The sequence below is a fragment of the Strix uralensis genome, chromosome 2 (assembly GCF_047716275.1).
Source record: "Strix uralensis isolate ZFMK-TIS-50842 chromosome 2, bStrUra1, whole genome shotgun sequence".
In the NCBI taxonomy this organism is placed as follows: domain Eukaryota; kingdom Metazoa; phylum Chordata; class Aves; order Strigiformes; family Strigidae; genus Strix; species Strix uralensis.
In genome coordinates this window covers 43,525,549-43,597,637 of record NC_133973.1, presented here as the reverse complement: position 1 = coordinate 43,597,637, position 72,089 = coordinate 43,525,549, and the positions used below count along the sequence as shown (strand labels likewise).

General features: G+C 40.3%; 1 protein-coding gene across 3 annotated transcripts; it reads left to right on the top strand.

Annotated features, from left to right (window-relative positions):
- The first annotated feature begins 23,180 nt into the window (after positions 1–23,180).
- Positions 23,181–60,685, top strand: PRRG1 (proline rich and Gla domain 1). Of its 3 annotated transcripts, none has more exons than XM_074858562.1 (4): positions 23,181–23,304; positions 43,050–43,099; positions 48,848–49,008; positions 56,581–60,685. In XM_074858562.1, exons 2-4 carry the CDS (start codon positions 43,090–43,092, stop codon positions 57,100–57,102), a joined length of 693 nt encoding a protein of 230 aa, XP_074714663.1. In that variant the 5' UTR covers positions 23,181–23,304; positions 43,050–43,089; the 3' UTR covers positions 57,103–60,685. The 3 variants fall into 3 exon arrangements, with proteins under 3 accessions (XP_074714663.1, XP_074714661.1, XP_074714662.1); XM_074858560.1 differs by lacking the exon at positions 23,181–23,304 and adding an exon at positions 42,387–42,464; XM_074858561.1 differs by lacking the exon at positions 23,181–23,304 and adding an exon at positions 42,639–42,678.
- The last annotated feature ends 11,404 nt before the right edge of the window (positions 60,686–72,089 follow it).

Sequence of the window (72,089 nt, the reverse complement as noted above, 5' to 3'; positions counted from 1 at the left end):
GAAACTCAGTGTCCACAATGACTGTTTTCCCAGTACACCTAGAAATGTGTTTTTTACATCAGAAAGATGTATTGTCATTGTACATAAAATGGGACTTTATTCTTCTTCCTACAGAAGTCTGTAGGACTCCTCTCCACATCAGTACCACAGAGGGCTTTAACAGAAGAGCTGTAGGGAGTCCTGCCAAAGCACTTTACAATAATATCTGTCTCAAAACTGTCTCTTCTCTTCTGCCAGAAGCTATTTTCCCCAGAGAAAAGTTGGCAGACTGCTGTACATGCACATACTTCAACTCCTCCAGAGCAAATCCTTAAACTATCAACAAAGATGGGTTCGAGACACAACACCAGGCTGCTAAGGGAAGAAGCTAAAGAGCGCTTACTTCTGCCAGCTTTGCAACAGGGTGGCAAACTTCGGCAGGGCTGAGTAAGCCAGACAGATGGTGTATGGTGTCATCAACTCCTGCCCCAGCCAGACATTGTCCTCGTTCCTCTTGAGTCTGTACATCACAGCATTGCAGTTACAGCAAAACTACTTGTACAAGTACCCAAGCCCCTGAAGTGGATGAAAAGCCCTGCCGAACTACTGGGTCCAAAGGCAATTGGCCTTTGATTAGAAAAAGTGTGGCTAAGAAATCCTGCTGGAGGCTGCCAGAGGGAATGGGGAGGCCCTGAGCAATGCTAGCTGAGGGTCTCTGTGGTGTCACACAGCTGATGTGCATACGTGATGAGCACGCTGCTGTCATACCGAGTAAGTGCAGGCTCACTGTGCACATGTGCAGACCTTTGCAGAGCAACATGCATGCAGTAGCTGATATTCCTGCATCAACTGTCAAGGTTGCCAGACATCTGGAAAAACAACTGATGTGAAAATAAAGGAAAAGTCATCTTCCAGCTATTTTTAGAGGACATAGTCCAGAGTCTGAAAGGATTCTCAAGACCCTTCAGTGACTTGGGCCCTGGGACTCAACAAGGCAGCTGTGAAAATCATCCTTCTAGTATCCCAAGAGTGAAGAGGTCAATAATCTGATCCACATTCATGTGTAGTTGGGACAGAAAAGATACAGAGACCTCTTTTTTAGGACAGTCATCCTGTTACTGGTATCTTGATATAGTTGATGAAGCATCACATCTAAAAGTGCAATGGCAACTAATGAAGTGTTGAGAAGGGAGGAATTACATGCATGTGCTCCTTGGGAAGCACCACTGCTGCCTTCAGCTTGATGCTCTGGTGATGTGAAGAATACAGCCTGTTTATGAACAGCTCTGTTGGTACATGTTACAGACGTCTGCAAATATGAGATGACGTTTACTTCACAGTCATACCTGAATCACACATCCCTCAGGTCTTCCCAAAAGTAAACCAGGATTATTATGGAGTCATATTATTACTAAAATGCACGTGCAGATTCACTTACTTTAACCAGTGTGTGTCCTCGTCAACACAGAGAAACCAACATGTCACTAGAATCACAAATGTTTTTTCCCAGACCAACTAAAACACTTACATGTCTAAGCAACTTAATATTCTTGTATATACAGAGCAGTATTTATTCAACTGGCAAGACCATTTTAGACACACTACATGTAAATACACATTTTCACATGAAGAATGAAACATTGTATAGAGGGTACAAAATACCATAAGTTCTAACAGAATTTACATGTCAGCACTGTAAACCAAAAAATGTGACTAGTCAGCTTTTAGCATAGTTTCCCAGAAACAGAAAAAAAAAAAAATAATGGAAATGCAGGGAACAGCTTGAAGCACAGCTGAATTTATTTTAGAATAGGACCCTCATGCAAGACTAAACTCAGATTGTGTTAATGCTACTGACATTTGACAGAAGATTACAGATTGTTCACATGGAAAATTATGGTAATAAAAGGTAAGCTGTGATTCTAAAGTGCTACAATGGCATTAATATAAATTCATATGTGGACACTTTCATCTAATTATAACAGGGCTTTTTTCCAGTTTTGGCATTAATTCCTTCAGAACTGATTTCAGCTAGACCAGAAAAAGCCACTCTCATACTGGAATATGCATCTATATAGACAGCTATATTAGTACAGTTGTGTTAGCTTAATTATGCCTCTGTAATTTCCAGAGAATATTTTTAGGATGGAAAGCAGTTGTGGTTGTTGTTATTGTTTAATTTTTATGATTTAATTGTGACTACAGAATTAGTATATTAGATGGCATCCACCTACCTTCCCATCTGACTAACCTGTGAGTTTCTATATAGCTCTTGCTTGCTTTTCTCAAATCTCAGTTTAAATCCAAATAATAGTTTCTCAGTTTCAAAAGACACAGCTTTTAACATTTCTAAGAAGAAATTAATATAACAAACTGAATTTTGAATAATTTCCTCTAATGAACTATTGTACATACATGAAGTTTACTCTTTTTCCTAGTCAGTGATCCTTGGCAATAGGTATGTAAAAATTTAAGGGATACTATTCAAATGACAGATGACAGATAAAGTACAATGAGGCAGATAAATGACCTTTGATGGTCTCTGATGAAAGACCAGTGTTCAAAACTGGGTCTTCTGTATTCAGTCCTACTCATCCTTTATCACCCTGAGATATAAAATATGTTACTCAGTTAGCTGAGTGTAATTATCTGTATAATAACATTATAAATCTAACAGACAAAACCATAACCAATTAACATTCATATTTCATATAAATACAGCAAAAGTCACAAAATATTATCATCATTATTCCTAATTCATGTCAAGTTATCTGGGGGTTTAAAATCCTATCCATCACTGTCATAGCTAAAAAATTTCCACTTGTAACCCAGATTTCCAGCAATTAAGAACGTAGTGGGTTTCATTAAATATCTGGTCCCCCTCAGGTTTCAGTATATGCGTCTACCCTTAGGATAGTGTATTTCTGTTACTATTATTATTCTGACTACAAAATTGAGGACTGGGTTAGCCAGGAAATAGGCATGTGAAGAGGCTTCCTCAGGAAGAAAAATTGTGTGTGATCCTGAGGTTGTCCAATCTCCCAGCCCTGTGTGCTTTATCTTCTGATTTGTAAGCTGCATCACCCCAGAGGAGATCAGCTGTCTTAATACTCCATAGACTGAAATTCAGCCTTTAATATAGTTTGGTCTTGATTTTTTTAATCACTTTAAGGTTTAGCTCTGAGGCCTTCAAGCAACATGAGGAGTACCCTGGGACTACCTGAAGGCTTTGAACACTGGCTTGACATATGCACAGAGGACTAACACCACTGAGGAAATGAGCCTTTATATGTTGTACCAGAGGGAAAACAAGCACCACTTATACATCTCAGGAAATCAAGCAATTTTAATGAAGACAGCACCGCAGTGTATTGCAATAAGCTGCAGCCAGGACCCAGTGGGTAGTTCTCTGCAAAGCATATTCCACACCTCTGCTGTGTTCAGGCTGTTTGTGTTCCCTGCACAGAGCAATGCTCTTCTTTGAATGATTTTTTTTTATTTTCTGGCTTCATCTGACCCTCAGTTCATTCCCCCCGTCCATTCAGCCTGAGATTTCCCTGAATTAAAAACAAACTCTCAAGGGATAAGAAAGATGATTAATCCCTACAAGCTCACAGTTCTCCACAGATATTTTTCTTGCGCTAACGATTTCCATTACCTTGATAAAACAATGCATTAATAAAGCAGCAATAAGGAAAGAGAGCATATTGGCATTCCAATAAGCAGAAATGAAGAATAAATATTATAGCTCAATATATTAAAGAATTAAATACTAGGAGTCTTTTGGAAAACAAAAAAGATATAATGTCAAGAGATAAACAGGATCGTTCAATGAGGACTGCCTGAGCCAAAGAATAAATTTCAGCCTGAATCTTTCATTTAGTTCTGTGCCTACAAGAACAGGGCCTTTGCTATTGAATTCAGCACATTCAGGATGTCACATAATGTGTAACCCTCTCTGTGACGCATAATAAGCAAAATTATTATTCCTCCTTTACATGTAGGTTCCATTTTGGCTGTTTGTTAAAGACTGTTTATCTCACAGAGAGCTCATCTCTCCTACAGAGCCTCTGTTGACACCCCAGTTCAAGCACAGCTATTCTGGCACAGCAGCCTAGTGAAGATGCAGTGTGCATTCGTTGAAGAGGGCTTTTCTGTCAACTTGGTTATGTTTCTCTCCCCTGCAACATTAATCAAGCCAACAAAAGCTCTGTTCTACAGCACGGCTCTATCAGCAAGGGAGTATGATTATTTTCACACTTGCAGCTGAAATAACTCTGCTGGCAAAACTCCGCAGTGCAGGTCAAATCTGAAAAACAGCTGAGGGAGACTGTATGACTGATAATAAATAATACATGCTCTGAAAGCCATTGCAAGCATTTAGTTTGTCGGATTTAACAGGACATAGCTGTCCCATGATGGGTTTTCACTCTTCCTGATAATCCAGTTTCTGTGCAGTGTGCATAACAGTGCTGGTAGTAACAAAATAGAAACCATTATCATGAGTTAATACAGTACCATTTGCACAGCGTGCATTTATGATTGCAGTCAGTTCCCTCTAAGCTGGCAAAGAGAAATCTCACAGCTGTAAGCAAGTTTACTATTCACATTATAAGTACCATCTCAGCAGCCTCCCCTGTGTACAAAATAGGTAGCACTTCTTAAACTCCTCTCCCACAGGCACCTCTACACAGATTCTGCAGGCAGACATGGTCCAGCGAGACTGGATACAAGCCATCACCAAGCTAGAAGCTCTGTAAAGCTGTTGTCAAGGGGCAAAGCTAATAAACCCTGTGAGAGTATATCAGCTTGGGCTCAACAATGTGGTAAAACATCAGCATGGCTCCCAGTTGACTTAGAATGTGATGAGAGTGAGTTCATACCTGCCTGTAAAAGACCGTAGGGTTGTTTAAATTTCTGGAGAACAGGATGCTCACTGAAACTTTCTCAAAATACCTTGAATGTTCAGGACATAATACAAATCAGGGGGGTGTGCCAGACAGCTGTGTAATCCTTTGCATATTTTGGGATTCATCACAATACAAGCAGCTAGAATAAATTCTATTACAGATGGGGCCATAAATGCTATTAAAAGACCTTGGTATTGAGGTCTTAAGCTTATAGAAACTTCAACTGCATACAAGAAAATTTTCTCATATTTGCATAATGTTATTTTTTTGGAAAATTTCAGCCCTAATGATTCAGACATTTCTGAGAATAAAGCCAGGGAATCACACTGTTTTACCCATGTCCTGTCAGCCTTTTCATTGAACATTCTGTTTTTTCCAGGTTTTAGTGCAGGAGCTTGACCTTTATTTAGGGGTTAATTTTTTGTCAAGGAAGAGTCTTTTGCAACCTGTGAAAATCTGACAGCTGGACAGTGAGAAAAAAATAATCTCAGATTGCACACACTGGTAAAGCCTCATTAGAAAACTATCTACAACCCATAAAAAGTTTAATGTCACTGAATAGCCAAATCACTTGCAGCTTCTCAGGCTGACTGAACTGCATGTGTGCCACCTATGGGAGGCTGTATTTCAGAAAGACTTTGTATCTTCTTCTCCCCTTGCTTTGGTGTGCAGCCAGGGACTAGAACATAGAGAAGGAAACTCTCCTCTGTACTCAGGAGGGAATTTACCTCCTTAACTTCAAATCTTAGATTTCTAGTCTACAAAAATTATCAAAGTTCACTCTATGAAGACGCTACTGAGAATTTTTCTTTTATGAAAATCCTAGATACCCATCTTCAGATGGGACACATTACCCTCTGGAGATGACTGCTTTCCTCCAGCAACTAGAAGGAGAATTTACACCTCTAGCTTAGACTAGATGTCTAATTTGTAAACAGTTATGGAAAAGCAGAAGCAATCTCACTTTAGATAAGCCTTGCTTATTTTGCAAACTGAACGGGACGTCGAGATTGTAACTAAAGACTGTCTTATAACACAAGCACAAGAAGCCATCGACTGAGATTACAAAGACTTCTGCCATTCCTGACTTCTGGGATATTGACACTCTGATCTCAGCAGTGTTTCTCCAACTGTTCTTTTGTAGGTAATTATGAGATCAAGTGTACCCTAATGAAGTTTGCTGATGAGACCAAACTGAGTGGGGAAGTGGAGTCTTTCGAAGGGAGAGCCACCCTGCAGGAAGACCTGGATAGGCTGTAAGAGTGGGCTAACAAGACCCTTAAGAAGTTCAACAAGGGCAATTGTAAGGTCTTGCACCTGGGAAAACATAATCCAGAAGTGCAGCACAGGCTGGGATCTATCCGTCTGGAGAGCAGCTCTGTGGAAAGGACCTGGGGGTCCTGGTGGACAACAAGCTCAATATAAGTGAACAGTGTGCTGCAGCGGCAAAGCGAGCCAACAGGATGCTGGGTTGTATCCACAAGGGCATCACCAGCAGATAAAGAAATCATTATCCCACTCTACTCAGCACTTGTCAGGACACACCTGGAATACTGTGTTCACTTTTGGTCCTTGCTATACAAAAAAGATGTGGACAGGCTGGAGAGGGTCCAGAGAAGAGCCACAAAGATGATCAAAGGCCTGGGAAGCCTGTCGTATGAGGAAAGGCTGAGAGAATTGGGTTTGTTCAGCCTTGAGAAGAGAAGACTTAGGGAAGACATTATCACCATGTTCCAGTATTTAAGGGGTGGCTACAAAGGAGATGGAGACTCCCTTTTTACAGTGAGTCACATGGAGAAGATAAGGGGTCGTGGGTACTAGTTATTATTGGACTCAAGAGGAAAATTTTTCATTATAACCATCAGCCATTGGAATAGTCTCCCCAGGGAAGTGGTGGATTCCCCAACATTGGACACTTTTAAGATTCAGCTGGACAGGGTGCTGGGCCATCTCGTCTAGACCATGCTTTTGCCAAGAAAGGTTGGACCAGAGGATCCTTGAGGTCCCTTCCAACCTGGGATTCCATGATTCTATGATAATGTAGCTCCTGCTTGCTGAGCACATTTACCTTCTGATGACTACTATATGTGAACATTCACAAAATGTGTTTAAGGTTATAAATCCATTAAAGATTTCTTCTTCTGAATAGGGTTCTTTTTAACCTTTGTTCAGTTACACCTACACTGGAATTGGATGCTGCATTACCCCTGCTCCTGGAGCTGCACTACTTCAGGAAAATCCCTTTCCCAGCATCTGTCACACTGATCAATTACATTCTTGAAAAAACAAATCCTCAATACATCACTGATTGTTATTTAGTCTGTATCGTACAGTACAAAAGATCTGTAATATGTTCACATTATGACAGAAACATTCACTTCTAGCACATGACTTCAGTTTTTGCTCAACCTCCATGACATATTTTATATTTAATGTAATACAGAAAAAAATTAACTTACACTTTATCTGTAGAACAGACACAGTACAAGCTGTAGAAGTTTTCCCATGCCAGCGATTTCCTCCAACTCATGTCAGGTGAAGAAAAAAGTAGTTTTCTCCCATGTCAATGTGGACCTTGAACTCTGTTCAAGGCAGCTAATGCAACTGTGAAAAGATGTCTACCGGCCATCAAAGGAAAGCCCATACATACCTGTAAAGGCCCTGAGTGCATTAATAAGTTTTATTGACCCTGCCCAGCACCTCCAGGGCCTCTCCCAACCCTTCCCATGGGATCAGGAGCCCCATTTCAGCCCAGGCTGGGGCCACCAGTCCCTGCCCCAGTGATGTTGCAAGCTTGCTGGTCTCCAACTTCTCACATCCCTGCCCTGCTTGGTCACGTCACTGCCCTCAGCTCCTGGCTGCCTGTCCCTGGGGGAGCACCTGACCCTTGCTGCTCCCTGACAGCACCTTCCAGTGGCCTGAAAAACACCTTGCTGACATTGATAGGTTTCAGATACCACTGTATTCATGTATAAGTGAGCCAGTGATTTTGAAAGAATTACTTTCTTATAGCTTTCTGTAATTATTAAAAATCATTGTGATTTTATTAAGAATCTTATTAAGAATATTTGTTGTTCCCTTAGACTCTCACAGATTGCATTCATTTTCTGAGAAGCATGGCTTCCAATTAAAAAAATTATGAGAAGCCATATTCTGATTATTGCAGAAGCCTAAAAATCTAAATGTCTCGATTCTTGCTAACCATAAGGCAAACAAACCCCTTATGATATTTTAAAACATAATACATTAACTTCTAAATTGCATTAACCAAAACTAGTTGAAGGTGTGGTTGATTATCAGGCATTTTGGTATGTTTAGACTCCTTTAGGTAAAGGAGAGGGATGACTCTTTTTCATTAATGTGGAGAATATTTTTCATTTCTAAAAAACTTGCTGTGGGATTTTGTTGGGCTGATTAAGGTGGCTGCTCAGTGCATCATTTTAAAAGAAAAAAAATTAATTGGTCTAGTTTTTAAATTATAGCATAATAAAAATATGCAAAAATCCTCTTGGATGGAAAACTGCTGGTGTTGATTTGAACCAAATGTTCCTGTGTTTGTTTCTTAATTTGTTTTCTTTGTAAAAAAAATCTTAATTTTCCATGCATTAATACTGCTAGGAAGGAATTTAATCTTTCTAAAGGTTGCTAATGTTCCTCTGTGTGTAGAATAAATACAATATCACCCCCAATCACAGTCTCTCAGCCTCATTAGGGAGACATGCTGGGGATAGCATCTTGGCAAATTCATTAGGAGTTTCTTGTTGCAATCAAATTTGTCCTGTCCTTAGCTGCCAGGCACATTATAATAGGGAGAACAAAAGCTTGTAACTGTTCTTCCCCATCTATTAAATTTTGTACTGAAAGCACCATCTTTGTTTTACAGGAAGCCATCCACAAAGGCCAATGGAGTGGAAAAATGCTCAGGCTGAAAAGAATTTCATTAGTCAGTGCTGGACATAGATTAGCATTATTTCTTTGAAATTGCCATGTAACTCTAAGTGACAAAACAGAGATGCTGGCAGACAGTTGCTTTTGATTTTCTCTATACTATGAAGTGCAAAAAACCACAACTCTATGTTTAAAGTCAGAAACATTCAGAGATTTTCTGTCAGTAGGATACCTGACCTCCAGGTTAGTTATTTTTGTGGGTGACTAGTGGTGACACAATACTCTCGAAACCTTTGTCGCTTGACTCAGAAGTCTATCGATGCTGATGCACCTTAGAGTTCATTTCCACAAGATGGGTCAGTAAAAACTCCTTGTTGTCACTATGGGTGAGGTCCTGAGGAGTATCAAAGCTGGAATAAGGCAGGGGAGTGGGGAGGATGAACCAGATGGTCAGAACTGGGGAAGGACTAGAGGAGAGAAGATGGAGAAAGGAGACTGAGGTAAAAGGAGAGAGGAGAACTGAGAGAGGAGGAAGTGGAAGAAGAAAAGGTGACGGAAGCTCTCCTTCTTTCTGTCACAGCAAGTGTTCAGCTCAGCTGTCTGTGGAACCGAACCTTTAATTTAAGTTTTAAAGTTTGAAAGCATTGGTCTTCTGGTATTATTAGATACGTGTTTTTCAAAGTGCCTTTGATCTAGAGATTTTAAAGAACACTGTGAGACCAATTCTGAGCCAAAATTTAAGTTCTAAACATTTTAAGAACAAATATTTGAACACCCTGAGTCCGATAGAAAAGATTAACATTTTTCTGTGATGCATATATAAATTCAATTAGAAACAACCTTCTGTGTGTGTGTGTAAAGCCTAAAGACAATTTGAGAAGAAACAGATCATTTTCTTTATATTCATTGTGTGTCACAAAGTGAACATAAGGATAAATAATGGAAGAAAAAATTGTTAACATCGTGCATTGCAATAACTTCAGAAGCCATCTGTAACAGGTTTTTTTTTTCTTGAATAATATGAATTTTAACCTGATAGTTTTCAGAACTAATGATTTGCATGACTTGAACTGATATCATTAGCCAAATGCAACTATGTTATAAATTTATAGAGAGTTCCCAGAGTTGGTTTATATTATCTTAAACAGCTAATACAAATGTTCTCATGAATTTCTCGTATTTGGAAAGAATCAAACCTAAGAACAAATTCATTGACTCTGAATCACTATTCAACTTCAAAACAGATTACTTCCTATCTGTATATTTTAAATCCTTTATTTAATAATCAGCATACGCTGGAAAGAAATACAACATAACAGTAATAAGAACAATTTTTAACATAAAAATTGAATATGAAATCAGGAAACGGAATTTATTTTTACAGTGTGTTTGCTTAATGGAGACCCAAAATACACCACTTCAGACAGCAATACAAAAATGTTTATTTTCCAGCCAAATCTGAATCTGTCCCCATATGTTGCACTATTGCTGACAAATTGGGCATAATGTAATATAAATGCACCTATGGAAGCATTCAAATGTCCGCTTATTTGGCCTGATTCAGACTTTTTAAACAAATTCTAAAAATGAAAGCTGCTATAGATTTTATTGATTATTCACCATTTTAAATTGGATTTTAAGGATATACTCAGAGTGTTGTGTTCACAAAGATTACACTGTAGGATAAAAATACGATCTGCATTTTGATATAGTTAATTTGGTAAAATCACAAGTGTCAGGAAGAAAAATACAATTTTGATCTCCCTGGTTTGCCTGACACACTAGTTTAAACAGTTTTCCTCTTAAAAGCCTTCCTCCTGTCTCCTTAGCTATTAAGTTTGGATACAGTAACTGATTGTATGACAATACAAATTTTATGACATTTTTCCTTGGGGAAACAACAAGAGTTGTTGTTTATTGAATACTGTGGATAAAATACTATTACTAACACATTTGAAGAGCATGACAATACTTCACTTTTATAACAAAAATTTTATATTTTACTAGCCCTGAATTTGAAAGGGCCACCTCACAGCTGAAATGTAACAGTTAACAATGTACATACTGCTAGAGGGCTGTAAAGCAAAATAAAATGCGTTTGCACAAAACTGCCACTGAATGTTTATATAAACTTGTTTCACTTGGCACTTCAACAGATAAGAAAAGTGCTACAGTAAACCACCAAAGTTGCACTGAGGGAATGATACCTATCAGCGAAGGGCTGGGAAAATGCTGCCGTTCCTTTTGAAGGCTGCCGGTGGGAATGCTCTAGGTCCACAACGTCCATTTCTTGGCAGGAGGCTGTTCAGGTGAGCTCAGAACCAACAAAAAGAAAGCCTCTGCTACAGAATACAGTGCACTACCTATAGGAGCTGTTCATAAAGTTAACTGGCTATCAAATTCAGCAGGGCTGTATATGACAGTAGCTAAAGACATAGTATTACACGCTTTACCATATACCTCTGTTTTTTTCCCCATTCTTAACACCTCACTACAAGCTACAGGGGCATTAGAGTGATGAGATTGTCTTCAGTTAATCCATAAGCCCTCTCTTCTAACAGGTAAGCAGACATATCAAGGATACTGGTAATCGTTCCAAGGCATTTTTCAGGTACACAGGCTCTTCACAGGCAAGACACTAGGAATTCCAATTTGCCAATTAGATGTAGGTCAGCACTCCATTTAGTAACAGAGACCAAATAAGATTTAAACTGAGAGATCCTTACAGCCAAGAGACACCAGAAAAAGGGAAAGGGAAAGATAAAACACTAAGGATTCTCCAGGCTTTCACAAGCAACGGAAATGTAACTGTTGCCATAAGTAGGTAAAATCCTACTGTTTGTTGGCAAATAAGTATGAAAAAAAAATCATATTACAAGGAGAGATTTGAATGATAATTATTTCAGTGTGAACTATCAGTTTTTCTTTTTCTTAGCAGAAGAAAGGAAGTATCTAGAAACATTTGAGAAAGACCATACACAAATCTCGGGTAATGTGCTATTTTCTCAGGTAATGTGCTGTTTATTTTTCATAAAATGAGACCTTGAGCCATTGTTTTTTTGGTTTTGTTTTTGTTTGCATGTTTCTCAAGAAAGTAATGTTTCTTTGGTATTTCTATTGCCAAAAGATCATGGCATGTATCTCCAAACCAACTTTTTGCCTGCAGAGTAGGCACAGGTGATGGCTTGGTGCTAAACTCAAGACTCAAAGGATCAGCACAGTGTTGGTTCCTTCATGTTGCCTTTTACTGCAGACTGCCTTATGCAACACCTCAACTCTGACCAGACCTGCAGGCAGGGAGGGATGGAACCACCTTATGACAGATATATAGGATGGCTATGTGTTGGACCAAAATTTCCTCACCCAGTAATCTAAGATCCTGATCTATGTGAAAAACTTATACCAGCACTTGACAGCCAAATGCCAGCCAAATGCCCAGCTTAAAAGAACCCTATAGGTTAGGAACAACAGTAAGTTTTTATTGCATGGCAACTGAAATCACAGGTTGTTGATAGGCCTGTTGGTAGTCAGTTGGGTTACTGGAGTTTTGCAGGATACAGGAACCCAGTAGGTTTTAAAGTTGTAAATATTCTGAAAATTCCTGTCGACTGGAAATAAATGGAATTCTTTACTCATAAACATATTATTTAAATATAGTATCTCTTGCAAAATGTGCTTTGAGGCTTATTGGTAGAAACTTCTATCTAAGAACTTCTAAGAACTTCTATCTAAGCCATAAAGCATAAAGACTTCAAGAAAGCATCTAGTAAGAATAAACCTCCTGCTTCAATTCAGGATCAATGATACTGCCATTCCTGACATGGGTCTGTCTACTTTTTAAGAACGCATTATGGAGACTACGAGCTATGCAGGCAACGAAGACACTGTTTTGTTAGGCTTACCATGAGAAAGGCTTTCCCAATACCTAGCATAAATGCCTTTTGCTCCTCTCCCTGTCCACCAAGAACCTGGCAAATTGACTATTCCCTTCTTTGGAAAAGCCTCTACATATTTCATGACTGCCATCACGTCTCCCTTTAATTTTCTCCACTGTAGACTAAGCAATCCCAGCTCTTTTAGTCTTTCCTGGTAAGCCATGCTTCTTAGACATCTGGTCATCTTCACTGATCTCTAAACTCTCTCCAACTGTCCTACATTTTTTTTCTTGAGAACCTGGCTATGGTACTCCAGCAGAGGCCTTAACAGTGATCAGCAGAATGGAAAAATATTTCTTAAGTCCTTCAATCTATTACAGTTTATAAGTCCCAATATGAATTTCAGTTTAGCCTCACATGCAGCTTGTGATCTACCATATCATGACCCCTCCCTAGATCCTCCTCTGAAGAACTGATATACCATACCTTATTTGTGCAGGTGATTATTCCTGCCCAGGTATACTACTTTTCATTTGTTTCTATAGAATCTCATCCTCTATTTTTTTCAGTTTATCAAGATTATGGTTCATTCTAATCCTGTCCTCAATCATACCTGTAATTTCTCCAGATATTATCTGACAATGTAATAAGCTCTTTTTTTGTGAGTCATCTTTACCAAAAATTAGCTTGAAGTTTGTATCTACTTTTGCTCCTGCTCCTGGCTACAAATCAATTATTTCCTAATATGTCTGTGAGCTATGTAGAAACAAGCTAGCATTACCCAAACAGCAATAATCCTCCAGTGTCATTCCACAACTTCCTCGGATATCCAGAAACAATAGTTAAGACATTTCAAAATAAATTGTGAATGAAGACATGCAAGTCACTAGCTCTTTGCAATGCTAAGAAGGATAAGCCTCAGAGTCAACAGCAAATGATTACATCACCAATGCTGATACAGAAGCTCAAACATTGTGATTTTATGCAAGCTTGGGTGCAGTCAACTGAAAGCCTCTCATTCACTAACACGCCTACTCACTAACACAAGGAGTTAGCACTTCACCAGGGGGTCCTCTGTTTGCCATCTTTCCCAACACTAACAGTTGCATTTTTTCTAACATTGCTCCTTTTCAACCAATCAGTTAGGTTAGCCATGGATAGCTGTGAAAAAAATGTTGATTTAAACTGGAGAGTGAGTCCAGTGTGGGCAAAATTGAGATGTCAGGGCCTAGAGTCCCCCAGCACCCTGCAGCACCTGCACTGGGAACAAGGGCCGGCTCTAAGATAACGGTGATACAGAAAGCCATGGGGAGGCAAGAAAGAGCATTGGGAAGCCTCACTGGTGGCTTCTGTCCTGGGCCAGAAGGCCTCTGGAGCTGTTTTCTATCCCCCCTGCCACCCACTGCTCCCTGGTCCTCACCCGATGGCAGCCACTTGCTGCACCCTGGTACCGTAAATCAGGCCACCACCCTCATATTGCAGCTAGACCTTTTCTACATGTACTGAGTTCCTCATACCTCTCTCTTCTCTTTAAATCAAAACATGTACGATTTGGTTCAAAACACAAGACCTGGCCCAGTCCTCTGTTTCAGACCCACTGCTATAGTCTTTACCCCTGCAAAACCCCTCATTTACAAGGAATTCTGGTCTGGAGACAGAAACACAAACCAGCTGAGGCAGGAAAGTGCCACGGGAGATGATCTAGTCCAAACCTCCTCAGAGCAGGTTGCTCAAGGCCATGTCTGGTCAAGTTCAGAGTATCTCCAAGGATGAAGACTCCACAGCCTCGCTGGGCAGCCTGTGCCACTGTTAGCCAGCCCTCACCATAAAAAAACTGTTTTCTTATATTTAAATGGAATTTCCTGTATTTCAATTTGTGGCATTGCCTCTTGTCCTGTCACTGGGCACCACTGAGAAGAGCCTGGCTTCATCTTCTATGGGATAAACATCCCATCAGATATTTATACACATGGATAAGATTTCCCTGAATGTTCCCTTCTCCAGGCTGAGCAGTCTCAGCTCTCTCAGCCTCTCCCCGTATGACAGATGCTCTAGTACCTCATCACCTGCCAATGATGCTCTGCCTAATGAGCCAAGGATGCTGTTGGCCTTCTTTGCCACAAGGGCACAAGACATGGTCAGCTTAAGGTTCACCAGGAGTGCTCGGTCCTTTTCTGACAAGATGCTTTCCAGGAGGTTTGTTGTAGAGTGTTGTTCCTCCTCAGGGGCAGGACTTGTCACTTCCCTTTGTTCAACTTCAGGAGACTTGAGTTGGCCCACCCCTCCAGCCTGCCAAGGTCTCTCTGAATGGTAGGACACCCATCTGGTCTATCAGTCACTCATCCCAAGAGACCTATTATTCTGCCCAGAAAAGAAGTGGGGTCTTCTCATAAGGTCTCTCATTTAGCAGAGTTATAGCACAACAGAGGATTCTGTCACCAGTGTGTTTTGGGTGAATTCAAGACTTATGTACTTGGAGGACTGTACAGAATAAATATAATTCTCCTTAACTTTTGTTAACAATCAGAAGGCACATAGTGCTACATCTTATAAGATCATTTCAGTGGAATTCTGACAGCATGAAGTAATAAAGTGTTAAAGAAGTCAATTTCCAGTCATTTAAATTTATGTTGGATTTTATACTTGGGATATTTGCTCTTTTTGTACGCTTATCAAATATATATTACAAACAGCATAACAGACTTTAAGAAAAAAATGCATTGTAAGGATGCAATTTTCTTTAGATGTGCTGGAGAGACACTATAAACCACAGAAAAGAAATCTGAGTTGTTTGTGATGTTACAGGGATGCCAAGATTACTAGAACAGCCCTGTTAAACATAGTTGCTTATTTATTTTTTATATCAAATGGACTTTTAAAAGCTTTGTATGGTGTTATAAAATGAAAAGTCACGCACCTATTTCCTGTTATTCCTCTCTTCTTAACAGTAGAGAAATATAATCCAAACTCGCAGGATAGAGTCTAGCAGTGTGAATCCAAAATCACTTCTTTCCACACGTATCATGGGAACTGGAATTTTCCTAACAGTTGTCAGACTCTCTTTTAAGAATGTTATTATTTCGTCAGCTATTTGGTTTTTTTCCAGGATGTTAGTCTGAATATTCTCACACCCTTACCCAGTGAGAAACAAAGCTACTCAGAAGCCCTGATTAGAAAGTTGCTTATTTTGTTGCCCCAGTAGGGATCTAGGCACATAATCTTCGGTTCCAAGGTTTACCACTGTCTTAACTTGCAGACTCATGTCATACAATGCTGCGGGTTTTGTAGTTGCTAATATGTAGGGAAAAACTGCACAGTTAAAGCACCCGGTTTGGTTTTTAATATTTCCCTTTATTTGTTTCTTTTTCCTTTTCCCTTTATTTGTTTCAAGACCACAAAAGAAATTCCAAGAGATATAAATGCTCAGGATCAGAAAAATAGTTATGGCACTTTCACAGGTCACACGGACACCACCAGTCAAACTAAAATATATACTACAAAAACAATGGTATAGGAGTTATATGCAGCCTGCTCTCCTTACTGCACGTTATAGAATAGAAATACACTTGCAATTACTTTGTAATATTTGGCTTTGATCAATAGCACACTTGTGTCATCTACAGTGATTCAAGTGAGTACCTTCACAGATGCAAAATGGTGCTTTCTAAACAATTCATAGTACAGCTGGAACACACATCAAATCCTGCCAGTGTTTGTGAAGGGAGTGTAGCAAATCATAAATTAATTTCTGAAAGCACAAAGCCATTTAGATGTGAGTGGTCAGTCATTCAGAACACTAAACATTCCAATGTCGCTGTGCTGGAATAATAAAGGATTATTAAAAAATCTAAAATATTTGAATCGAGTTAATGTATTACACAGTGATATTTAAACGCACTTGAAAATAGCCCAAGAGGGTATAATTCATTAATGTGGTGTAAATTCACATAATGCAGCAAGCAACTGCTTAGTGAAGCCTGTCTGCTGATGCGAAGATTTTGCAAGGCAGTGCTTCAGTGCAGAAGCAGGGTTAGGGGTCAGTACAAGGCAACATGCTCAGCTCCTTGGGAACATCACTCACCAGTGCTGCCATTACAGACCAACTCCCCCGCCTGATTAAGAGGCAACTTTAATGGGCCCTAAAGAGAAGCTAATCTAGCCCTTCATGGCTGGGACAAATGCTGCTCCAGTCCAAGATCTCAAGGCAGAGGGACTGGAAGGGAGAAATGGCTGAATACACTGGAAAATATTGTCCCATTCCCCACAGCGATTATTTCTTCTTTGTGCATCACAAGCTTCAAAATGAGAAGGCAAAACAAGATGAAGGGATAAAAGGAGGAGGGAAAGTCTGTGTTGGTTTCTTGTTATCAGACGAGCCCTTTCAGTGCTGAAATTTGTCATTTGTCAGCAGATGAGAAAAAGTCACAGAGCAGGAAATGTTGGGTAATGAGGACATTGCATCTGTGTCTGACGTGGCACTTTCAGAAACCTCTTGGTTTTACCTTTGTCTGCTTTGTTTGATGAGAGAGAGGTAATAAACCAGTTACATTTATGTGAAAACGTGACATCCAGAGAAACACTCTAGTGCAAGGTATAACTGAGCTGTGCAAACACAACGCACAGCATAAACAGGAAATCTTAATATGTGAGTTTGAAAGACAGCACCTATAATAAACCTGCACTGTTCTTGGCAGTAAATGGTACTGTGTATTTTCCCCTCTTGCTTGTTTCAAGGAAGTTCTGTATTTAAAAGCATCTTTACTTGTATCATATTATACACATAAAAAAAAGATGACTTTGTAAGGTACATGTCCTTTATATGTGTACGCTGTGCCTAAATTTAGGGAATACACTATAATCTATTTTTCTAGAAAACAGTATAGTATCACAGTTATTGTGCTATCAAGAACTCTGCTTCCTTCCATTTTTTTAAGTCTTGTCAGTTCTTTTACTGAGATAGGTTTTGGACTTCCATCTCCCTTCAGCTGGAATCCTCGTTTCTCCCACTCCTTGTCCTGTTCCTGGCCTGCACAATAATGATAACTATTTCACCCAGAAAGGTTTGGCTGGATTCTCATTTTTGTACCTCTTTTCTTCAGGATTTAGGTGTGGGACCTCCTGAAGGTACCGTGGAGTTAGAAGCGATTGTGTAATTGCCCATGACAATCTTTTAAAAATCAAATGACCATTAAGATTTCAATCAAAAGACCTTAAGAGTTGAAAGCCGGTATGACATAAAAATTCAAAATTATTTCTATATTACAACCAAAGTTGGGAAGAAGCTGAGGTTTAAGACTTTTTCATGAAAACTGAGTCATTCCAGTTAACAGGAAGTTAGGATCTTCAGGTGGGTTTACTACTGTCATTCTGGTGAATACTTGATTACTTATATAAAGTGAGACATCTCCAAGAAGTGGGACCCAAATGTGTATGGGAAGTAGAAGAGCAGGGATTTGAATTAATTTTCAAAAATCCAAGGAAAGTATCTACACAGCAAATCTATTACCCATACTAATGGGTCTCCTTCTGTCTGGAAATTCCACCTTGGAACAGAGATACCTCTCTCAATTTAAATTTTATTAAACTATATCCTTAAAAATGGATTAATTTCCAAGGAGAAAGTCTGCATAACTGTAAGATTCCCCAATGATTTCTACTTAAGAATTGGTCTACTTTTATGCCTCCATTCCTTTCAGCAAGGCTCAATGACTGCTCTCTTCCAATATGGCCGTGACATTTCTTGTCCTCTGTTCACAGAGTCTTTTTTAACTTTTTCATTGCCCTTTGGAGCTTTTGGCTCTAAGCCCTCACAAACAAACTATGCAATGCATCTGGAATCAAGGAAGAAAGTACTGCATAATTATGAAGTTAAATATTGTCTCCTGGCCCTTATAAATAAATTTTTCATCTATTGCCTTTCCTGGTTATTTCTCAACCACCTGCTATTAAATAGATAGATGGTCAAATACTACATATTTAAACAACCTGTGGCAAGCATTTGTAAATTATTACAGAAAAACTCCCTGCCTTCCAAAGAAAGGCAGATGCAAATTCATGACTCTTGGAGACCTAACCTGCAATGGTGTGTGCCTATCTTCATTGTCCAGCGAAACTGCAGGGAGACTGCTGAATTCCAGATGCCCACATAGCTTGTACCTGGCTGGGAGTTTCCTTCATTCCTTAAGGGTGAATTCAGCAATTGTCAAAGCTTCTCCTTCCTCCACAACAGAGTTTCTGAGCTGATTTTGTGTCTCTTTTTGCCTATCCTGATTAGCTGCCTTTGATAGACTCACCAAATCTACTTTTTGCTGTCTTCTACATTTCAAACAGCTTTCCACCACAAGAGCTGTACTTTCTTTCACATTCACCTGCCTCCTAATGAATCTGAACTTCCACATAAGTTGCTGAACAGTCCCTTCCCACAGATATTTTAGGAGGTAGTGGCAACAGTCTCTCTCTTTCTGCTAAAAACTCTGGTGCTCTTTCTCAGGTCTTGCCTATACATATGCCTTTGACTTCTCCTCCTCTTTTCTTCACATGGTGCACATCTCATGTTTCCAGTTTTCTGAGGTCTGCAAGATGCTCATGGAGGGGATGTCAGAGGTGCATGGAAGAGCTGGGCAGTTCCCCACAAATTTCAGGGGGGTGTGTGGACACTAGAGCTCTCACCTCTAACCTCATCATTTTGCCTGCTACGTATCTGGAAGAAATCACACTGATGCCTTGGCTGATGTGAATAACAGAGAATGGGGACCCCTGGAAAGTGCTTCATCATTAGGCATCACAGCATCAGAATCAGGTGTCAAGACACTGAAGAAAATGTTAAGCCCTAGATTCAGAATGGGCCAACCTTGGCAGTATTGGGATTAGGAGTCAAATCCAACTTTTGTGACTCAGTCATACACACGTCCTGAACTCCAAATGCTACAGCAGCCTATGGCCACACCTCTGCATGAGCAGTTGCTCTCCCCCTTTCATTCTCTCTAACAACTGTGGTAATTTGCCAAACAATTTCCAGGTTACAGCCAACTATGGGGAAAGGACAGGAAGGAGGGCCCAGAACAGCTGCTGCTGCTTCACACAGTAGAAGGGAAGAGGCTAAGATGAGGAGAATGGACTGCCTCTGCTGCTGTCTTGTGAGAGGGACAGAATGAGCCAACTAGATATTCCACCTCTCACTTACCAGCAGGGACAACAGTACCTGCATTAGGCTGTAGCAGGCAGGAAGAGAAATTCAGCCTTTTACATGAAAATTGGTCCACATCACCTACAAGAAAATGCAAAAGGTCAGATGAGACAATCTAGAGGAAGGCATCTTACTCTCTCAAGCAACCTAATGGATCTTGCCACTATTTTTTGTTCATGCCATGGAGATTTCAAGTGATATTATTTTGGTACAAACTTGAGGCCATTATTCTGAAGAATATTCCAGTCTAAGATAGAGTTTCTAAAATTTGTACCTTTCCCATCATTTATTTACTAAAATATTTTTAAAGGTGCAGCTGAGTCATAAAATGCCCTGTCTTTTATTTTTATTGTGTTTAAGCCTAATTGGTATCTCTATATTGAATTACAAAACACAGTTTCATTTTAGAAAATAAATAAATCATTAGATTAGTGAATTATGTGTCTACAATTCAAAAAAGACATTCTGATGATTCAGACCAAACTGTAAATAGAATATAAAGTTATCTGTATTTCAAAAGCAATTACAATACCATAATTTAAAATGTACCTTTTGTTCTAAAAGTATTTGGGTCTTCTCTGAATTCCTTCTTCATAGCACTGAAGATGCTTTTCTAGTCCTAGGAAGTATTAACAACATAAACAATAATAGTGTTTTTCTCACAGATGCAACTGCTATTGGATGCAAAAATGGAAACTTTTCTTTTGGAAAGAGAAATTGAGCTAAAAGTCTGTCAACACTGCATATAAAATTTCATATTTTCATCTTCACTTTTGAATTGCTATCAGCAAAACTTAATCAATCCTTGAAATATCAAACTCTCAGCATTTGAAAATAATATAGTTTTTATCATGCAACTTGGGTACTCCTTAACATGTCACTGTTCTCTTGGCAAACATTTTACTGCTTTGGCTGCAGACAAGGGGCAACTGAAACAACTTAAGAGTAACTTTAAAACAATTTTATGTTCTTCCAGCAATGAAACCATCTCAGTGTAAATTAGTGTTCAGGATAAACTAAGATGCCTGATGATTGCTGTAATTTATGAAAATTGCTCACACCTCGAGGTAATTTTTGGAACCAGGGATTGCTGGAGTTTAGAAATGACCCAGGAATAACCTATTTTGTCTCTGCAAATTGCTGAAAGTATATGTCACTTACAAAGGTGATAATTCTCAAAAGATCAAACGGGTTTACAACTTTTCCATGTGGAAAAGGTAAAAAACCATCATAAGCATGTAAGAATCCACATTCACTAAACATACATCTTACTGTGACAAATGTAATACAAAATGAAACATGAAAATTATTTGGGACATTCTTTTTTTCTTCTCTATACACAGTCTTTGCTTGTACAGTGTGTGTCTCTGACTTCTCAGCCTTTCAACTATGAGTACGTATTACACTGCTAATGGTGTCATATTGTAGAAACCATAATACAATTTTATAATTTTCAAAGCCCCTTTCCTCCTCTCAAATTTGAATTTTGAATCTTGAGTTTATAAAAATCGATGCTTTAAACAACTAAATGTAAAACTGATTAAGTTGACAATGTTAAATTTTCTGTTTAGCTGAACCATTCTTTTTTTGATACAGATTTTGCCCTTCACAGATATGAATGAATTGGTAAGACTGCGGGCTTTATTGAAATACTTTTTAATATCCAACTGGGATTATTTCTGTGGAGTAGTTTTGACTATCAGTTCAACAACACCGGAAAGACTGTCTTCTGTGGAGTGAAGTCTGTTTTGTTTAGAAGAGCTCATACAAGACACCAATGGAGGGTATTAAAGACTTGGAAACTGAGACAACTGTGAACTAAGAAAGGTGTATTATATATGATACTAATATTAATGACTATCAACTACCTTATCTTCTTCCCTCTCCTTAACCTTGATTCATTCAGCTACATATGAAATTTATACAGGACCTACTGATGTCCATTTGTTGTCAGGGCCTCAGCAAACTTTCAAAGAGCAGAGGCATTTTGTCTCCCATTGATTCAAGGGATTGAAATTTCTAGGTAATTCTGTCAAATTACTGTCAAACATATTAATGTAGGTTTTTTTGTTTAAATCCTGATGGCCTCAGTGTCAGGTCTCAGTTGACATATATGAAAGCATTAACTTTTAATTATAGGTCAAGATCCATTAAAGAAGCTGAGACATGTCTGAACTATTGCAAACTGTGTCTCATCTTTCTGTTCTCTAAACGTCTCTGTGACTGTACAATTACCTCACTCATTTTTGTGCTGATTGTCAGTTGTCTGGCAATATAAAATTAAAGGTAAAAAGTACTGGTATACAGCATAGTAATCCACTAAAAATTGAAGCTGCAGAGCATTGAATATGAAGGCAGCAGCAATGTAAACTTAAAAAAACCACTGCATATTCACAGAGAGCTTCACTTCCATTTTCATGGAATAAATGGCATTTTATGCTCCACACCATTTAGACCTCAATCTCTCTTCTGGCAAGCCAAGCTGTTATTTTTGTGAATAGTTCCTAAATCATTTATAACCAGGCCACTGCACCACTGCCAACAGCACCTTTGAAGTCAGGTAGGGATTATTAATTCACTGTGAATTTTCTGAGCAGCTTTATCCTCTTTACATACCCATCCATTAAAAATCATAGGGCCAAAAATGAAGGTACTAGTCACAAACAAAAAAAAAAATTAAGCTAACAAATCCATTGGTTTCAGATGAAGGACTAGAAGTTATTTAGTACCAATTCTGGGCAGCACAAAAAAAAACCCAACCTACCCTTAATTTTTAACGTGGAACATTAGGGTTTTAGGGTTCCCGAAATGCATCTAACAGGGGGCGAGATCCAAGCACACCCAAAGGCTCAGACCTCCAGGAAACATGACCCACCGCCCCACGCAGCCACACTTGCGAACACGGGGAAAGGGAAAATCCTCGTATTTCACGTCCTTTTTAGCTCTCCATCAAAGAGCACAGCTGCCGGGGGGGAAGTGACTTCCCTACCACAAGGAAAGTCTGCGTCTATCTACACAGACAAACCGATATAAACTTTAGGGCGCCCGGGCAGCGCTGAGGGAACTGCCGCCGAGCCCGCGCTTCCGATCGTCCACGGGGTCTGCTGGGCCCGGGGCGATGGCCGAGGGGGGGGGCCCAAGGGGGGCAGCGGCAGCGATCACCCTGCGCCGGAGAGGGGCCGCTGACCCCCAGGCCGGCTCAGAAGAGGGTCTCGGCTGAGAGCACGGCGCGGCGGAGCGACGGGCGGCGGCGGCTGAGGGTCGCGCGGTGCTCGCCCCGCCCCACGGCCCCTGGCGGCCGGCACGGGGAGCAATCCGCGGCGCATGCGCGGTGGCGTCGCCTGCTTCGCCGGGCACGCACCGGGGAGTTCGCGGGCAGCGCGCGGGGCGGCGGCAGCGCGGGGCCACTTCCGCCGCCCGCACAGCGTCTGCCGGCGGATCCTCGTCTCGGGCGGCGGCCGCGGCGGTGAGTGCGGCCGGTGCCGGACAGCGGGGCCGGGCCGGGGTGTCCCGGGAGCGGAGCGGGCAGCCGCGCCGTGGGGGAGGGTGGGGGGTGGGGGCTGGCAGGCGGCGCCCCCTCGCCTACCTGTGGGGGCACCCCCAGACTCAGGCGTTGCCGCCCCCCGCGCGGGGCAGGGCTCGGTGGGGTGTCCCGGGGAGGGGAAGGGGCTGCCCGCAGCGGGGCCGCCGGGGGTGAGCGGGCGGGGCGCGGCGCGCTTGGCGCTGCCTGGTGGCTGTGCGTGGGGCGGGGGTCCCGGGGCGGCGGGTCCCGGCGGGGCGGCCTGCCGAGGCGGGGAAAGGGTGAAACGTGCCCGGCCGCCCTCCTCCCCTTGTCGGGCTCCGGTGGCTGCTGGCGGAGCCGCCCGGAAAACTTCTCTCAGGGGGTTCGTGGCCGTTTCCAGTTAAGCCAGGGAAGAAGATGTTTTGGCTGTATTTAACAAAGGAAAAATCCTGCGGACTTTCTTTTTTGAAAGAGGTTAATGGTTGTCTCCAAAATAGGCAGCTAATCAATTTTTCTCTTAAGTTTTAAAAAACGCCACCACTAAAACAAAACCACAAAATAAAACCACAACCATCTGAAGCTTTCATATTCCTCTGAAAACTTTTCTCCCTTTTGGCAGGGTCACCCAGAGACTCCATCTGTATTAGATCTGCAGTAGCCAGGGCAGTCACTGCAGCTGAAGCTTTGGGATGCTGAGTACGGGTTGGTGTATTGAGGCTATGAGCCTGATTCTCCGGGGCTCTGATGGACCTCTCTAAGGCCCAGCACTGGCAAGGGAACAATTTATTCATATCCACAGGAAACAGGAGGGGCACAGGGAGCCTCAGTGTCAGCACAGTGGAAACTGGGATTGAATGCTGCATTGGTTGAGGGGTGAAAGAGTGATTAGGTTTATTGGGAACAAAATGGAGAGGAATGGAGCCAGGGACTAAAGGGAAGACTATAAGCAAATTACAGCATTTGAAAGAATCTCAAGTTTTCATAATCCCTTTGTCACAGATAAGTTTGGGGAGAGAAGAGGGACAGTTATGCAGATGTTGGTGTTCTAGATGAAAATCAACACCTTAACTTTGTTACTATAGGCAGGTGCTGTCACTGAAAAAAAACTACAGTTGTGCTTTTTCTGCAGCCTTGCTGCTCGTTGCCACCTTCTGTACCATCTTCTCCGTGTGTTGGCACCACTGTTTATACAGCAGTGGGGTGAAGTGACATGGAGCTTTACCCACAGATTCACACTAACTTTTAAACATTTTTTCTGATTAAACTAGTTAGTACTCATGTCTGGTTCTCTGCACTGCCATAGGGATGCTTATGCTAGCTCCAGGGATGAGGAGGGAAAGAGTTCATGGTTTTGTATATAAATGAATAGGTATGTAGGTAAAAGCACTGTTTTTTTTATGTATATATTTGTATGTATACACATAGACACACACACACCTGTGTAAAGGAATTGTGCAACTGCAGTGTTGCGCATTCTGGGTCTTGTGTTGAACAGAGGGGGTGCCATTGATAAAGCAGTTGTGGGGGAGGTTTACAAGTGCGAGAGGTGACTAGCAGTCTGAGTAGATACCTAGTAAGGGTGAGTTTGCAAGAGTAGTTCTTGCTGGACCAGGGTAGTGAGATTAGAAGCCGGAGAAGAGGGAATGGGGAACTTCTGTGTGAGAGTACTGCATGGAAACAGAGGAGTGAGACTTTTTACTCATCTGTTCATCCATCTTACTTCAGCCTCTTTTAGACAAGAAAACTTTATTTTCCAGAACAGATTAGGATAGAGCCTGGCATTCCTGAGTATCTCCCAGTTTCTTGGAATTAGCAAACATCAGGAAGTCCTCAGGCAAAATGTGGATTATCTGTCTCTCACACAAGTTCATCCAGAAATTTGCATCCAACTAATGCTGCAAGATAACATGTTGGCTCAAAACAGTAAAACATTGCATCTGGTTATAACACGTATAGGTGTTGAGGTTATAACACAGTGGCATCAGTTTTCTTTTGTTAGAAGTGGCTAGTTACAGAGTAATTACACTAATATTGTAATTTCCAGAAGCACTCACAAATGAAGGAGAACTGAAGTTTTTTAGTTAGCTTTAATTCAGCCTCTTCGTACGTCTAGATTGAACTAGGGTTTTCTGTTAAGTAATAACATACTGTTTGTTGCATAAAAAATCCTGTTATACTCAAGGTATTAAAGGGATGGAGTATTTTGGTCTTATCCTCATTACTTTGGTTGTAAGACTTATTTTCTGAATGTGACTCAAATCTGTGTTCAAATTCTGCTTTTACTGGAATTAAAATTTTCCTTGTGTCTTCTATTGTGCTTTTCACTGTAATAGCTCAGTACATGACAAATACCCCCCCTTAATTGACAAAACTCTCCTAAGACAAGGAAATAATCATCCTCCCACTCCACGTGAAAAATGGAGATCAAATCTGGTCCAGATAGGATCTGGGTTTTTTTCAGGATATTGAGTTCAGTGTCCTGGTTTCTGTTAAGTGCACAGGTACAAGTAAATTGAATATCTGGTCTAAGCCTATGCTGCTTTTGCAAATCAAGTACTCAGATCTTGGGAGAGACGCCCCTAAAATAAAATACATGTAGTTATTGTCCACATTGAAACAGCATTTTTAAGTAATTTATGTAGAGTCATGAATGAATTCTGTGGCAGAAGCAGGCATAAAATATACTTCAGGACAGTGCTAATTTATTTTAGACCACAGTATTGTGAACCATTTCTGTTTACTGTGTTATTTTAAACAGCTCCCTTTTCCTGTGATCCTCTTTCCATCATTTTGTTCTGTGTACCTCTGTGACCTCCCTCACTCGTGATAGCGTTAGCTGTTTCCATATCTATCTGATGAGGCGGATCACAGAATTAATTGGGTTGGAAAAAAAAAAGAAGTATCTGACTTAATTTTGACTCTTACCTGGCTCTTATAAACAGCTGGATGGGCAGGGGAACAAAAGATGTGGTTGGAACCACATCCTGTCAGTATGAGTGCTGGGAAAAACCTAAGCCATTTTGCCCCTCCACTTTCCTCTTTCATTAATCCCATAAATCTTACATGCTTCATTTGTTTCCATTTACTCAACAAATGACACCAGGTTCCTGTAGGCAAGAATTTTATTTTCTTGCACCATCCTGTTAAGAGCTTTTACGTTCAGTTTCTCAGCACAATTCTGAACTTGTCTGCTGTTTTTCCTCTTGCTCTTTCTTTAAGTCCGATCAGCTGTGTTTCCAGGATGCTGTCTTTCTCTGGCTCATGTTTCTTTAATGTTTTTTTTGCTTCAGCCTCCAAAGACAATCTACGTTCTTCCCCCCATCCCTTGCTTCCTCTTCTCTTCCACATTGTAATCAGAAGCACTTGCAATGTGCAGTAGAGAGCAGTACAGAACTGGCAAGGGAGTAAATTGAATGACCTAATGTTTAATATCTGGGCTCCTGCCAGCTATTTTTGTTTGAGTTCAGATGTTGGTAACTATTTGACCTTTCAAAATCTAATTTGACAATACCCAGCCCTTTCCTTGTTTACCTTTGCTTTGTTTGCTGATTCTTGTTAAGTAAAATTTTATATACATTTGTGAGGTCTGAAATACACTTAGCCCATTTTCTTGTTGCCAACAGCTTTGATGTTACTGATTATCAAGTCATCTGTGTTTTAATCAACGTTGCTGAATACCATTATTAAAATAGTCACATTTCAAAAGCAAAGCCTGTCTTCATACTGGAAGTTAAATTACACACTAACCACCTAAAATCACACCATGTATTTTGGCTTGCTACAGAAGCATATTTGAAAGCTGTTTTATGCATATCTCAGGCTATCGCTTATTTTTAATGATAGATGATCATTATCTAAAATATCTTTAACTTTGGATAAAAGTTATGCATCTGTTCAGAAATGCACTTGTAAAATCAGACAAGAAACATGTTTGCACAGCCCAACGTATTGGAGATAGCATCCAGGCCTAAGACTCCTGGGCAATATAGTACCACAAGAACTGTTGCCTGTTTTCAAACTAAGAAAGCTGCTTTGCGTAAAATTTTTTTTTTTTTTTGAGAGTAGATGTCTTTACATGGGGGAGAGACAGACTATCCTGCAATTGCATCTTCAAAGATCACTTGCATTTTATGCATTACTTTGTGTCGTGTACCCGCTCAGTGGAGTGGTTCTTCTAAAGCATTTGAATCAACCTTTTCAAGTCTCTTCTGAAATGACTTTTGAAAGTTGGCATCATATGTTTTAAGATCACCCACTCAACATGCTTTCAGTTTTTTTAATGTAGTGGTCAGTCTGCACCAATATTATTCCAGCAGTGGTCAGATTAAGTGATAGTAAAATCCAGGGAGACACTGTGTGAAAGGTAGTATTGGAATAGTTTATTGTAGATAAAACTTCTTAATCCTGGTGAAACATTCATTTTTTTGTCTGAAACTGCAGAACTTCTATCTTTGCCAGAATCCTAGGATAGGTGAGATTTTTTTTTTGTTTGTTTACGCCAAGATGTTATACCCTATTGTAATTCTGGATGTTCCTGTTTTGCTGAGCTCTTTGTTTTCCTGTAGTATAAGAATGAATGCCATGGACTGGTTTTAAGATTCACTTTACAGCAATTCCTTATTAAATCCCTATAGCTAAATTAACTGTTTAATAGTCTAAACTGTAATATTTATTGTAATCAACTTTATCTCTAAATGTCTACTACTCAGTACTGAAGAATGATTCCTTTTTGGCTCAAAAAGTGTGAATTTGTTAGCTCACTAGTGTGAGTTTATGGGAGTGCTACCAGGAAAACTCAGAAATAGTGGCTTTATCAGATGTGAACTCTTGCAGCTGCCTGTACCTCCAGGTTTATCAGTGTGCTGTTTGCTGACCTTGTGTGTATTCTTCAGCTTTTATTTGCAGAGTATTACTCTTCAAGCTATTTGCTAAATAAAGCTGGGAGGAGAAGCAACTTTCTGTTCATTTTCTGTTCCTAGTCTTAATTCTCATGGCTGTGGGGAAGGATTGAATGAGGTCTCACCAGCAGAATTATTAGCTAACTCTCTTGCCTGTCTTCCTATGGATTTCCCCTGTGGCAGCTGAAATTAGCACAGTCCATGACATTTTATTTCAGTACTGCTGAGCAGTTCTGAGTATCAGAAATGAAACAGACTCACTGTGCTATTCTGTGTTTGCTACTGTTGATTATCAGGGCTGTGGGCAGCAGCAAAATAAAGGCATGGCTTAGTCTGGAAAACTGAGTGTGTGGCTTTGTAAGCAGCTTAACTGATCTAAGCTTGTCCTGCTGCGTGAAAACAAGAGTTCTTGCTTTTCCCCTCCATCTTTGCTAGGTTTTGCGTTTTGACTGCTTCCGTTATGCTGGCACTAGCACTCTTAATGCTGTGCAGTCAACTGAACTGGAGAGCTGATTTGTTTTAAAATGAAACCAGTCAAACTAAAACAAACACACACACACACCCCACACCCCCCCTTTCCACCAGGCTACCTCTGGCTGGCCTTGGGGGCTACCAGCTGGCCATTGTATTGACTCAAGCGAGGGAGTGGAACTATGTGGCTGTGGGAGGGGATGACAGCCGCTTTAGCTGGGGTTGATTTAAGTGCTGACTCCAAAACTATCAGTGAAGCAGCTGTGTATCAGTATCTTTCTCTGCTGACATCTTTGAAGAACAGCAGCAAACTGCTCAAGGGGAAAGGTACAAGGAAGTCCTTCAAGAAGGTGAAGAACCTGGTGAACAGATCTTGGGGTTAAACTCAGAAAGTGAGAAGAAAGGTGAACAAACTCATCTTTTGTGGAAAGGCCTCTTATGATGAACTGTAAAGTGCCCAACTACAGGCTCATCAGATCTGCAGTTCTCTCAGAAAAACTGAAGTATTAAAGTACTTTCACTATGGGCGTTCTTTAGGAACTCTTGGCAAAGTTTGATCAAAGTTTTAATCTCAATATAAGAAAGAAATTTTTTACAGTAAGAACAATCATTCACTGGAAAAATCTCCCTGAGGACATGGTGAAGTCCCCATCACAGGAGGTTTTCAAGATGCAATTGGACAGGGTGCTAGATAACCTCATCTAAGCCCCCTTTCCCATGAAAGGTTGGACCAGCCAATCTTTTGAGGTTCCTGGACTGCTCTATGGTTCTGTGAATTTTTTCATGAAAAAGTTGAGGTTCCCAACCTGGGCTGCTCTGTGGTTCTGTGAATTTTTTGTGTGGGTGAAGTGACCTACGACAGAAATACAAAAGGTGGAGATGCAGCTGCTGGTGGGCAACATGTCTAGGAAGGTTCTCCAATCTGCAGTATATTACATATGTAAATAACTACAACAGAATTACCAGATTTTTAAAATAGCGGTGATGTGTTTGCATTAGAAGACTCCTCTCCTCCTTCATATTCTCTAGATGCTGGAGGAGGTATACAGCTTCTGAGGTGTGGGAAGGGAACACCCTTTAAATCTTCCAAGAACAAATGTTAGACATGTTAGAGCCTGTAGAGGATCTTTCAGTTGTGAATGAAATTTTCAAGAATTAACTTTATTTTAATTCTGTGTATGCTTTTGACACACCTATGATAAATCATATCTTCAAATACGGTTAATTGCACACAAATTCGATACATTAATTTGGCATGTCAGTGTTAGGAACTTGAATATGTGTAAAATTTTTTTTGCCTTAAATCTTTTAAAAATTATTTCTAAAGCTAAAATCCTTCAGAACTCTTTCTCTTATGTACTTTTTTGTGCTTTCTACTAGCAGTCAGAATGGGTATTGTACTGAATCACTTCATAAGGAGTAGAAGAGCATTGGCAGACTTACTGTTTTAGTTTTGAGAGCTGTTCTGTTGTTTTCACAGTGCTGGAAAGTGTGGAAAACTCTTCGTAAGTATGCCCTGATACTGGTAGTTTTGTGACTGCTGGAGCTCACGCAGCTTCGTTTCCTATGGGTTTATGCTGTGTGGTTGATCAGTTATAAGCTGTGACTTAAAGCTTTACTGTGGTATTTATTTCTTCATAAATCACAAATTTGAATAGATAATAATTTATGTTCCAGTCTTTTCTCGAGTTAATGATGTTCAGAATGCCTCCGTTCTCTATGCTAGTGTGGTTTCTTTAGGAGAACTTCCATGAATTTAAGGTTTTCTACTGTTCTGTAGTAGTTGATTGGAAAGGAACAAGGAGTAAAATTGTTGGACTAGAGGACATGAGGAAACTCCAGGTAGACACAAAGCCCTTTCACTGAAGGAAAACAATCTCAAAATAGGAAAAATGTGTTAACACAATTTGAAAAGAAATACCATTGAAGTTTTCAATTTTTTCTTTTCTAGTAGTTCTTACAGAATTATACCCATTTAAAATAAAAATTGATACTTGATTTCAGTCTTATTAAACCAAATGTAATCTGTGTTATTGAGACTACAAGGTAACTAAGGAGGGATGCAAAACTAGTTGCCTGATAGGTTGGCTTTGGTGGCAGATGCAGTCTGGGAAGTTCATACTTCCTTTCTGCAGCCATCTTTGAGAGCAAAGGGGTAGAGGAGAAGAGGGAGGTCAGTAGGAGAGGTGTGAAACTGTAGTGTAGAGCACAGAATTGCTTCAGCTCACATCAGAGGCTCTGATCCCCAGTAAAGGGGGTGGCTAGCAGTGGTAGGAAGGGAGGAGAAATTCCTTGACTCCTCTTCAAGGCTGAAGCCAAAACATCATGTTTTATTATACTCCAAATGTGTAAATCAACTGGAGTGTGTAGGTTTGTACAAGTCTTACTTGGAAAAAATTAAGTGCAATGCAGTAAAATAAGACAGTCATAATGTGTGCATCTTAACTTACTTGGAAATTCAGGTAAAGCTGATGTGAGGGGAAATGGGCGTAGGTGTTGTGAGAGAGGGAAATAGCAGTATTTTAAAAATTCTTTTTTTATTTTTTCCTGGTTTTTAGGGATATTTACCTTTCTGTTTTACTGAGGAGTATGACTGCAGCTGTTCTGTGGATTCTGGTGGTGTACACCTTTCTGTTTCTGTACACTGTCTTTATGCAGTTTCCCAGTGTGACAGAAAACTTCATAAAAATCTGTGAAGGAGTTGTGCCTCATTGTCTTTTCCCTAGTTACCACATAATTCAGTAAGATGAAATAGGTATTTATGACTCTTCCATCACTTCTATGCAATTTGATTTTTGGTTGACTAGAAAATCCCATTAAAACATGCTCTGAAGTCCTGTCATATGTGCCTTGCTTCAGGGGAAGACAGGCAGGGTGGAAACTTGTATTAAAACATGCTGACGGTGCATAACTATTTGGACAAGAAGGCTTTGTTTGCACATTTCTCTGGCTTAGTTTAGCACTTCACAAAGAAGTTACTTTTTATTGTTTTCTGGCTAATTTTTCTAAATTAAATGAGGTATAAGACATTGCCCTACCAAACAAGTGCTAAATGGAGTATCTGTACAGAGCAGAATATTTGTTTCACCTTTGCCTCATCACAGAAAAGCAAAATACACTTCATGAAGTGGTAGGCTTATGTTTGTTATAAGATTACTGCATGCAAACCAAAGATGCCAACATGAAATTATCCAGGTTTCTTTTGGCTACAGAAATGCACATTCTGAGATCTAGAATCTTTCTGGGTTTTTTTTAATAGCTGCTTGAAAAATAGTGGTAGCTTAGAGGGAAACTGGTTTTTAAAAATAGCTATTGCTCCTTACCCTTCACAGTATTGTAACAACTTCAAGAAAAACTTGGGTGAGTTGAGGATAGTCTTTCAAATGTACAGAATTGTCAGGTCTCTTTTTCTGCGAAAAGCGGAGGCTTGAATGTTGGATACAGAGTGATAGAGTTGGAGGCTGAATTTTGTACAGCCAGTTTGTGTTATTGGAAAATCCATAAAGGTATTATTGGTGACATTTGTGTCATGGTTTTGCTTTTTAAGATGTGTTGGGGAAGAAAGTATCTGTAAGAGTTTCGAAGTAGGAAAAATAGTACATTTTTAGCTTTGATCTTGTGACCTTTTCTGAGGGAACAAACGCTACCTGCAATGAAATTATATTCTTGTGAATGAACTGTGCCCAGGTACCGTTGCTTGGCCTTTCTCTCTCATGCCTGGAGAGGTGTAATCTGAAGTAAAGTTAGTACTAGTTTTTTTCTGTTTTTTTTCTACCCTACCTGACCCATAAATGCTTTTAAAAGGCACACAGCACTCTTATAATCTACTGTCTGCTTATCCTGAATGTTCTGATGTGTTGATTTGGGGGCAGATGGGAGACGCAGAGCCAAATGAAAAAGATTGTAGATTGTGAGTAGGATCCATCAAAGAGACCACTTGCCATCTATCAACTCGAATTCTATTATGTGCTGGTATTGATTCCCCTGATCCTAATCCAATTTTAAATCACTTTGAAGAGGCACTGGATACGGTTACTTATCCCATACTGGGCACTGAACCACTTCCCTCCTTTCATGGTCAAGTAGTTACCAATAAAAGGTATATGTGATGTCTCTTGTGTGTATGTAATAATACATACTTTCTTTGAAAACTGTGTGATACTAAAATCTGAAGGTCAGCTGGCTCCTGAACTTTAGCAACTGGTTGAAACATCTGGGAAATTATGTCTGGCCATAAACTGTAGAAGATGCTAAACTAGATATTAGTAATCTGGAGGTTGTTGGAAGCTAAATGGTAGCCATTTTAGCATTGTTGGAAGATAAATGGTTAGCCATTTTAGCATACTAGAGAACATAAGAAAGAACTGCTGTACCAGATCAGCCAAAAAATCAGCCTGGTGTTGTGTGTTCTGCCAGCAGCTGGCAGAAGATGCTATGGGAAGAGTCTCAGAGCAGAGCGTGGACAGAGTGAGCCTTCCCTGATAAAGTCCTGGTTATCAGTAGATTAGAAACTTAATGGGATAGAGAATACGTCTGGAGAATTGTGTTATAGTAATCACCAAATCTCTTCCTCATTTATTGATTTCCTTTCTGTTTTTTAAACCTATTTCTACTTTTGTCCCAAACAGCATCTTACAGCAGCAAGTTCCATAACTTAGGCACTATGTGAAAATTCAGGTCCTTTGATTTATTTACACCCATGACAGCTTAGATCAGTGGGTACCCTCCTGCTTCTCATATTGTGAGAAATAATGGTTAGCTGTAATGTGTTTATCTTCTCTGGTCACAAGTATATAGCCAGGACACAAACTTAGCCGGACAGACTCTGTGTGTTTCAATTAGATCAGCTGAATGTCTGCCTTCTCTGAACTGAGTGGTTTGTTATACAGTCATTATTTAAACACAGAGGATTTTTTCTTTTTTCTTCTTTTAAATAAAAGCAGCATGTAATTTTTAATACATATACAATCCAGTTTCCAGCTGGAGTTGAGAGCTGCTGAGTAACGTTCCTCAGTTTGGTGTCTGTAAAGTATGGGGAGATGGTCTGAACTGCAAAATGAAAGTTGGCTTGTTTGTAATTTACAAAGCACATGCAAATGTTCCATCTGTATGAAAACAGGGGAACAAAATAAGGGAGGAAAATGAAATGAGTGCACGTTCAAAACTTATAATTTAGAGAGGCTGCGAGTGAAAACATGCGATAAAAGTGCAGCAATTCTGATACAATTCGTGTGTGTTTTTCTTGAAAAGAGCTAGCAGGTCCATTGATTTTTTTATCTTACTATAAATTTAAAAAAATACATGATCACTATTCAGTAAGCAGCTGTCACTTTACTAGTATACTAAAAGAACTTTTAAAAATGTATTTTAAAAAACTTCAGCCTTCTGTAAATGTGAGGCAAAAGGCTCATAATGTAGTTTGCCTAGCTTATTGTGGATTGACTTTGTTACTTCATTATATTAGAAGCTGGTAAAATTTTGGAGAGGAAGTTGTTGAAAATACTGATAATGGTGATCATAAATGGGATGTTAATTTTGTAGTCTGTAATTGCAAGTTTCCATTCTTTGGGTGTGTGGGGGAGAATGTGCTTTTTTGTTTGTGGAGTCTTTTGGGAGAGGTGAGGGGTGGCTAGGTTGTCTCCTAGTTTCCAGATTAGCTATATATGTGTCTTTCTTCTGATGTTTCCGAGCAAACACTCAGGGATTTCAGGTTTTTAGCTCTTAGATTGGGCCCTGAGGTATCTTGTGTATTAGCAGTATTTAATTTCCACAGTAAGAACACAGTATTTGAAGACAAGAGATAAGCACATAGACTGCTTCAGAAATCTCTTACTGTAGTGAGGTTTGTTTGTTTCTGGGGGGTTTTTTTGTTTGGTGTTTGGCTTGAGGGAGAGCCTCACGTTACCTCTGGCTTTCTCAACTTGTTTGTCAGATTTTGTAGCTGTGCAGGAAGTTTTGCCAGACATTCACTGTCAACCCATAACAACCTTTAGTCCTTTGCTGAGGAGCTGTTTACCCAGAGCTTCCTTCCTCACAGCTTCTTACTACTTTGAGTGTAGTCATACAGGATGCATTGACTGTATCTGCAGTAGCATTTTGGTTCAGATGAGGAGTATGCTTTGGAAGCATAACTCCCAGTTATCACCGCTTACTGTGCATTGGTTTACATTGCACAATCCTTTCAAAGCACTCAGACTGCATTACTTTTGGATGAAAGTAAACCAGAAGATACACTCCAAGAGCATACCTGTTGCAGTCCCACTGCCACACAGTGTTCAGCTCATGGAATCAAATTAGAGCTATCCCAAAGTAAAATTCTCAATGTGCGTGTTGTATTAACGTTGGGTCCTCAGTACAGCTGTTTTGTTCTTCAGATTCTTCAGGAGTACAGAGAAACTGTCTGAGTAGCCAGGGATCAAGTTAGGAAGGCCAAAGCACTGACAGAATTAAATCTGGCCAGGGACATCAAGGGCAACAAAAAAAGCCTTTACAGGTACGTCGGTGATTAAAGGAAGGCTAGGGAAAATGTGGACCCTCTCTGGAAGGAAAAGGGAGACATGGTCACCCAGGATATGGAGAAGGCTGAGGTAGTCAATGACTTTTTTGCCTCGGCCTTCACTAGTAAGGGCTCCAACCACACCACGCAAGACACGGAAGATAAAAGTGGGACTGGGAGAAGGAGGAACTTCCCACTGTAGAAGATCAGGTTCCTTAAATGGTTTTGAACCTGAAGGTGCACAAGTCCGTGGGACCTGATGAGATGCATCTGCGGGTCCTAAGGCAACTGGCAGATGAAGTGGCTAAGCCACTATCTGTCATATTTGAGAAGTTGTGGCAGTCTGGTGAAGTTCCTGCTGACTGGAAAAGGGGAAAAAAAGAAGACCTGGGGAACTACAGGCCAGTCAGTCTCACCTCTGTGCCCATCAAGGTTATGGAGCAGATCCTCCTGGAAGCTACACTAGGGCACATGGAAGACAAGGAGGTGACTGGTCACAGCCAATATGCCTTCACTAAGGGCAAATCGTGCCTGACAAATCTGGTGGCCTTCTTCGATGGGGTTACAGCGTTGGTGGATAAGGGAAGAGCAACTGACATCATCTACTTGGACTTGTGCAAAGCATTTGACACTGTCATGCACGACATCCTTGTCTCTAAATTAGAGAGACATGGGTTTTATGGATGGACCACTCGGTGGATAAGGAATTGGCTGGATGGTCGCACTCAACTAGTTGTGCTCAACAGCTCAATGTCCAAGTGGAGAGTGGTGACGAGTGGTGTTCCTCAGGGGTCATTACTGGGACCGGAGCTGTTTAACATCTTTGTTGGTGACATGGACAGCGGGACTGAGTGCACTCTCAGAAAGTTTGCCGACCACACCAAGCTGTGTGATGCAGTCGACACGCTGGAGGGAAGGGATGTGCCATCCAGAGGGACCTGGACAGGCTTGAGAGGTGGGCCTGTGTGAACCTCATGAAGTTCAACAAGGCCAAGTGTGAGGTCCTGCACACGGGTTGGGGCAATCCCAAGGACAAATACAGGCTGGGCAATGAGTGGATTGAGAGCAGCCCTGCAGAGAAGGACTTGGGGGATATTGGTGGATGGAAAAATGAATATGAGCCAGCAATGTGCGCTCACAGACCAGAAAGCCAAACGTATCCTGGGCTGCATCAGGACAAGTGTGGCCAGCAGGTCGAGGGAGGTGATTCTCCCCCTTTATTCTGCTCTTGTGAGACCCCACCTGCAGTGCTGTGTACAGCTCTGGGGCCCCCAATATAAGAAGGACATGGACCCACTCAAGTGGGTCCAGAGGAAGCCACGAAGATGATCAGGGGACTGGAGCACCTCCCCTGTGAGGACAGGCTGAGAGAGTTGGGGTTGTTCAGCCTGGAGAAGGCTCCGGGGAGACCTTATAGCAGCCTTCCAGTACTTAAAGGGGGCTTACAGGAAAGATGGGGAGGGACTCTTTATCAAGGGGTGTAGTGATAGGAGGAGGGGTAACAGTTTTTAACCGAAAAAGGGTAGATTTAGGTTAGATATTAAGAATAACTTCTTTACTGTGAGGGTGGTGAGACAGCAGAGCAGGTTGCCCGGAGAAGCTGTAGATGCCCCCTTCCTGGAAGTGTTCAAGGCCAGGTTGGACAGGGCTTTGAGCAACCTGATCTAGTGGAAGGTGTCCCTGCCCATGGCAGGAGAGTTGGAACTAAATGATCTTTAAGGTCCCTTCCAACTCAAACCATTCTGTGATTCACTCCTATTGCTCTTCATTCCTGGCTAATGTAAATATAGTCATGGATAGAGATAAACATAATGCACTTAGAGGTTATTATTCATGACGAATGTACTTGCTTCAGATAGAGTCCAGCTATTCAGGCCTAAGTTAGAATAGATAATATCAAAGTAGCTGACACTTAAACAGTAATTAGGTCAGAGGTCACCATTAGGTCACCAGAACTATAATGTAGCAGTTTTCCTGTCTCTGTTACCTTTTGCCCTTTCATACTTTATTAATCTGAGTTCTCCTCCCTTCTCTGACCTGCTTATTCTTGTGACACAGTTGCTAACCCAAATCACCACAATATTCTGACACCTCTGATGTGCTGGCTGCACTCTTTACCTATTCTCATCTCTTCAGCTTTTTTTGACTTACCAGCTTGTAAAGATCTGTACAGGCTGTGGTTGGTCCTGAGCATGGTGTATGCTTTCTGATTACTTTGCTGGTGAAAATGGACGATGATTTACAGCTGCCAAAGGCGCCATGCTTCCTGAGATACTGCCAGAATTGGTAAACCCCATCTTTACTTCAGTGAGAACATTAATGGATTTTCTTTGTTCTTCTTGGTCATTGATTTTCATGGAAAACTTGTGGTAGCACAGAAGAAGAAATTTCAGTGTCAAATTTAGTTTAAAGGTATTGGGGGGGAGAACAGAAAGTAGAATGGATAAGTAACACAGTATCATTAGTTTCACGTCCAGGATAAAAACACATCCTACTGTGAAAGCTTTATTTAATTGTTCACCATTGCCACTTGAAAAAGGAGGAGGGGAATTGGTTATTGTTATGGCAACACTTAAATGGATTATCAAGTTAAATACTTCAAATTAGAATTCCCAAAGTATAGTGATATTGTCTAACCTAAAGCACTGTCTTTTAACAGTAGCTTACAGAAGACTGAGGTGTCTGAAACGCTGATATGTAGGCTGCTCAGAAAGGCATGGTCTTGTGAGGATTTGTGCAATTCAGATTTCAATACAGATAGTTTCATAAGTGTTCAATTATGCCTCCCAGGAACTGTCCCAGATGGTCCCCATGCACTTTAAAACAATGAAACCCACCAAAATTCTCCCTCGCCAAAGGGAGAGTGTTGTTACTTCTCCTCCCAGATGTCTTACCAAAATGTGTATATCAGGAGTTTCTTCTTGTCTGATTTTGAAAGGGAAGGGGAAGAAAGAGGTATCTTAGTTTATAGCAACTCCCCCTTTGAACCGAAGGAGCCTGGAAGTAACCAGGAAATAACGAGCCAGAATATTGTCGTAGCTTTAAACCAACAAAAAACACTAGGTCCGGGACGGGTAATGAAGTTAAGGCAGAAGCTTTTAGATTTCAGTCTCAGCCAGCTGAAGTCCTGTCCAGCTGCAGTCATGAGGAGCCACCTTCTCTCTGCTAACAGGGCGCTGAGTTGTACTCAGCGTGCTAGTTCTGTGAGTAATGGTATATGTTATTGGTTTTAAGACGTAATGGCAGTCTACTAAGTACAGGTTTCTCTTAGGGATCTGGTCTGCAGTTTGGGTCTTTGTGTAATCAAAATTAATGTGTTATAATGCTGTGATTGGATAGCGTCTACAAAGCAGAGGGTTTTTTCAGTTCTTATTTCACTCTTATCATTGTCCCATGTAGTCTCAGGTGGGACAAATCTTTTGTATCATTGTCTGATAGAGTGGTTTCCAAAGTGTTCCATCCCACTTTATTCCCACATGAATTCCCTGGAAAACCTTACTGTTGCAAGCAAACCAAACTTATTAAATACAGGCTTCTCCCATATCCTTAAACTATGGACTTCCTGTTCAGAGAAAAATCAGTGTATTTCTCCAGCATTTGAATCTATGTAAATTCTTTTGTGCACTTTTCCTGGGGAAAAAGTTCTTTTGAAACAGATTATAATAAGTAAAATTGTAGTCTTCTGTGACATTTTTTCCAAGGATGTAAAAGACACATGTGGTGGGACTAGGATTTTTAGGTAGGCACATAATACATTTTGAATAAATGGCAGTCAGATAATTATCATCTGTCTTCCTGTGTAATTATTTAAGGTTTTCATTTTTCTTTTAAACAAACCTCCCAAGGGAGTGTTTCAGTTGTTGCATTGCATCTGGTTTGGTGTTGAGGACTAGAAAAAGGGCGTTTATTTTTAGACTGAACATCTACTGATTTAGTTAGCAGTGTCCCTTGAATGTACCTGCTTTCATAAAAAGCTTCAGAAGAACCTAAATATTTATAACTTTTAAAAATGGTATAGCTCTGTGTAGCATCTGGTTATAAATTGCATCCCAGTGGTCTCATTAATTGTACAGATTACAAAACTGAAATTAGCAGCTGTAGCCCCTGTTAGAGTTGTATTGCAGAATGAAAAAGCCACTTCCCTCTTCCCTGCCTGGGTACCATAGTGAGCATCCCTCCCCAGTTGTGAGAGAAGCATGATGGCCTTGCAGTGTTTTAAGTCCCTGTTAACAGGGCAAGTGAGGAACTGAGTGAGGAAAAATACTGCTGGTGCCTTTGTTATCCTTATTTTTCCCTTCTCTTTGTATCCCTTCCATTAAGGACTTGCTTTGGTTTTGATGTTCTGTTTCCCTAGAATACATGACAGTCAACGAGTGAGAATAGTGATGGCAGTTTGGACTTGTGTGCCCTCCATCAGATCCTCTGTCCTTTAATGGCACGCGCTTGCACACAAGTTTAATGGAAACTTGTAGTCAGGAAATGTACCCAGAAGAGGTGTACCTGCCAGCCAAGTATGGTTATCTTAACAAATGCGACAAATTCTTTCAGAAGTATTGTCTTGAGCCAGCAACTTTTAATGCTGAAATTAGTTAGCTTCCCAGTTTAAGGGATACCCTGCACTGCTAGAATATGATTACCAGCTTTGGAAGTGTGTATAAAAATATCCTGTGCTTTGTGCTTATACATAGTGTGTACAAGGTTTGGGCACTTTCAGGATTGACAAAAAAAGGTTAGTTGTGAAAAGAAAGGTACAGCTTGGTTTGTTACTTCAATATTAGTTCCTTAAAACATTCATGCAAAATGTTGCTGCTCACTAAGATGCTACAGCCCTTTGGTGGTGAGCACAATACTGCTGATAAATAACGTGGACCTTGTTGGTATGTCTCCTTTGCTGTCTCATATGCTTTAGAACTCACTGTATTTCCTATTGAGTCATTTTATTTTCTACTAGAAGTGGATGGTTGATTGTTTTACTTTTGTTCTGTTTTTTGCCTTTATTCTGACAGCCAAGTAGGCAGGCAGAAAAGATCACTTGTTGGTCAGGTATGTCAGTTTACCATTGAACTCAGAATTTGACACTCAGCTTGGCTATAGTGTCCACAGTGGTGTCGCTTTTTCCACAAACAAATCTAAGGTGATGTATAACCTCTTGAAGGGTGTGGAGGGCTTAATATATAGAAGGTAGTTGGAAGAGGGGCTCCTGAAACAGTAAACTAGTAAGGTACAATCTGTGGCATTTTGCCTGTTTGCCTATTTGTGGGGACTATTGTCTGTGTCCTCAATCAGCCCCTTGCCCGGTAGGTATTTGGGTGTCATAGCAGGAAGCTAGCTATGTTTCGTGGGAGCTTAGAAATTAAGAAGTTAGGGGGCATACTTAGAGGGGAGACAGAGGAGCATAAAGGTGACACAGATTTGTAGGAAAATGGCCATGACTAGTTCCAGGGAGCTCTAAATACTTGTAATTGCTGTAAGAATCAACTTAAATGTAAATTGTTGAAGGGAAGTTTCTGCACCAGAGCTGCTGGAAAGCGGAAAGGGAAGGGCACACTGGTTCCTTTTGTAGTGAAGGAAGGACAAAGAGAACTGCAGTTTGTGTTCTGCTGCCAATTCAGCAAATCTTTATTTTTGTCACTAGCTCATAATACACTTGCCTTAATTTCCACTGAAGAAAATAAAAGGTGTTTTTCCGTTTGGTTGGCTTTTGGTTTTTTTTTTCTCCCCCACATTTTTCCCAGTTTCCCAATCTGTGTATGTCAGTATTTTGATGTTCGTTCCCAAAGATCACAATGCAGCAAGCACCCAGTGCCAGGTGCCAGGGCAGCACTGGCTCCTCAGCAGTGTCACACTCCTGGTGGAAAACATCCTGTAGCAAGGGAGAGGCATGTTAGTCCCCTTGTTTCCACCACAGTTCCCAGTAGGCAGAGCCATCTAGTTGTGACTCAGTAAGCATGGATGTGGATGCATGTGTTCTGCTTTTTTTTTTTTTAATGTTGTTGAAATCCGCACCCAAGTTATTTGTTAAAAGAGTGAAATATTAAAGACTAACTGAAATTTAATGCAGAAAAACGTCCCCATTAGAAAGGGGAAACCTGTCAAGGTGCATTTCATGCACTGTATTACTGCTGCTCAGCAGAGCAAGTGAGCACTCACGGGTCTTGCTCTTCTATTGCTGTGAATCTTATTTGAGGGACTGTTGCAAAAGCAAACACCTGAAACTGGCGGGTAATAAATGGCAGAAGAAACTCATGATCTAACCAATGAAGAGAATAGTTACACAAGTAGCCAATTTTTTTTGTGACCTGTTTATTATTAATAGGTTGGCAGATTCTTCAGCAGAGAGATTTGGGTTGTAACAATGACTACCCAGAAATGTCACTAATTTTAATTTTATTCAAGAAGCAAGTGGCAGTTCTGACTTTGCATAGAGTAGTCTGCTAAGAAAAATTCAGGCTATTAAAAGAAGTTAAATATATTCTGAAGAAATTTTTTAAACCCTCTGCTTCTGTTATCCTACAATACTTGGTAATGAAAAGCTAAGCACTATGGTGGTGAGATTTAAGAGTGCTTTAATGTCTGCTGTTTATTCACATTTATTTGCCTTTACAGAGATTTGATGAACTTGCTTTAAAATTACTTTACTCCTCCATCCCATGTGTCTTGTGGTCCCAATCCTACAATTTTGTTAGCAGACTGGGATATCTTTATAGAGCTCCATTCATTTCAGCAGCAGTCTTTACAAGTACTGCAGTCTCTTCTTGCATTACAAACTACAGTGTTGGACAGGCCATGCTGGAAGTGTTAACTTTCCCTCTGTTTATTACAACAGCTATGGCCAACCTTTGTGCATAGTTATTTTTTTTACAGAGATCTGCTTATGAGGTTTTGGTTTTACGGAGAGTGAGGACATTAGTATGGTATGATATGTTGATGTGTAACCTGGCCTCTGAAGTAGAACTAATGTTAACCTTTAGGAGTAGGTAATTTATTAGTAAAAAAACTTTAACCTCATGGTTTTCTACCAACTTGGTTGGACAGCTACACCTTTCTTGTACTTTGTTGAAAGCTTTTATTTTCTTAACTTTTCCTAACTTTACTAACAAAGACTCCAAGAAACTGAAAACAGTCCCTCAGACTACTCTTGCTGCCTTCAGATGCAGTTCTTGTCGACTCTGCCTGGTGAGTGCAATGAGCTTCAGGCACTTTCTTGACTAAGAGCATCTCTTGTCTGTTCTGTTTCCAAGATGAGGTATAAAGTACATGTAAGTTCTTGCAGGGCGGGTTGGGATCCTCTCATGTATTTGCCAAATCACAGGTCTTGTTCTGCCCTTGAACTTTATGCAGGCATCCTCTTTTAATGAGTAGCAGACTCTGAATGAATTTGCATGTGTTCGTTCTGATTTCAAAAAATCTGATCCATAGACTAAAGATAATGAGTTGACTTGATGATCTCTGCAGAGTGAAGTCTTAGATAAGGTATAAGTAATTACAGTGGAGAATGTAATGCCTTTCAAGTTCAATTAGATTAAACAGAGGTTGCAGATTCATTTAAAATGATACACACCTTCTGTTTTGTATTATGATTTTTGCGTATTCTAAATATGGAAAGCTTTGGAAGAGGTTGAAGCATTCACCGTTTCACAGGAGTTACCTTTTTTTGGGTAGTATTCCTATACTGCTGAAATTAGTCTGTGTGTAGTACTGGTACAACTCAAAAGAGGGATTAATCTTGATCACAGGGTTTTCAACACTGATGTTTTTGTAACAATATTTGGGAATCAAGAGAAACTTTTCCAAGTTCATGGTAATTCACAAACTCAACAGGATGTTTCCTCTTTTGTTTACAGACTTGATATTTGCAAGTTCCCTGCTTTGACAGTAATCATCATGGATAGCGGTAAGTTAACTTAGTGATGAATGTGCATTCCCTATATTGTTATCCCTATCCTTATATTGTCTCCTGTGAAGTGGGCATTAACACACCCCAAACTGTCCTCTGCTCAAAATAGCAGTCAGTTTGCACAAAACAACTGGTTGAACTGGTTTTGGTGTTATATATGATGCAGATCTTTGCCCACACTAAACTGAACTGGAATCATAGTACTGTTTTGACAGAGGTACTATATGCAGACCATAATAATCATCACAGACTCGTTTGTGGACCTTTGAAGGCTAGCTGCAGATTGAAGACCACAGAGCTGAATTTCCAGCCTTGACTACTTTAGTTTTAACTGTTCTTAAGCTTGTCCCAGTATTTCCGGATTCTCAGAGCAGATGTCACTTTTCAAGCTTTATAAGTAAATGCTCAAATAATTTTTCTCCCTTCTGCCCTGTGCAAACCAAATAGTTTTATTAAGATCACCTACAGAAAGATTCAAATTCATTGGTAGCTGCAGCTTCAAATTTAAAATTAAATGTTTATTTCTAATATTTAGAGGTGGCTTTAATCTGCTTGGGTGATGGTAAGGAGTCAGAAAAAGGAAGCCTTATTAGTGGTCTCAATAGAGCTGGGTTTGGTGTTGAGGATGTCCTGGGCTTTGCTTCAGCAACACTTCTGTGTCTCAGAATACCTCTCCCACACCGCTGCCACCTTTTCCTTCTATTGCTAAAGACCTGAAGCCTACTTTCTTTGCCTGTGACAGCTTCAGCTGGCAGGCTGATATGTATTTATCCTCTTGTGCCCTTGTTTGTCTCTGATTCTGATTGAATTTCACCTTGCTAGAATATCTATTCACTATTATGATAGCACACAGCTTTTCCGGAGAATGTATAAGAGATTGATCTGACTGTATTACTCTCTTCAATAACAGTAAGTGAAACTAAGACTTTAGAATTATTTTCTTTGTAGCTTTCTGACACATAAAAACTTGCTAAAAGCCAAGTATTACAATTACACACAGAGCACAAGCATGTCTGAAGAAATAAATGTGTATTCAAATGCATTAAATTTGGTAGTTTTATATCTTCATCTATATTCTACAAAAATTGGGGGGGAGGAAGAGACTTTAGATTATTTGTTTCTATGTCCATCTTAACGTAATGCCAAAATCATAATTGTGATTTTTTTCTTTTTTTATTCTTGTATTTGCTAGTTAATCTCCTTAACAAAGTGAAAAAGTGAGTTTTATCTTGCTTCATTACTTTATTCTTGCCACATGCAATTCTTCATGATTATCTTCGGCTCCATAGTAACAGCTGTAGTGAAGTGAGCCATTCTGTAGCATGGCTAGGTGGGCATCTAACCCAGAGCGGGGTTTTTTACACACTCCTATGCAACTATCACTGAATGTCTACATGATGATGGTCCTGGAATACTAAGTGGTGTCTGCAATATGGTTCCATTATCTCTTTTTGTAGGATTCATCAGGCAATGACTGATTCTCATTAAATCACTGTATTTCAATCAGTATCTCCATCAAGATTGCTTTGATCAATGTATGTTTTTATGTTTCCTTGCTACATTTGTATTGACTTCTCAATAGGATTTAAAGTCACCAGGAGCGTGCAGAGCTTTAAAAATGTCAAATCAAACCAAACAAATTAATATACTTCATTTTTTCTAGCCTTGCAGAGTCAAAAGCCATTCTTGGTCTGGACTAATCATAGATCATTATTTATCAGATACATTCAGAATTAATATGAGGTGTGATTTATTTTCCTCAGTGGGCTTTTTTGTCTCTGTGATGTATGCATTTTTTATACTGTATTGTGAGAGAAGACAGAGGCTTTCTGAATATGAATTGCTAAATAAAAATGTTGGGTTTTTTAGATAGTCATATATTCACCATTCTTGAATATTGAATTATTTTAATGTTTTGCTGTTCTTCATTAATGCATTTTGAAGCAGAAATGTATGCTTAGCTCTTTTTGGAAAACTAAACTATTACATAGAAACTCATCCCAATTTGTAACAAATGCAATATTTTGTAACATACCAGCTTTTAAACCTTTATTCTGTTTGCTTCTTTGGTAAATTGGAAAGTGCATGCAGAAACAAAGATTTGTATATTGTTTCTGAGAGCCAGAAGCTCTAAATCAGGGTATTTTCAGCTACCTGCATTTTCCTCTTTACTACTTTTCCCTCTGCATCCAGTACAAAGCTGTCGTAGTTTCTCTCACTGCTATTTTTGGGACAGATTCCAGCTGTGAAATGCAATTCCCTAGCTTTTATCTGCTGAAGGAATGGAAACTTGATTTATAGTGCATTTTCTACTCCTCAGTGATTCCACATATGGGCACTCTTAAGAGAGTCTGGGCTGTAGCTTGTTCCACTTCAGGAACGCCCACAGGAGGAGCTGGTGAGAAGTAGGTAGAGTTCTGGCAGTCAGTCCATCCTCATGCATGGCTGCATGCTGGCTTCCTGATGTGGATGAGTCCTTCAGCTCATAATGTTTAGGTGATCACTGAGGCATGTTAAAAGAAAGCACGTTCTTCAGGCCTAGAAGGGAGTCAGGAGAATTGTGTGGGAAATGGAAAGAAGCCATCATTTTTTTTCTTTCCTTTTCGAAGAGATTTTTGAATATTAATTTCTATGTTATTTAGTCAGTGCACTTACACAATAGGAGGTGCCCATGTGCTCAGCTGTGGTGCTGTAGAAAACCAAAATTGTGATAGGTGCAACTGTAGAGTTGTATGCACTGAACCTCTGGCAACATCAAGAATAGTGTAATTTGTGTGGTGCATGTACATACAACATGTATTCAGTTTAAAGTATAGGGGTGACTGGTGTTTGTTTTGGAATTTAATCTTCAAATCTTCATTTAATCCTTTGTTAAAGGAAGGTGCTTGTCTAACAATTAATAACAAAAGTATACTGCAGAGACTAAACAAAATGAAATTGAAGTATATCAGCATAATTATGTAGTAGCTTAGTAGCTGAAAAATGCCACCACATCTATCAAAAGCATAGTGATCATCTTTGTAGACTTGCTGCCATCCTTTTTTAAAATTCAAAATCAGATAATTAAGGAAAAAAACCCCAGCAACTGATTCATCTAAAATAATAGATAAATCATTGCTTAAACCAGTCAGTCTCTGTCCTTCAGCAGACAGTGAGAGTTTATCTTCACAGCGTATTGACGGTCCCAGACTAGCTGTAAATGAACCAGTGCAGAAATGATTGCATAGGTCAGGAAAGTGGTATGAGTGTATTAGTATGGCAGTGCATTGGATAATTAGCCCCTCTTGCTGACAGTGAGAGCCCGGGAACAGGGTTGCACTGGCATGATATTCTTGCTTCCTGACCTGAAATACCTGGAGAATTTCTGCATCATTCACTGCAGATGTACCTCCTGGGTAATTCAGTCTGCTGGATTTTAGAGTGTTCCAGTTGCTGCATATTACTGTAAAAATCATTGGGTCAGGGAGTTTGAGGGAAAGGTGGAACATCAGAAGAAACGAGGTTGCTTCCAGTTCTCTTCCTTGAACAGAAAACTAAGGAAAGCAAATAAAGAATACCTGTGTCAGAAAGTTGGTTGCTTTTTTGGGGTTGTTTTGTTTGATTTATCAAATAAATGAGGTTTTGTGTATGATTCAAGAAAACAGAAAGAGGCTACTTCCCACACACCCCTCCAGAAAGGTCACTATTTCATGGTTGAGATTTCTGGAGTGAAGGGGACAAGTCAGTTTAAAAGTTGCTTAAGAAAATGTATAGATTTCAACTTTGATAAATGCAGCTATTCTGGTGTGTGTGACTCTGGGTAATATTCACAAATATTTACATCAAAAACTTCAGAGTGTTCTGGCTGTGATGCCCTCAGGTAGTTGCAAATACCTTTTTGGATGTTCACAAGCGGGATTTGTTTGTTCTGTGTCATCTTAGTTTAAGAAGTCACTTGAGCCAAGCATGTGCCTGTCTCTTCAGAGCCCTCTTCTTAGGCACTGGCTTAGATCTTGTTTAAGCATGCGTGGCTGTGAGGCTGAATTGAGGTTCATAGCATTGATGACTAGCAATAACTACTGAAATTGTAGGCCTAACTACTTACAACAAAACTAGGAAAGGCCTTTTATCATATTAAATAAAATGGAAGACTCTGAAACAGCTGTAATTCGTGAAAGCACATTTTGAAACACACAAGTCTGGGGCCAGATGAGATCCACCTAAGGGTACTGAGGGAGCTGGCCGAAGTGCTCACCAGACCACTTTCAATCATTTACCAGCAGTCTTGTTTAACTGAGGAGGTCCCAGCTGATTGTAAGTTAGCAAATGTGATGCCCATATACAAGAAAGGCCGGAAGGAGGATCCAGGAAACTACAGACTGACCTTGGTGCCAGGAAAGGTTTTGGAGCAGATTGTCTTGAGTGCCATCACATGGCCCATACAGGACAGCCAGATGATCAGGCCCAGTCAGCACGGGTTTATGAAAGGCAGATTCTGCTTTACTAACCTGATCTCCTTCTATGACGAGGTGATGACCTGCTTAGTGGATGAGGGAAAGGCTGTGGATGTTGTCTACCTAGGCTTTAGTAAAGCCTTTGACACCATTTCCCACAGCATTCGCCTGGAGGAACTGGCTGCTCATGGCTTGGGTAGGTGTACTCTGCTGGGTAACAGACTGATTGGATGGCTGAGCCCAAAAAGTTGTGGTGAATGGAGTTAAATCCAGTTGGTGGCTGGTCCCAAGTGGTGTTCCCCAGGGCTCAGTATTGGGGCCCATTCTGTCTAATATCTTTACCGGTGATCTGGATAAGGGGGTCAAGTGCACCCTCAGGAAGTTTGCAGACAACACCAGTTTGAGTGGGAGTGTTGATCTGCTTGAGAGTAGAAAGGCTCTACAGAGGGATCTGGACAGGCTGGATCAATGGGCTGAGGCCAATTGTATGAGGTTCGGTGAGGTGAAGGGCCGGGTCCTGCACTTGGGTCACAACAGCCCCATGGAATGCTACAGGCTTGGGGAAGAGTGACTGGAAAGCTGTCCAGCAGAAAAGGACCTGGGGTGTTGGTCAACAGCCGGCTGAATATGAGCCAGCAGCATGCCCAGGTGGCCAAGAAGGCCGATAGCATCCTGGCTTGTATCAGAAATAGCATGGCCAGCAGGGACAGGGAAGTGATCTTACCCCTGTGCTCCGCACTGGTGAGGCCGCACCTCGATTACTGTGTTCAATTTTGGGCCCCTCACTACAAGACAGACATTGAGGTGCTGGAGTGTGTCCAAAGAAGGGCAACAAAGCTGGTGAAGGGTCTAGAGGACAGATCTTGTGAGGAGTGGCTGAGGGAGCTGGGGTTGTTTAGCCTGGAGAAGAGGAGGCTCAGGGGGGACCTTATCACTCTCTACAATTACCTGAAAGGAGGTTGCAGTGAGGTGGGTGTTGGTCTCTCCTACCAAGTGATAGGACAAGAGATACGACAGCCTCAAGTTGCACCAGGGGAGGTTTTGATTGGCTATTAGGAAAAATATCTTCTGTGAAAGGGTTGTCAGGCATTGGAACAGACTGCCCAGGGAAGTGATTGAGTCACCATCCCTGGAGGTATTTAAAAGACATGTAGATGTGGTGCTTAGGCACATGGTTTAGTGGTAGATTTGGCAGTGTTAGGTCGGACTTGATGATCTTAAAGGTCTTTTCCAACCTAAATGATTCTGTAATTCTTTGAGGTTTTGGATATCTGTTCTAGAAGTGACCTTTGTTGTCTCTCCTCTTATTTAGTGTTCTTAACAGAGGACAAAGCCAATTCTGTGTTAAAAAGATACCCAAGAGCCAACACATTTCTGGAAGAATTAAAGCAAGGTGACATAGAACATGAATGCAGAGAAGAAATATGTAGCTATGAAGAAGCAAGAGAAGCATTTGAAAATGAGGAAAAAACGGTATGTTTTGGGGTTTGTTTAAAGATGGGTGAGGTGTATCGCTACTAAATTTTTGGGTGTGCTGAATGCTTGTGTGTTTTCCAACATTACATTAGATTTGTTTCTCTTTTTGGCCTGTTTTTTAAGTAAATAAGGTGTACAGTGGAGATGGATAGACTGCACAGCAGTAACTTTTGAATACTTCATCCCAATTAAACTGAATTTGAAGGGGGTAGAAGTCTCAAAGAGAATTATGCTCCTAAGTGTTGTGAAAATTGGCAGCTGGGAAGAAAATGAACATGAATTAATACCCCCACTTGAGAAAAGGTGGGCACATGTTGGGCAGCACTATTTACCCAAATAGCCTATGTACTGGTTCTTCTTTCATCACATACTTAAGTCTGACCTGGATATATTATAACTGCAGTTGTCTTGCTTGGAAGAAATGATGGGATTGGGACTGTTATGGGAAATATGTAGAGGCAGAGGGCACCTGTCTTCACTTATCTCACTCCTTTTGGAATAACGTGTTCATTGAATATGTTCACATGAAATGACTAAGCAATTAAAAATCTTCCAATTTAAAATACACCTTCACATCCCTGGTGCTGGTATAGGTGGCCGAAGTGTTCAATGTCCAGACTATTAGTAGTCTAAAAATAAGGAAAGACTAGTGGACTTCCTCCAGCTAAAATCTGCAAGCCCCCAGAAAGTATTGTTAAGCAGAAGGCATCTAAAATGTGGGAAGAACAATAATTTCAGTGCTACCATGTGTTACGCAAGGGCAGTGATACATTAACTTGAGGGGAATGAAGCAGATACTGCCCACACAGAATTGTTGCGTAGGTCTGTTGGCTTCTCTAATTAAAAGAAGCCTGTGGGCTAATGGCTCTGCAAGCAATAGCTGCACATCATACCCAACATATCTTATATTGCTTCCCAACAAATGAAACTAGCTCACAGGTTTCTGATGGTGGCATCTGACCTATTTAAAGCAATACAGTCCAGATTTTTTTCTTCTTTATTTAAGACAGACATGGATGAAGTTAGTGCTGAATTTAAGGATAAATCTAAAGTGAAAAAGGTGCTAGAAAATGTGATTCAGAAAACTTATCTTCAGAAAAAGTTTCTATCCCTTGTGGTGTTTTTGCACAGGGAAATTGTACTTGCAAGGCCAGTGGGTTAATGGGCAAAGTGGCACAGGGATCATTGCAGATTTCTTCCAGAATTTACAGGTGATATATTCTACTCTTCAGTGACTGAGCTCGATGTCAAAAAAATAGCGATGTGTAAAGGCATACTGAATATTTTAAGTTCTTGGCATCTTTTTGTTGGAGGCCACACCTGGGGAGATGGATAAGGCTGGAATGAGAACTTCCTGATTTATTAAAATGAAGTGGTAGGACATGCAGTGTCTCTTCAGAGCTTCTTTCTGAAGCTTTAAAGTGCATGCACACACATGTTTTTACCTCCCAAACGTGGCTTTGTGTGGACATTCCTAATGATAGCTCATTGTGTAAAATAGTGTGTACAGTGACAGAACTTCTGTAAAATTCTGATACAGTGTTGCTTTTGCTTAAATAGCACAAGAAGTTCAAGTCACTAGAGAAAGCATAGTCTAAACATGTTGCCTCTCACTTCAGTTTCTCTTCCCCCATTTAGGAACATTTTGTGTTCTGGTAGATTTCCCTTGCAGAGGTATTTGGGAAATAGTAAAATAGCTTCCAATCACATCCTGACTTTTTATCTATTTCTACTACTGTATCCTTTTTTCCTAGCTGCTTTATTCTGTTGTTGGTAGCTTGCTAGTGGGCCAGGCTCTGCTAATGTGTAGTTTGCCTGACCAGCCTCATTTGCTTGGGCTTTATTTAGTCCATTGTCACTCAGCAGTATCCATCCTTACAGCCACTTAGTAAGATGTAACTTCTGTGTCCCAGGGGAAGGAAATGGAAGTATATTCAGAGTAACAAAGATGCAATGATTTCATAATATAGATAGACTGGAATTCAAATAGGGTCTGTAGATTTTTTATCTCAGGGTAACTTTGTTTCGTGTAATCTCTCTCTCTTTGTATTTTTTATCTTGTCCACTTGGTTCTTTTTTTTTCTGCAGTCTTCTGGGGAGGTGTGCAATATCTGGATTTGTAATACTAAAATAGTATCAAGCAGTTCCCTCAAGTTATTTTTGATGCGTAAGGTTTTTTTGGAGGTTAGCATTGTGTACAGGCATAGCTGTCGTGGAAATGTTGAATGCCTTTAATATTGTGTGGGCTTGGGGATTTTGATGGGTTCAGAATTATTATTTAAAATTATAAAGTTAATTATAAAGATAATATTATTATGTTAGTCTAGAGCCAACAGGGAAGAAATTGCAGGACTTTGTGGATAAAACAGAATATAAAATTCAGTGTTGACAAATGCATGCAGGGGAAAAGGGAACATTCATTATATATATGATTGGCTCTGAACTGAACTCGGGAATAAGATCTGAATTTGAATCTATTATGAGTTGAATTTAATGCTCAGCAGTCAAACAAAACAAAATAAAAACCTGATTGCTAAGAATATGAAGAAAGAAATAGGGATCAAAATGGAGAACATAATTATGTCATTGCACACGTGCATCTCAAATGTGCCATATACAGCTCTGATCTCCCGATCTCCTAAAAACCAAATTAGTAGCTGAGGAAGGACCACAGAACCAGAGAAGTGTGACAGTTGAACAAAGATATGAAAACACTTCTGTAACAACAGTAGATCGGAAAAGAGTTAAATCAGCAAATATCTTATGATGACTGTGAGGAGCATGAAGATTGATCTGAGGCCAGTCACTTCCCATCCTTCTGAGAAAGAAGCTAAGAGGGACTCAAAGGAAACTAGAAGGTGCAGGTTCAAAGCAGGTAGAAGTATCTCTTCTCACCGCAGATAATAGAGCTGTGGACTGCTCTGTGGACTTGCCACAGGATGTCTTGGATCCTAAAAGCTTGTATAGGTTCAGAGAAAAATGATATAAATGAACAGAAGCTAAATCGATCTGGAACCACTGAATAAAAGGGGTCAGCTTTGGCTAATGTAAGTTCTTGAAGTACAAATAGGTGAAAGCTGGGAGAGTATTTCTGCCTGCTTATGTTTGAACTCTTCTTTCAGCAGTTTCTAATGATTGTTGTTAGAAGTTAACGGATTAGGTGAACCCTAGGTCTGATCTAGTAAAACTGTTTATTTGTAGTACCTGTAGCCTGTAGGCAGCACTGTATGTGGTCGCTGGTCAGTTGTCAAAGGTTGTTGGGAAACTCAAAGATTTGTTCAGAGGTTGCTGTGCAAAGTATTTGGGTGTGATTGAGGCACTGATACTGGTTTTATTTCCATTAACTCATTTTTTTAAATTATACTGCATGAAGTTTTTAAAAGCTGGAAGTCACAGATCTTCATTTGTGTTTCAAATTTCCCACAAATTTTAAGTATTACAGAAATTGCGAGGTTCTTTGTGTAGCTCTATTCTAGCAAAATAAACAAACCACTAAAAAGCATAGCAAGCAACTCAAAACTTGTCAGCACCAGATCTAAAATGGTGTGATCAAGTAAGACTTCTAGCATCAGTCTGTGTCTAATTATGGATGCTGGATAAATACCCAGAAAAGGTGAATCTTTTCCTGCCACCTGAAATTTAGGGCAGACCAGAAGAAAACAGTATAGCAGGTACGCTCACTTCCCGTTATTGCTTTGTTCACATCCTCTGCCTACTGAATACCAAGCAATCTTCTGACTGGCGTATTGTTAGTCCACCTTTAAAACAAGTCAGACAATTGACCAAGAATCATTTGAGGCTGACAGTGCTGCCAAATGTACTAAAGGCCTCAGATGAAGTTCTCATCAGGGTTGTGAGACTCCTAACTTTCATGTGGATCCCTTATTTGATTCAGCATTCAGATCCAGTTGACTGATGCTGACTGTTCTGAGAAGTATTAGAAATAAAAGGGAAACAAAATTCTTGCAAATTGGCTGTAACTGTCTTTGTGTGGGATGCCCTTGAGAATTCCTTTTGATTATTTCAAACTGGATTTGCCAAAGCAGTAAGGGACATTCAGAAAAGTAGTTCATGGCAGAAATATGTTAGATGCGCTCTAAGTCTTTGCCGTGGCAGTTACCTGATTCTGTGGCCTGCTTAAGTTAGTTTTTCAGCCTTTTAAGGCATACACACCTGGTATTCCCAGCTGTACAGCACTTGAGGATAAACAATTACTTGGAGTGTCCTTTTCATAAACCATGAGTTAATAATTTTGTCAAGTAGAAAGAATGTCCTTTTTGTTGGTGGTTCAAGAGACCAGCAACTGTGGAAGGGATGTTTGTGCTGTGAGTTTTCCAACTTCTAAATTACTCTTTAACTTTCTGTATGAGTCATGCAGCTACTTCCTAGGTTTTCAGTATTTCCCCCTCTTGTTTTTTTTCATAGCAGCTTGTACAAATCCTCACACTGTGCAAATTCATCCACGTTCTCTGTTTTTGTTCAGCATGATTTGACTTTGACAGGGTGGTATGTCCTCCTCCTGTGCCTTCACTTTACAGTGCAGCGTAGCTGTGAGATGGCAGAGCAGAGGGGGAGCTGCCTGGCAGCTGTGTGATTCAAACCTCAAGTATTAGTTTCCTGCAGTTCCTGTCAATTCCATCAGCCTGGAACTACCAGTCATCGTGCTTCTCTTTGAGATTTAGCTTGCAAAAATACAAGCTGGAAACCGGGGGTCTAGTACACTAGTAAGTTTTTGGTTGGTGGATTTTTGTGGGGTGGGGTTTTGTGTTGGTTTTTTTTTTTCCCAAACTGGAAAATTTAAAGAAAGATTGGGGTTTTTTTAAATGACTAAACAAGTATTTTAATATCTTAGTATTTTTCACCTGTGTGCAGACCTTTATTCCTCTGTCTCTGTAAGATAGCCTTAGACCTGAAGCAGTGTAACTTTTAACAGGAGTTTGTGTGTCTAAACTGTCCTGGAATTTCCTTTGCCTTGCATGTAAATGAAAGTGGACAGCTACATTCATCCTTAAGGCAGTTTAAACTCTTACCTTAAGCTCTTTATTCACATGTCTGGTCACACCATCAACTTGAACATCCCCCTCAGCCACACACCTTATTCTGAACTAATTGTCTGCCACTCTGGGAAAACAGCTTTTCTGTTGCTTTGCCATGTTACAGAGTGACAAGGAGAGATGCTGGTATTTCAGCTTTCTGTAGAAGGTACACAGACGTTTTCTCCAGCAGATAGAGCTGAGCTTTAAGTAACATGGAAACAGTACTAAAATACCAGTCACAACTTACTACCCTTCCATTGGAGGAAGTGCATTTCCTCTGCAGTCTGCAACGCAAAATATTGTGAGGGGAAGTGTGATTTCTTCTTTTTCATCAGAATTACCTTTCTCCTCCATAGAGTCTTTAAAATGACACATCCTTGTGCAGTATATTTGATGACTTTCAGTAAATCTTTACAACTTTGGCATCAAAAACAAACATTGTACCATTTTATTTCTTTGAGGCAACAGAACAGTGAAGTGGGAAGTCTGGTTCCAGTAGACAGCAGCATTAAATAATCCTAATGAATCCTTTTGTGCCTTTTTCATTGACAATGTATTTAATTTTTATTCCACTGGAGAATCTAGTTAGTTGTATTCAAAGCAAATGAAAAGGTAATAGGTAACATCTTAATTGCCTGGTGATCTGGTGGGGAGAGGTGAAGTGTTTGGTTTTGTCAGGTTTTATCATACAGAGATCCCCAAAAAAAAGCCGTGCAGCTAATGTCGTTTTTTTTAATGTTAGTTTCCCCTCTGAAACATGTCTTTCTAAAGTCAGCATAGTTGATCTGGGATTCACTATGGAACAATGCATCAAGGAAGGCCCTTGTAGAGAAGTACTTAGAGAGGTTAGTCCATCTTCCAAGAGTTGCTTACTTTGAAGTCAATGCTACCTGACTTACCTTAGATGATTTTGACCTCTGTTCACATCAGAGAGGGTCACTGTGACAACCTGCTTGTGATGTCAAGCTTTGGAAATTAGGAAAAACTCCTGATCCTAGATTGCTGTAGGAATGAAGACTTTTTTTTTTTTTTTTTGGAATTTGCATTGAGTGTAGGGATAAGAACAACTGAATTTATCTTTTCAAAATGAAAATCTACAGGATAGCCAGTTGTTTCATGTACATGGCATTGCTCTTAACCTCAGTAAGTTCTGATCCAGAAGCACTGTGAGCATTTGTTTTGCCCATGGTGTGTCCTGGTCCTGGCTTTGCACAGGGCAAGCTTAGCCTCCGTGCTAGAGAGGCCATGCTGCTTCTGGACTCAAGCTGCCTCTGAGATCAGTTTGGTGGTATTACCTGTTCAATGCTGATCATGTGACAGCAGTCCTGAGCTTAAAAATTGATGGATCTGATTTGTCTGTGCACAAAGTCAGTCAGCCATCTGAATGGCATCATTTACTACTGAGCAATGACAATATCAGTTTTACCTGGTGACTGTTTTAAAAATACTTGCATGTAAGATGTGTGCTGTTATTTAAAATAGATGCTGGCATGAGTATGAATAGGTCAGGTCTCTGCATTTTTAAAGAAAACTAAAGAGTTCAGAGTTTCTGGCATGGATTTGGGGGGGGTGTTAATTTTTTTTTTTCTGAAATTTTACATGACTATAAAACACAGTGGAAGTGTTTCTTAGTAGGAGCGATCTTATATTAGAGGTGAGGATAACTGGTTTTTTGAGGCAGGGTATGATTTTCTTTGTACTGGTTTTTCATAGCATTCACTAAAGAAAATTGGATGGTGACATGATCTTTGTGGTCCTGCTTGTGCATATTAATACAGCAAAGAGTACTTTCAAGTACTGGTGTCCTTCTTCATCTTTGTTTTCACTTGTTCATATTTTCCCTTTTCACTTTCTGTTCCATTTAACTGTAGCTGTGTTGTCTTCTACAATATAATAAGCTGTGTAATATTCTCATAGTGCTAGAGCTATTTTTAACTATAAACAGGGGATCTGAATCAACTCAAAAGAAACTGACAACAATTGCTTTATGAGCCAGAGGGTGGGGGAAGTCTAAATTATGAGATGACAGTACAACATAGTTGTACTTTGCCTGTGGTTTTGGACTATCATTCCAAAACAGTATTTCCCTGTCAAATTGTGTTAGAATATTATTACAGTTTTAAAAAAAAAAAAAAAAAAAAAAAAAAAATCCTAACTTTTACCTTGAGTGGTGCTGAAAAATTTTAAGCTACGAGATGGCTGATGTGCATGCTGATTAGATTTTTTTAAAAAAATTACTAACTTTTTACCTAGTCCTGTCTGTGCTGCACATTTGTAAATATTAAGTGCAGACACAGGAATCTTAAAAGCAGCGAGGAGTTGGTTTTAAAAAACAAAATCCTTTTTGTATCACTAATCACATCAGAAGAAGATTGGAAAGTTTATTGTGTGTGCTTATCCATAGCAGTTCTTATTTTAATCATCAATATTTGAAATGCCTTTTTTCCTCATTCATTTAAAACAACTTGATTACGTGATTTATTTTTTTTTAACTGTCTTATAGTTTCTGACTTATCCTGTCTTGCTCTTTTAGAAGGAGTTCTGGAAAGTCTACAAAAATGGACTTCAGGGAGAAAGTAACACAGGACATAACTGGTATTCATTTTACCTTGCATTTCCATTAATCATTGGCCTTTTTGTTATCCTCATTGTCATTTTTGTCATATGGAGATGCCTGTTTAAAAAGAAAATGCGTAGACAGTCGATGTACGTGCATAGGGGAGCCCACGAAGCAATGGGTGATGGTGCTGTGGCTGACAGCAGAGGTCCTCTTCCGCCGCCTCTCAGCATTGTTCATTCCCCACAGGAGGAAATGTATGAAGTCAGTGGGCTCTCTCCAGGAGGTCTGAGCTATACGGATGGACGGTCAGACTCGATATCTACAAGGCTCTCAAACTGTGATCCTCCTCCTTCATATGAGGAAGCCACTGGTGAAATCAGTATGAGAAGTGAAACTGAACAAAATTTAGATCCACCCCCACAATATGAAGACATTGTGAACTCCAGTTCAGCCAGTGCAATTGCACTATCTCCTGTTGTCACCAGTACTAAGTAAAGCAAGAAGAATGCTATGGACTTTTTAAAAATTACTAATCATTTTGTAGCACTTTATCTTGGCTTATTATGCATTTCTGTATTTAATAGACTTGTACAATGAACTTCACTTTTGTTTTAGATTCACTTGTTGTTTGGGTTTGGGATTTCTTCCCCCATGGCAGGTCTTAAAAGACAAGGAATCTGTATTGAGAGTGCAGATGCAAATGTGGTGCTCTGCCATACTTCTCAAAAGTACCTTTGCTTTGAGGGATATCACTTGTTTTATTCCAGACATTGTCCACATTCCCCACAAGATTTGTGGAATCCCACTCCCCTTTCTTACTGCAGACTGTCAGAATTGCCTGAGATAGGGATTCCTTAAGCAACATTTTAGATAACTACTTACACTAAAGGGGACCGATTTTGCAGTATTGCCTCTTGTCTGATTGGTTCCTTTTTCTTATTTGGATTTTTGTTACATGATGCACCCTATCATGGGCCCTTGGAAGACTGAGAGCAGTATGCCTTTGTGTACAAACCAGTATCTCGTTAAGAGTATGCTGGCATAATAGCAATAATTTCAGAGTCCTGGCAGAAGAGTTATGTTCTAAAGCTTTTGCTATTACAACTCAAAATTCTGTAAATGTTTAGAAGCTAACAATTCACGATACTAATTACTGAATTTTTATAGTGTACTTTTTTGTCTGTGTTCTGCCTTTCCTCTCTGTTTTCCTATCTGTTCTTGTGTATTCTAGAGGTGAGACTGTGAGGTGTGCATATGTTAACTTTAAAACTTGAAAGTTCACGCAACAGTAAATAATGAAATACTGAAATATTGGAGTGGATAAAATCCTGATCATAGTCTTCCTACCATAGTCTTCACTGGGACCAGGATGTTATCCATAAACACATAAACCCAAAGGTATTAGTTTCCTTTTTAAAATGGAAAAAAAGGAAAAGCATTCATTGTGTGAGACTTTTTTTTTCCGACTATGAAATAAAAACCCCTTCCTCAAATCCTCATACTCTTGCTTCTTGCATATTTACTTGTACTGTGTGTGCACCTTGTGTTGGTGGCTATGGAAATCCTTTGCAGAGAATATAGATACCTTTTTCAACAACAAGCATATTTATTGCTTATCCATTCCAACAAGGTGCTTCTGTTGCAAAAGTTAACAATACGTTATAATGAAATAAAACTACTTACATTTTTCATTGTTTCTAAGAACAGTGTAGTGCTTTTGTCCGTGACATGAATTCTTAAAGCGCACTCCATCTTGCTGTACACAAGTCTTTTTTTCACAGCTCTTAGGTTACAGGGGCTCATCAGAGTAAGAGGTGCAGGGAGTGTGTTAGTCCAGGCTGGCTCCAGAAGTTGTGTGGCCAGCCTGGCTCTGCTCTTTCCAGCTGCGAGGCCTACCTAACGTGGGGCAGAACCGTGAGGGCCCACCGTGTTGTACTGCTAAGAACACAACACAGGCATAGCCCTACACATTAGTCTGGAGTGACTTTTTGAGGCTGAAGAGATTTCTTGTCAGACTTGATGCAAGTTAGAATAGAGGCTTGTGCAGAATTTCAACCACCTGGTTTAGATGCTGATGATAGTTAAGGTGGTGCAAGCTGTAGTGTGGGGATTCTTTTTTCCCCAGCTTGATTTAAAAGTTCATTGCTTGGTTTAGCTTCTGAATATTCATTTCAGTTTTCTTTCTTCTCACACCAAGGTAGCATGGCATTAGCTTTAGTATTGTTCTGTGTTCTACTAATCAATTAGCACCAACTGAAATATAGTTAGCCCTAAAGGACTACTGTGTTATTTTGGCTTTCTTACAACAGAAACCCAAACTGCATCTTGTTCCAGAGACCCCAAATGAAATGCCAGTGGCATCCATTTGAAATTGCTGTTAATGTCTGAAATGTGTGCTGGTGTCTGCTGTCTCATGGGGGCTTGGCCTGTCTTTTCCCTAAGGCATTTTACAGAAAGTGGCTGAAAAGAAATATATGGTCATAGGTGGGTGTGTATATGCACATTTGTGTAAGAATTAGATATAATGTATTGACAAATGAAGTAAGGATTTTATGATTAAATTTATGTTCTCATTTTTGCAAAAGAATAAATAGGTTGCTTAAGTTGTCTGCTGGATATCTTCAGTTGCTAAGGCAAGTTGTATTAGAGTTAATAGAGGAACTCCAGGCCAAACTGTTGTCAAAAAAATAACTCTTATTTATATTTATTATATATAATAGATATTGGGCAGATAAGTACAGTATGTTCTGGACACTTGAGTAAATTGCCTAGGTCTTGTTTTTGGACTGTCTGCCCTTTTCTTTTGAAGTGGTTTTAGCTCTTACGTGTCCTGAATTGCCACCTGTAGAAGTTAAAGTTCCTTTTATACTGAGCAACAGTTAATGTAGTGTTTTAGGCAGATGTTACCAAAACAAAGTGCCTCATCTCAACATGCAGGAACCACCTCAAAAAGAGCTGGTATTTCAACGTCCGTGCCATATTGGCATCTCCTGTGCCTGCCAGCACAGCTAGTAGTTTTAGTACTAACTTTTTTGTTTGGATGTAAGACTCCCCTGTAGGAAATGCATGGAGATCACCCATTTCACATTAGGTCATTCAGCAGCTGTCATCATTCCCTGAACATGGGCACCATCATTTTAGAGATGAGCTGGCTTTTTTTTTTTAATTACTCTTATGTTCCACTATCACTTTTAACAGCTTTATGTTTCTGGCTCTGAGTTGAGTATGTTGCTGTATCCTGTAGATACTTTTATGTGCAGTGCAAAAATTATGTTTGTCTTTCCAAAAAAGCCACAACCAAATATCTAAAATGATCTGAGTTGAATTTATTGGGCTATGCCTTTTCCATGTACACGATCATGAAAGCCATTGTGAGCTATAACCTTATGTCTTAGTGAATAAATTTCATTATTAAACAAAACTTGCGTGGGACAGTTATCCAAATGCATTTCCTGTAAGTCATGAACAGCTTTCTCCATGTTGGAATAATGTCAAATTACAAATTATTTTGTTCTCTTTCATGAAGTGTGGGAAAATGGCTTAGTCTTGTGGCTGGCTTTTCTAATCTGATTGAAAAATAAAATTTAATTTGTACTGGGTTTTTATACAGCTTTTTTTTACAGGTCACTTAGTTGTTTTACCTATCCTGTAATTACATTGTCATGCAATAAATAGTATAAATTTTTAGTGGTACCTCTAAAGGTTTTGCAAGTCTGAATGCAGTGCTGTCTTGACTGATGAAATGAATAGTCAGGATACTGCCTTTCCCAGTTCTGAATGTAACATTGGATTTCATCGTATTAGGACTGAGATGATTTATCTGCTAAAACTAACTTAAATATAAGTGTCGCTGTTTTATGAAATCATGGAAATTAATTATTTGCTTAGATGATACTTGGCATTAGTGAAGGTTGTTCTGTCTTCACTGGATGTAAATAACCTCTGATTACAGTATTGCATATTTTAAAGGGGCTTGGTTTACATTAAATTATCCTATTTAAACATTTTTGCCTATGTTTATAGAAAAACTTTTGTAACATTTGTTTTGGATATGCTAAATAAAATTTTTTAAGATGCCTCTAATGTTTCAAAATGTCAATTCTACAACAACAGTGAGAATTAACTCTGTATTTGAGCGGTTTTCTTTTGATTTCCATTGTTATATGTACTTAATCTGTTGCAGTGAATCAATTATTTTGGTAACTTTAAATATAATTTTGTTTGCAGGTAGACTTGGTATTCTTTCAAAATTCAGTCTTGTTTTTAATCAGATTTATGAATTAATTTTTTTTCCATTTTTTGTTGTAGCCATAGCTAAATAACAGTCACAGGCAGAGGGAAAGCAGAAATTGTTCTCTGTTGCAACGTATTGAAACAGTACACTCTAGCAACAAATGTTTAAGTCAGAGGACTTAATTTCAGAGTTGGCTTCAGCCATTTTGAAAGTAAGTGATTGCAAAATTTTGCATCAGCTCTGGGAATGATATATTAATAATGAACAAAAAACACCCCAAAACCCAAACCCAACAGACCAGCCTTGCATAGTGATCCCTGCTGGAAGCTGAAGATCTCCATTCCAGTCAAGACAAACTTTCATCTTTTCTCACTCAGCTGCTGGTAAATAGGATAATATGTCCTTGGTATTTTTCACTAGCTTACCGCAGGACTGGAGTCTGTTGGAGATGTTAGTGAGGCCCCATAGGAGGTATGTATCTTAGAGCTCTGTGAACACGAGTGCAGTGTTGTACAAAAGTACCAAAAGAGTCACTTGAAGCAACAAAGTGTGTGTGACTTTCCAAGCTGTCACGTGCATATTGTAGCACCTTGATCCCCTTGGTAAGCTTTTATTTGCATAGCTCAGACCAACACCATCCAAACAGAAGGCTCTGTGTTCGGTTAAGTGGCATTTGCAGTGCAGATACACGTCCAGTGTCCTGACCATACATCCATCAGCACTGGCTCATGTGTTTGCACATGGTTCAGTGCACAATTGCCTCTGCATGCCTGGCTTCTAGCTATTGAAACATGGCAGATAAAATGTTAAAGTGGTATCATGAATCTCAGTGTCTATAAAAATCAAATCATCGCACCAGGTTACTAGTGATGAATGTTCATTATTTATTGTTTCGTATGCCCTGAACACTGTTCTCTGCTGCTCTAAATCACACTGATAGATTCCTTTTTTCTTCTGCATAATGTGAACTTTGTAAGTATTTCCTAGTGCTACTTGCTGATTTTTAAAAAGAAGGAAAATCATGTTTGGCTGAAAGCAGTGAGGTGATATCTGTACTATTTCATTGCTTGTTGCACACATATTTGATTGATTTGCTACAGGGTAATTGAACTTTGAGCTTTGCCAGAAAGTTGAACTACACTTGTCTTCTGCAGTGGGATCTCAGTAATTGTATTTTTGATTTGGCAGTGAGTTATTGAATGCTAAGTAACAAGTCAGTGCAAGAAATGCCTTGCCTATATTCTCTGCATTGTATATATTATGCAGCATTTTCTTACCATTTTCTCTCTGCAACATTTGCTGTAATATTAGGACCTGTGTTCTTTTTCCCTGTCCTGTCTCAGTGTACTATGCAATAAAAACACACTGACTGCTGTGCTGTTTTTCCCTGTCTTAGAAACAACAACATCTAAGAATCAAAACAAAACCTTTCAGCGTGACCTGCTGTTTTCTTCTCCAGTTGGAAGCTTTGTATGTACCTGCGTGGCTCCTGGTGTTATCTGAGGAGCTTAAAGCAAGAAGGAAACAAGTACTTAGAAAATCTATTTTGATACTCACAGCAATTAAATCTCTGCATAAGGAGTAATCTGTACCAGACAGACCCTGGACCAATTCCATAGGTCAGAGGATCCGAATTTGATTTGTCTTTATTTTCTCACTCAACTGTCACTGCTGGCAGTGGCACAGCACCTGCTCTTCACTGTGCACAAGGACTCAAGTTGTTTTCTCAATGACTACATACTCCAAGGTCTGTATATATGAGAATCCAGGACACAACCTTGACAACTTTCCTTCCTTGTCCCCTTACCTTGCTGGCTTGCTCACACCCCCTGCAGTATTTCAGTGCTGGACAAACACAGCTGAGGGGCTGAATGCAGGTATTTGGGGCCAGATGCAGACATCAGTCTGCTGTGACATGTGGTGAGGCACAGGCTGTTACCATCTGTGGCCTTTTAACTTCCAGTCTCAAAGCAGCCACCAAGATTAAAACCACTGAAGAAGCATTTCTTGCCAGGATTTTCTGTGGAAAGTGATACTGTCAGAGAATAGCAAGGACAATGTGACCAGCTCAAAAATTTTCCCTGTCTGGTACCCCTAAACTGTCTTATCACAAGTCATTTCTTTCCATTTACTATTAGAATTGCTATTATTTTTTTCCTTTCATTTTTGTAGTGTCTGCTTTTCTGTTCATGGTTCTATTGTAACCATAGCTTTTCCTTTATATGTGGTTGAAGATGAAATATATCTGCCCTCTGAAAGAATATCCCACACATGAAAGTTGGTCAGACTACATTTTTCATATGTATCCACCTCACGGGAGTTTTAAATAAAACCAAAAAGTTCCACGCTGATATCTGCTGTGTTGCCCAATACTTACTTACACCTCAGTATCCCCTTTTCACATGCAATCTTGTGGACTTGCATTTCTGAACATTAGGTTGGTGTCTCTAAATGTACTTCTTCCATCCAACTACCATGTGAAATCATGTTTTGGATTGTTTCCAACTCACCTACAACTTTGAGAGCGCTAGTAAAAGTATAATAAAGGCTGGGCACACTTGCATATTCATTTGCTAAGTAGCGTAGGCGTTTGTAAGCAAATTCCTCTGTGGAAGCAGCTGATGTGTGGGGAAGGTTGAAGGTAAATATCAAGTTTAAAATGAAAACAGCTGCCTTCCATGCAAAAAAAAAAAAAGTGCTGACCCCAAAGCTAAGCCTGACTCTGCTGCCCTGAGCGGTTGCCGCTGCAGCAGAGAGGGTTTGGCACAGGACCAGCAATCTGTGGCACGGCTACTTGTGCTCCGCGGGCAGCAGCCCGTCTGCTGGCATAGCAAGATTCGTGGGCTGGGAGAAGGCCTGGCATCCTGACACTCAGCATAACCCAGCCACTTGTACACGGGCCCTTCTGTGGGTTTTGCCCACAGTAAGCATATTGTATTGTTTTAGGTTCTGTTCTCCACGTGTGGGTGCTCACCAAAAATCGAGGCGCGGGGGCAGCTGAGAACAAACCATTGCTTTAATGTCTGCATGCCCCTCGTGGTCTCCATGGACCAGCGATGTGACACGTCCATGCTGCGTTGCCGGCTCTGCCCAGCACAACATCCAAGTGCCCCCACAGCAGCCGACGCCTCTGTGGAGCCTGCGCCAGGCAAAGCTACCAAAGCCCTACTCGGAGTAGAGTTGTTACTGGCTGTAGGAATTGCTACTAACATTTCTGTAACTTTTTTACTCTCGGTCTGAGCTCCAGAATTTTTTTAACAGTTTAATAACTTTTGCAAAATGAAAGGATGTCTACAATGCTTAGTCAGATAGTGTAGTAATGGTAAAAAGCCAGATACTTCATTTTTCTATTTCTGTTTTTTTTTTCTCTTAACTTGCTGATTTTTGCACTTTATTTAATAACACTGCTGAATAATGTTACTTCCTTGTTCTGTTCCCCCCTAAAAGCTTTCACATGGTCTTGTATCAAAGTTCTTAAGAGTTGATATTCGTATTGTGCAGATTCTTTAGAAGAAATGCAGCTTTGGAAATAATTTTTACTGCTATATTCTCTTTGATAACTTTTTTCAGCCTTATAAATTGTTATTTGTAGCTCAGTTTCCCTTTTTGTACCTATTTGTGCTGCCACTTTCATTAACTTTCAGCCTTTCCACACAGGCAGCTTGGATCTGTGAAAATGCTTCCATCTCCCACATTGGCAGAAGTGTTTAGAAAAAGCTTTTCTGACCTGCACAATGCTTTCAGATTTCAACATTTACTGTTCTGCATCAGCACAAAGTTGACAGCCTGAAGACTGTTCACAAAATCACGATACCAGTGCCAAAATACTCAGTGGCTTGGAGCTGTCAGCAAGCCCCCAGCCCATGAGGAAGGCTGGTTCTTGCCCTGACCTTGCCATTCACCCACATCCCTGGAGCGAGGATTTGAACTTGGGTTTCCTCCATTGCAGGGTATTAGGCTGCTTTGCACACTAGACTGGGCTAGCAGTCTTCATCTTTTTCAAACTTCAAAATCCCTTGAAATTTCCTATACTATATGCAGATTTCTGTGTATAGTGAATTTAAACTACATACCATAGACTTAATTTAGTTACTTAGCTTCTTATGGGTTGCTGGAAAGCAGATCAGTATTTTTCTGTTAAGGGATATCACAGGCTGTGGGTTTGAGCAGCTACTCTTGGGTTTTTTGTATGCTGGTGACACCAACCTTCCCGTTATACTTTTCAGATCACAAATTCCATCTGGATCCTGAAAAGTCTCTGCCAGTGCAGGTTTTGCTGCTTGTTTTTGTCAAAACTGGCACGGTTCCATGAGCAATTTTAGGTTCACTGAATTTCTCTTCAGTATAGAAGAGTTTATTAAAAAAATTCCTGAGCAGCAGTAGTTGATGGTTATATGATTGACTACACTGATGTATCCTAGCAACTTGGCTGAAAAAAGATCATCCAACATTGCTAATTTGTGCAAAGATTTCCAGATTGCTGAGTAAAAATGTGTTTATCTTGATGAGACTGACTAAACCATATCTCACTTTACCAGTATGTCCTACACCAAACTTTGTGCCATACTGTTGAAAATGCTTCTCCAAGAGCAACATTAAAGCCCCTCTCAGACTCCTGTTCTGGGGGCAAGACACATGCAAAATGCCCTCCCAGACAGTTGAGTAGCACTACCCCACATCACCAAAACATTCACTTCCCTCTGGCCTGCGCTTTCCCGTGCCAGGGCTTGGAAAAGGTAAAGACCCATAGAGTTCATTTAGCTGTCAGACACAGGTCTTCACAGTCAGGTACAGCCTGTGGACCTTTCACCTGGCATCTCCTCTGTGTTGGTGATGATGACAAATAATTGTCTTGCTAATAGTTAACATCATTTCAATCTTTTAAAGAGATTGCTATCATCAGTTCTGCACAAATGCTCCTCTTCCACCAGATTTCACAGATGAGATGCTGCAAGATCCTACCCTGCTATCCCCCTTCTCCTCATGCCATTCCTCTCTGCTTTCTCACCTGATAGCCTCCTCAGGCTTCAGTGACACTGTATGTCACCGTCACAACCACTATCTGTGTTGATCTGAGGCTGGCTAACATTCAGCACAGGCGTGATGGAGACGTTGCTAGGGGACAGAGAGGGCCGAGGTGCTGTCCTTTCCCTCTCCTGAAGAAGAGCGTCCAGCATTGATGGAGAGCTCATCGACAGGACGTAGTCCTGGAGCACAAGCTGCTGTGGTGCATGCCCTACAGTAGCAGACACTCTGTCTGACCTGCTAACTGCATTTGACCATAAAGTAATGCCTCTGAGAAGCAGATGCTGTCACTGCTTAGAGGCCTTTTTTGCTTCAACACCAGACTATTGCAACATGCGGTGCATGACCAAAGCTAATGTGGAAAGAACTGCTCCAGCTACGAGTGAGACATGTATCTGCAGGGCTGTGAGACCTGTGCCAGTTGCCCATTGGTCTGAGGTAGCCATTCTGCTTTACAAACCCCTAAGCTGCCCTGGCCCTCTCTGCTTGAGAGATCACTTCTCTCCTTGTGCCATACCCCTGCAACTACAGGTAGCAACATCTTAGTTGAATTTGTGCTGCAAAGGAGGTTGGGTGTGCATCAAAAGCTTTCCAGGTCCATGGAGTTGCCTCTCTCTCTCTGACTTGTGTGGCCTTAATTTTAATTTGTTGAGGCCATGTTGTAAAAGCTGCAATTTTTTACAAGGCTTTGAAGGGAGTATAAAGAAATTATGTGAGTGTGCTTTTGAAATGTTCCTGCCATCACTGTCCAGTGCCTGATACAAATTTTTTTCTTCACTTTGTTATTTAAACTGCTGGCAGGTGAGTTAATTAATTTTAACAGAATGCTACGGGGTGGGTTTTGCAAGTCTAATTATTGGAAGGGCACTCAGGAATGTTAAAAGGTCTCTTTTAATGCTAAATCTAAAGAAAGCAATAGAATTAAGTAATGGTCTAGTATTTTTCTTAGTTAAAAATAAAGGAAAAGAGAAAAAGAAAAGGAGGAGGCCAGGTCAATTGAAGTAATTACACTAGTAAGAGTACAGGAGTGTTAGAAGTCCTCCAGATCCCTTGGTTTTGTTCATGTACACATATCTGTGATAACTTTCTAACTTCATTGTCAATATTTGGATCTAGTTAAAGCAGACTTCCCTGCTTTGACTTGGCCTGACTTCATGCTGTGGATTGTATCAAGATACCCAGCAAATCCACAGTGGAGAGATCATCAAAACAGGGATATTGGGGCAGTCACACAGTATCAAGCACCCTCAAAGGGCAACCAGAGATACTGGTCCACTAAACTGGATCAGCCCGTGCAGGCACCGGTGGTATCTGTGTGAAGGAGTCAACCTCCAGAGACGGTTATTCAGAGGCTCCTTGGCATGCAGCAAGGCAGCAGGGAGGGGGGCAGGGTGGCATGCAGGAATGCTAAGGTTATCTCAGCAACCTTGCAATGATTGTCTAACCTGATAGGTGTTTGCATTCCTTAGGATTTTTTAAATCACATATCTGCTCTTTTGGTGGTATTTATAAGGTTATCTCTACAGGGGAAGTAGATAAAGTGTCCCCTAAAGCCAAGAGATTTGCAATATTTTTCTTGTAGAAGAAAATAATTTCTGTCATCAACATGTCTCCTTGTCATTTCCCTTTTAAGGCTCTGTCTGTAACAACAATAGAGTTTGACCTGCTGTATTTCACATTAACAAATCAACAGAGTGGTTGAAGTTGGATTTCTATGTATGTTTATGTATTCAGGTATCAGCTGTGCTCTACCTTGGCTGTGAGAATAGCTCTGAGGTTAGAGTAGCAAGTTCCTGTACCTGCGTCTGGCCTTAAATGATTAAATGTGTTGAACGATTGACTCTTGCTGTGGTTGAAAAGCACTGATAAAGAACTGTGGAGAGTTATATCTTGCTGTATTTCAGGTATTTTCCCTTTAGTCATGTTCCTCTTGAACTGAACACTCTTCAGAACAACTCTTCACTTTCTTTTTTATTCTAGCCTATGCCAAGGTAAATTTATAATAGAAGTTTTCTTTCACTTGTGTATGACCTTGAGAAAGATTCAGCTGGTAGTTTGACTAACCTTACGAAGAACAGAGTTGAACAATTTTGTCTAATCTCATCATGTCGGAAAAGAGGTATTAAGCCTGTATTAAGAAATTAAAAGATTAAAAATACAGTGGTTGTGCACAAGTCCATTCTCATTACATCTTTCCAAGTACCATTTCAAGCTTTTGTATGTTGTTGAGCTTTGTTTCTGTCGCTAATAAAAACAATATGAGACAAATAATGAAATATTGATTTAGCAACTTGAAACTTTTTAAACTTCCATTTTATTCAATGTATCCATAGGCAGCGCAGCAGAATGAAAGTTTTATTGTAGACTGAATGAACCTATTGGTTTGAGTATGACACAATGAAATTGTAACATAGCAATAAAATTGCAGGGCACATTTATGCCATCTGTTTCGTAGTGGAAAAGCAAAAAACATTTTGGTGATGGCCCCAAACAATAAATCTGGATTTAGAAAAGAAAAACAATTGGAGCTTGTAATGTTAGGAACAGCCTAAGATGTTGCACATCCTCCTTTCCCCCACTGTTGCTCAGCTGCAAAGTTCTCCCAAGTGTTTCTTGTTTTAGGCATCCTTAGCTGTTATAGTCTGCTGGGTTAAGGTTTTAAAAAAACATCTCCAAGTCATAGAACACTGATTCAACAGATGTTTGCCTCTTCCTATCTTTATTGCTTTTATCACCTTTCCATTTTTTGAGAGGGCAGGAAGACAGGCGGTCAGGTTGCATTGCTCCACAATCAGTCACTGACAGGAAACAAAAGTTAAAGGGTCTTGATCTGTTAGCAGGAGGGAAGCATGAAACAGTTTTGTTCAATCTTCCATCAGAACAATGTAAAATCTATGACCTGAACCTTGTGTTATCAGAAAATGAGGGAACTAGATTATTGTAAATCATGCAGTATGTGCAGAAAGGTGTTTTCCTTGGGAAATCAGTGATGTAAGATAAGAGGGTTCTCTTATTCTGACTGCTCTTCAACTATTCGATATTGTGACCCTTATATTTTTAAATATCCTGTGACCTTAAAGAAGGGCCCATAATATACTGTCCCTGTAGCTATTGAAATCTGTAGGTATGGAATGTGATTAAGATGGGTATGAAATCCTTTTTTAAATTATTTTTGTTGCAAAGTTATAAATGTTAGTGCATATCTACCTAATAAATAAAAATCATCTTTCTTCTTTGGTGGGTGGGATCTCTTGCAGGGAGTTTCTCCACAGTTTCTTACTGTTTTCTGTGTGTCCCCTTTGCCACAACAGTCCTCTGTAATGTACATGAATGATCTTATGTAATGGTATCTGTTCAAGGTCCATATATTGCCTTTTGGAGGAGAAAAGGAGAAAACAAAAGATGTCAGGGTTGTTGAAGCCACTAGTTTCTGGTCCAACTACAGCACTATAATTGCCTCGGAGCATCTGTGTGCACTCCCAGTGGCAAAACCCCTCTCTGGCATGTACTCCTCAGTTCACCTACCCGTCCCCAGTTCCTAGTCCTGGTTCCTCAGCCTGCTAAAACATGGTGAGTACACACTTTCATACAGCCTCCTCCACAGTCATCTGCTTTATAGAGTGAGACCATCATAGATAATTGCTGTGAGTCTACCATCAACTTCTGTGAAGGAGGTTTTCATCCTTACCCAGCTGTCTCAATTAGACATCTAGTTACCTGCCTGGCACAAATCCATGCCCATTGGATTTTAAATGAGAAGGGTGGAAGCAACTGGGTTTGTTTGTGTTTAAGCTGCAGAAGGCACAGTTTTCAGGTTTTTTTTAGTGTTTGCCAGTTTTAAGATGAGAGCTTGAAAAATGCCATTAAAATGAAGAATGGTCGCAAGGTAATAAAGAAACAATCTTCTTGCTTTAAGGACTTGAGCTAAAAGCTAAATGACTGTAGTGGCTCAGACTGTAAAAGCAGTGAGAAATTTAATGAACGGTGACCCCACAGGAAAGTCAATCTGTCTGCTAATGTTTAGTTTTGTCATTTCTTCTGAAAAGTAATAAACTTTATTATATAATCTGTTGGTTATGGAACCAGGGGTCAGGCCCCCGTTGAGCTTAACTCTGCCAGTCTGTCTCAGCTGAAATTACTGACTTTTCCCATGTAATAGGTAAACATCCCAGGCAAGAAATAAGTATGCAGGTACTGAGGGAAACAGTTATGGCTGTGTGGAAAGGAAATTGTCACGAACTTGACTGCAAAAGCTCTAAATGGTTTGTAAATTCCCCTAATATTAAGCTGATGCGGCCAGTTAAATTATTTGAAATATAAAGAATGAAACTGTGATTATTAATAGTGGCTGATGCCCCATTTCTGTAACATGTCATTCATCTGGATGCTGTAGAGTATTCATTGCAAATCTTGTAGCAAAGGTGGTAATCATATAAGAGATAAAAATATGAACCTCTTTGCTTATGTTTAGCTATTAAGAACATGTATTTACTTAACAAGGTAGTGGGAAGAGGCACCTTGAAAGCTAGCTCATTTAAAGAAGGGTATATTAGCTACAGGCTAAAATAATTAAGGTAAAAGCAGGAAAGCTGCAAACAGGATAGCACCATCCACACAGGTTGCTGCTGTGAGCACCGGCCTGGAAGAGGCTGGAGAAGTTGTCTGCTCCTGTCCCCTGCCACAAGGCAGAACCAGCCCTGTCCTATGAAGTTTTTCATTTGGGCTAAAGTTTCAGGTTGGCTTTGTTTTAATCTTACCTACTTCTTCAATCAGAAGCTGATCCTGTCTTGTTATGCTTTGTGACCAGCATGTTTGTGTGGCTTTGCACAGCAGCTGCTCCTGTGAGAATGGGACTGTGCACGAGTGGAATGTGACTTTGGAAGGGGCTGAGCTGACAAAACTCTTCAGGCTTCTCCACTCTTCTTTTTTTTCCCCAGTTAAATAGTGGAGATTTTCCAGAGTTCAACCTCTAAACATGCACATCCCTCACAGTGTTCAAATTTAACTGGAGATTTATGAATTGGTTATCTACTGCGTGTCACACTATATTTTCTTCTTTACGATGCTTTAATAAAAATTGTGTAGCCCTATTTACATATGTGTCTCACAGACTAAATTTCTTTAAAATCTACTCAAGTTTATTTTTGCCTAAAAGCCTATTGCAATTTACGGTCAAATATATAACACAAGTAAACTTCACATTTAAAAAGTTATAGAGCTTTTCGTAGTTTCTGGGTTTTTTTCCCGCTTTTCTCTTTTCTGTTGCTGGCTGCCATTTTGTTCTGTGGGCTGGAAAAACTGCTTTCCCCAATAACAATGTCCTTTTCCATTAAGCAAATTTTGTTGATGTAAAGGAAATTTTCCAGCTGGCGATTTGCTATTGCTGAAGTACAGTGAAAAGTTGGTAAAAATTAGTCTGGAGAAGGCCACTATTTTAATGAAAAAGAATGAACCTATAAAGGGTCTTACTGGTCTCCAGGCTGTCCTGGCAGTGATGCAGCCCTGGGGCAGAGCCAGGATGGGGACAGTGACCGGGGAGCACCACAGACTCGAGGACCACCGGGCACAGCTGGGGATATGGGGAAGCTCCGTGGCCAGGCCAGGGGCCCCACAGGTGAAGCTGAGGCACCAGGGTCTGCTCCCAACCCAGAGCAGAGGCCCACGATCCTCTTGCTCGCCGGCTTGCCCCACCAGACCCGGCCCTGGGCAGGGGCTGCAGAGCTCCAGGCACCCCAGCTCTGGCCTGGACAATGGGTTGAACCCCATAACCAGCAGGATCCTCCTTTTGATGCCACCTGTTGTCTTCTGCCTCCTCTGCATGGGTATGACAGGGCAGGCAGGAGGGCGGCAGCCTCCCAGCTGGGCTCTGGTGCGCTCTTTGCTCCTTTGGCACGCCTGGGCACAGTCCTGCTGCACCACTGTTTTTACTTGTTCTTTAATCTGCTAAGCATTCTTACCAGAAATATTTTCTTTCTCTTTTCCCTGGCATCAGCGTGCATGTTTTGTGCGTGTGGCCAGCACCAGCCACTTGGTTCCCCCCTGCCCTGGAGTGTATCCAGCTTTGTGCTGCACTACTCCCACCACACCTTTTTCTGAGCTGAGCTTCCTGGTGTCTTTCCTGAAATAAATTTGGAAACTAGAGACTTATTAAAGAATGCACTTTGCAGGGAAAGGTACCACATCAGACCTCGCTGTGAGTGCACAGTGCCTCTCCGGCCAGCAG

What these genes read in the sequence shown, in the direction of transcription:
- PRRG1 (XM_074858562.1), top strand. An exon ending in TTGAAAATGAGGAAAAAACG is followed by an intron (nt 49,009 to 56,580) that starts GTATGTTTTGGG and finishes TTGCTCTTTTAG; the next exon opens with AAGGAGTTCTGGAAAGTCTA.